This window comes from Falco cherrug, chromosome 13 (assembly GCF_023634085.1).
Source record: "Falco cherrug isolate bFalChe1 chromosome 13, bFalChe1.pri, whole genome shotgun sequence".
NCBI lineage: Eukaryota > Metazoa > Chordata > Aves > Falconiformes > Falconidae > Falco > Falco cherrug.
The window spans coordinates 16,219,022-16,291,110 of record NC_073709.1 but is presented as its reverse complement, the minus strand read 5'-3'; the positions used below and the strand labels follow the sequence as shown (position 1 = coordinate 16,291,110).

The 72,089-nt window shown below is 41.0% G+C and overlaps 1 protein-coding gene across 1 annotated transcript; it reads left to right on the top strand.

Moving 5' to 3' along the window:
• Window positions 1-22,713: 22,713 nt before the first annotated feature.
• Window positions 22,714-59,539, top strand: KCNK5 (potassium two pore domain channel subfamily K member 5). Its single transcript, XM_055725676.1, has 5 exons — window positions 22,714-23,084; window positions 50,437-50,548; window positions 51,975-52,141; window positions 53,264-53,432; window positions 54,284-59,539. The coding sequence occupies exons 1-5, from the start codon at window positions 22,899-22,901 to the stop codon at window positions 55,102-55,104; spliced, it is 1,455 nt and encodes a 484-aa protein (XP_055581651.1). The 5' UTR covers window positions 22,714-22,898; the 3' UTR covers window positions 55,105-59,539.
• Window positions 59,540-72,089: the final 12,550 nt, after the last annotated feature.

The following is a 72,089-nucleotide window of genomic DNA, read 5'->3' as shown; positions in this document are numbered from 1 at the left end:
TCTCTTCCTGTGAGAGGTTTTGATCATTTATCATACTTTCCCATTCTCCATTCTGGATTCACAGCAGCCTTTGCAATGTGGCTTGCCATGGCCCTATGGCAGTCCCTGGGCATCCTGCCTGGTGCCTGGCACAGCAGGGTGCCACTCCACTTTTGATTCCCACTGGTAAGCAGAGGGGTCAGGGAGAGGGATGGAATTTCCCTGCACCTTTCTATCACCATGTGTCGTCTTATTGCTGCAAGCTTTGATCCTGAAAACCATAAGGGATTTTGAGTAAAGTGTGCATTAACGATAGATGTAATTTGAAGGGAACTGGGACCCTGGGAAATAAATGAGGTTTGACTTCTCTGATATAACTATTAAAATTGCAGATAGATCAGCTTAATAAGCACATACAGTTTCAGTTCATTTTGTATTGGTCTCAAAGCAAATGCATGTGAGACCTTGAAAAGCATATGCTGAAACTCTGAGTAGGGTTCCAGGCACCCTGAGCTGATTTAAGTTTGGGTAGCCTTAGTCTTAACTTCACCATTCTTTCCTTTCCAGCCTCATATTCCTTCCTTCTTCCTTGTGCTAGAACTAATATTCGCATGTCTGCAATATGAACTGGTTTGTGAGATGATCTGGTTTAAAGAAAAACTTTTTTATGTTATTTTTTTGGAAATTGCCAAGGCGATTTGCAGGCCTATGGACCATTTACATCTTTTTTCCAATGGTAAATGGGATGTAAAAGCTTTGTAGGCTTTGAATTCACCAGCCACAGAAGGACACGTCATCCATGTCTTCCACTCAGGTGGGAAGATTTAACCTTCTAAAATTCCCTCTTCTACCTAGTGGTATGTCTAATTAATTTTCTGTTAATATTTGGATCTGCACTGCATAGGCGAGCACTGTATCTGCAGAGCAAACTCTTAAAGCCAGATTCAGACCATACTTTTGGCTAGAGGCCACTAAGAGCCAGAGAAGCAACTAACCTATTTATAATAGGCATTTTGTCCATCAGAAGAATGTCAACAGACAAATTACCGTAACCTGCCTGAACCAGCTCAGCTCTCCTGCAAATGAAAGCCCGGATTGTATTGGGAGTGTTTGTTTTGTCATTTTTTAAATAAATGAAGAAATCAGTGGTGTATTCACAGCAGCCAGTAGAGCAAGTAGTCATTTTAGATGGACAGCCCCAGAACCCTTACTGCTGCCACTAAGTGACTGCAGTTCTGGCTGGTATCAGCATTAATCCTACCTGGGTAAACACAGATTTGCCCGAGTCACAAATTTAAGCTGTATCAGCTGCCATGCTTTCATCTACTAGTTTCAGGAATGTGGTTTCTGCACTGGATCCATCTGGAAATTACCCCCCCAAGACAGATTGCTTGTCAGTATCTCCTTAGGGCTTGTCTTCAGTGCTAAATGCTTCTTTTTCTATCTTTTTTTTTCTTTTTCTTTTTTTTTTTAACCTTGAGGGAACAGTTGCAGTGGGACGGGGGAGAGATGCTGGCTATGGAGTAGAGTGTCAATACAGTAGGATTTTGTAATCATAAGGACACCTGGAAACTGTCTACCATGTCATCTCATTCATGCTGGCACACGTGCTGGGCAAATGAGATTGGGGGTAAAGGCTGTACAGTGTTCACAAGAAACAGAATTTTTTTTCATCATCATTTTAGAGGCCTGACTTTTTCATTCTGAACTGAAAAAACCCATCAGTTATGTACTTCTCACACTGATTCACACTCAGATTAGTCTTTGTTTTCAACTACATTAAGGCCCTTCTGTACCTTCATCTCGGTCATTTTATTGTATTATAGCCCTTTCAATTGACAGGGAAGTATCTTGTTGCTATTAATATTTTCAAGGCAGTGCACTGGAGGGGAACATTGACTGGAACAGCATTGCTCAGCTGTCCCAGAGCCTCAAACAGAATCCTGAAACTTCATGGTGCAAATATAAAAGGCTGGCATGGTCAGGCCACCAGGTCTGTCATTTGGCCATGTTCCACCAGCAAGACACAGAAAAAGGATATCCTATGAGTCTCTTATGTAGGTATTTTGATATTTTTCTGTTTAAATCACCTTTCCTCCTGATGGAAAATACTTGCCTTCAGAAAGCTAAGATTAATGTTAAAATTGTTGTTACTCACATTACAAGGTGAGGTCTTTAAGTTTAGTCAAGAATATATGAAGATGACGTACCTTTTTGTCTCAGATTTTGAATTGATACCACCATGTCCAAGGGAGGCAGAAGATGAAAGTTGGTTATATTAAATTAATCAAATTAAAGTATAAGGCAGGGAAGAAAAATTAATTTAATGAAGCTGTCTTGAGCCATGCTAACATTTTGCTTTCTTAGTATATTGACACTGCCAGAAGACATGCCCCATTCCTAACTTTTCCTGAGTCTCCCTATTATAGGATAGCTTAGCAGCTGGCTTTTCAGCCTGCGTGTTTGCAGATCTCTCTTTGACTTCAGTTTCACTTTGCATGCCATGCTTCCCACTTCCACGCCCTGCTCTTTCCCCTCAACACGAGATGCAAATACCAGATAACTGACAGTTTAAGAACTTGTGATCACCACTGGCTTTCATGGTTGGAGATGGTTATTAAATGAGACGTGAGAAATCCCCAGGTATGGAAAATGTGTAGTTAGCTTGGAGTTCAGGAGTCTTTACAGATCTTGTGCCTGGAGATCTGAGATTGCTTAAATGTTGAAGCTCCTGTCGCTTCTGACTGTGAAGGTGACCTCGAAGTGGTCACTGCTCCTAACCTGCAGCCAGGCAAGTTTAAACATTCCTAGTCAGATTCGTGAGTTCTCTCTTTGATCTCTCTGAACTGTTAGTTGTTTATCCTCAATTAAATATTTACTCTGGACTTGTTTTCTAATCTAGGGCTTTATGCTGCACAACACAGTGCAGGCTCTTGCCATTTTAAGACCGCCAATATTATTTTCAAGATAAGCTTAAGTTTTAGTGTCTTGCAAAAAGACTGAGGCTCCTAGACATGCAAGTAATTTCTAAAAGGAGTCTTAGGCTTTTAAATCACTGAAGTGCATTTGAAGACTTAACCTTTTTACAGGAAAGAAAACTATAATGATTAGACAGAATACACCTTGATATATAGGAAGTTATGAGTGGCTTTAAGGATTTAGCTTAAGCCAGTAGGCAATTAACTGAAGCTAAATCAACACAGAGAATGCTGTGTCCACTCAGATTACATCAGTTAATATCAGTTTCTGTACAAATATAAGACTTACTTGCCTAACACCACCTTTATAGCAGTGTGAGTGTAACTTTACATAAGGAACTGCTCTGAGAAACGTGAACACCTCTTTTGGTGACATCAGGCCCTAGATCATCATTGCTGAAATGTCACACTGCACCCTAAATTCAATAACTCCTTAGTATTGCATACATTTAGAATGAGAATACGGTTGTGGCATATGATCACCCACCACCTCGGGGAGTCCTGAAGTTCTTTCCAGCTGAGAGAGACCTCATTTTACATAGACTCCCGCATTCCCAGCACGGGCACTCAGAGACAGCCCTTGAGCAGAGCTGGCTGTCAATACTTACAGTGCTTGACCTGGAAGACAGGAAGCAAGGAAACTTAGACCACTGGTTTTGAAGCAACCTATATGGCCAGGCAGGGCTGATAGCAGGGGAGCTGGGAGCCTTGGAGGCTAAATCTGAGCCACCAAATCAGCATCATGGCACTGACAGAGCTATGGACCTGGAAGCTCAAGTTCTTGGTTACTTTCCAGACCTATTGGCTGGGCTCTGAGCAAGCTGCATGTTGTCAGTGGATGCAGCCTGCATTTCATCAGAAATTCACTGAAAATACTTCTGCAAAATATTTTGGGGTTTGTAAGTACATATTTTCTAATAAAATCCTTTTACACAGCGAATTCCTCACTACTCTCAACAGTTAAATTTTCACAATCACCTTTTGTCATATCTACACAGTCTGTCCCAACATATTCGATTCATTTGGCTCTGCTAGTGCTTGTAGATCACCCAAAAAGTCATTTTCAAGGAAGAAGGACAATAGAAAAATAAAGATAGCCTTCACAAAGATTTTCATCTTTCTCTGCCTTTGAGGTCTGAGTAGATAAAATTATCTTATATATGTTAATGACACTCTTTTCTTCAGCATCACATCACCTCCCAAAGATTTTAAGGTTAATCCATATATACTATTTCCCTCCCCAAAATTCTAATTAAGTTTTCTATCTGTCTTTACACCATTGCCTTCCCAGAAAAAGCGTACTCTTTTTCTGAATTCTGTCCATCTAGCATATTGTGGGGGATACTATATTAACAGCATAAAATATCATTAATATAATAAATGGTTTAAAACAGGTGCTGTTTTATGTGTATGGTATCATTTAACATCTTTCCTGGTAAAAAACAACTATAATAATTATTGCGCTGAATCATCAGTAGTTCCTGAGCCTGTGAATGTGTAATCTAAAACCTAAAAGAACTTAAAAAAAGCATGTAGATATTCATTTACCCACTGGGTTCTGATTCAGCTGAACTCTTAAGCACTTACCTAAATTCCTGTGCAGCAAAGCACTTAATCTTAGATTAAGTCAAGGTTTAAAATACATTTATTTTCAAGAAAACACTTAAAGTAAATACATCTGTAACCAAACCAAATTACAATTCCACATTGACCATGATAGCCAACTGGGTTTAAAAGGAATGAAAGTCATTTGGGCCGTGCTTCCACCCAGAAATTGTACTGCTCCAAGCACCTTCTAAAGTGTGGATGAAGATATATCAACAGTGAAGTGTTTATATCAGAGCAGTTCACTACCATATGAAAAGCAGAAAATTCTATCTGTTTTTTTCAGCTGCATTTTTCCTATAGGTTTCAGCTATTTAGTTGTGCTGGCAGAAGTCATGCCTCAGACTAAAATATTATACTAATACTAAATAGTCCATACTGGAAATGAAAGAGAAACAGATAACCTCATCTGTCAAAGACATCATGAGGTTGTGAAGATAGAGCTGGATGGAAAAACACTTGTTGTGCCTGAAAAAAATGTTCCTACTTCTTAGTTAACCAAAGGCTTCCCAAATGATTGGCCTTTTTCTGGGTAAACACAAATGCGGTCTATCACTGTAACAAAATAAAATAAATATGAGGATAGTAAAGACTGAAGTAGGGGACTAAAAGAAGATACAGAGTAATAGCTTTATCTATATTGTCAATGTCTTTCATCCCTGGTTTCTGTTTCCATTCATATACTGCAAATGACATAAACATTAGACAGTAACTGAAGAAATGAAGCAGGAGCACACCAGTAGGAAGCAGCACTATAACACAGCAACCTCATATGATAAAGCTATATTCCAGCAGTAGGTAAAAACAAGGGCAGCTAGCAGCAGCCAAAAACCAGCAAAGGACAGAGAGTACCCGTAACAGCACGTCTTCTGCAATAATCAGTGGACAGGATTAATATTCTTTTTGACACTTTCTTTTTTAAGGGTTGAAATTTTCAAGTAGACTAACATACCCTGACCTTAAAGTGATTTACAAAGGGAAAATAATAGTTTTTCTAGTTCTTGTGAGTTCTGGAACTGAGATGAATTGTCAGTGCTGGTTTTTTAGGACTGGTTTGGCTACAGGACTTTCTGGGGATCTTGGATGTTTTACAGTGAACCCTTTGGTTTTGTTTATTTGCATTACTGGCATCAGTCTCTGATTAAATAATGTGAGAGAATAGGAAGGAAGGAAACATAAAGTTTTTAGCAAAGACTTTTTTGCCTTCTAACTCTTTTTAGGGCATTAGAATTGGAAATTTGCAAACTAGAAACTAAGTTTTAAGCATGCAGAAAAGAGTCTACATCACCTTATTTAATTAGCATTCGTTTTTCTAGTTGGCTAATGCCTTATATCAGTGTCTGCTCACTGGTATAATACTTTTTCTAAATTTTATCATTCTTAAAATAGCTATTATTATTTTTTCCTAAAAAATAAACCAAGAAGGTAGAGAATATATGAATTCAGAGGTATCATTTTGCTCTTTTTTCTAAAAGGAAAAAGTACTGAAATATTATTTTTTTTATGACTGAAGAAAAGAGGGTTTTTTATGACTGAAGAAGAAAATATGCTGGGAATCTTTGAGATTAAGATTTTAAAGGCCATGTGGTAACAGAATTTGAGGTAAATACATTTCATTTAATCCAAAAACAGCTCAGTATGAGGGAGATGCCCCTGGAGAATTAGTCAAGTGGTTTGATCAATTCCTAACATCTTACATTGATTAATGTTCTTTTATTTGACAGGGTATATTCAAATATATAAAACTATAAGCCCATAATATAAACCTATGCCTATAGGCATATAGGCAAAGCCACATTCATGGCTCCTAATAGTAACTCTGTGGTTCCTAAGAGGAATTTGAAAAGCCTAGTAGTGCCATTACTGATTCCCAAATTTTAATCTGATCACTAAACATGAAACGTAGGATGACTTCTAAAATGGCCTTTATTGGAGTTCTCAACCATATAGAAACTGAAAATCATAAAGGGAAACTGTTTTATAAACATACGAGTGAGAGTTGTTATATTTTTGATTTATGATATCTGGAAGATATTTCTGTTTCCATGAGAAATCGCTGAGAGTTGAATTCTCTAAGGTTAGGTGAAGTATCACTCATTGCAACCATCCAATTTTATCCTGGACTGATCATGCAAAAATACTTTCACTTTTTATTATACTATAGAAACTGTCAGAGAGTTGACAGACTCAAACCTTAAGCCACTCTATTTTCCTACACTCATCTGCGAAGCTTAGAACTGTGTGTTTGTCTGTTCTCTAAAGAAAAAAGTATTTCAAAAGATCAGTTCCAGAAACCCAGCACAGGCAATCCTTTGCTAACAACGCGGTGCCAATAAGTGGCCAGTGGGACTGGTGACACACTTCCTTTCTGAGCACTGACAATACAGAATTTGAATAGTGCATTGCATAACCTGAATATTTGCGTTCAAAAAAACAGATAAGTTGCAGTGATGTGCAATCTGAAATCCAAACACCCAGAGTACCAAACCAGCCATTCTCATAGGCCACTACAGTTTGAAAAAATCACCAGTCTTGCTGTCCCACTCACATTCTGAAAAGGAGACAAGCAAAGACTATCTTGTGCAGAGCTTCACTGTCCCATTCTCAATTGGTTAAGCACTGTTACAGCTTCAGAAGTAAAGGGGACACAGCCAGGTATGTTCTGTGCATCTTTATATCTCTCTCTATATATATATATATACAAATACAGGGTTATAATTCAATGTGATAAAATTCCATTATGGGAAATGAATGCTACAGAACAGTTTTCAGATTCCCCTCTTAACTATCCATAGTACACATATGAATCCATCTGTGAATGCACAATTCATTTACACATGCAAATCGCATAACTGATTGAACAGTTACCAGACTTGTGTGCCCAGGTGGGGGATTGTTTTAAAATCTACCTCAAATTGTGTGGATGCAGTGTAGGCGTTCTGCTGAGTTTATGACTAATAACCCTCAGGGGAGACCTAGGAAAGGGAGAAAATAATCTGTCAAGAACACACTTAACTTGATTAGTTTGAGCCTAAACATTTGAGTAGCCTTTGAACCTGAGCCGAGATGGTTCCAGGAACCTTCTCTAAGACAAGCACCTCTGACTACTGGTTCAGGATTGGCATCTCTTCCTTATTAAAGGAACATGTTGTACAAGTAAAAGGCTATTATGCTGAATCTGGGAAATATTTTACAAGTGTATGTTTAAATACTACATGTACTACTTTCAGACAGTGAGGTGTATTTAGGGCATGACCCTGGCTCAGGAGGCTACATATGGCAGGGTTTGTTTGTCTTTCAGTTCCATTGCTTTGTATGTTTCTAATCACCACTATCATGTCTAATTGTTCCTCTTGCTTTACACATCCACTGACTGCATGCTTCTGAGACAGTGTACAGATCATCTCTATGCAAAGAAGGGACAAATAGCTGTTGGGCTTTTTTTTAATAAAAGAGTTGTTTCTCCTCATATGCTGGACCTTGAGAGGGGAATGTACCTTCAGAAGTGACCAGCGCCCTTCAAATTCTTATCTAAAGGAATCCCACAGGAAACCTTGGAGCTCTTACAAAAATTTGGACTGTCTGTTATTTATCAGCTTTACAAGGACACTAGTCTTTGGCTATCAAGCTGTCTTGAAGCCACCAACTGTTCTCTCACTTTCTCCTTGCTTTTAAACAGTAAACATTGACTTAAGTTTGCTTCATGCTATCGATCTGTGGTACAAACTGGTTAACTGTAAATGCTGGCAAGATCTTAGCTCAGTATTAGCCATGAAGCCCTGACATCAGTGCCTGGTTACGTCAAGTTACAGGCTCTCTAGTAACTGACAACAAACATTTGGACCCAGCCTTTACTGGGTGCGGTAACTGTAAGAGCATCTTTCTCACAGCGACCAGTGGTCTGCTGTCATTTCCCTGATTTGTTAGTCAGAGTCTTTAATGGATGCACATTTCTCCACATCTTCTTAGTTACAAAGTTCCCAGTATTAATTTTTCTCCCATTTGAAAAAGACCCATACATTTCCTATATGGCTGGTTCTTGTGACAAGCCGGAAATGGAAGTAACCTCTCTTGAGTAATAACCCAAAGGCTTATTATAAAACGACTTTTAAAGACTATTTCAATTGTGTCACTGTAATTGTATGCATGTAAAGCACTGCACACACATCCAATGCTTGGGAAGGATAAAACAGATGGCTTGACAAATACAGCTTATTCTATATCTAAGGAGGAACTGAGTTCAGAAACTATTCCTAAAGTATGATAACACAGTTTAGGCTTCTCTGAGGGGAGACATTAGTATCCCTCCCTGAGTGAACCTGGTAAGCATTCAAAAAGAAGATAAATAAAAAAAAAATCTTAAAACTAACATTATATAGAGCTATGTTGGTTGGATAAATTAGTGAGAACGGTGGTGACAGAGAATATTTTCCAGCAGGAATAGGAGGCAAAATTCTCATGTTCCAGTCCCACTTGATTCCCTGGCCCTGTTCTTCCAGTCCTTTTCTTGCTTCCCTTTACCTACCTGCTTTTGTTTTATGGTTCTTTTTTCTTTTTTTTTTTTTTCCCAGTTTTGTGACCTAGGGTAATTCACACAACCTTATCAGAATTGCCTGTGAAAACACATTCCCACAACTCAAAGCTGTAGTTAATGCTAAATAAAGTTTATACATTGATTTGGGAACATTAGATAAAAGGTATAAGACCACCATATCTATTATTACATTAATTCAAAGAATTTCTGATGCTATATTTTTGGGCCAAATCCTGCTCTGTTTACAACTCAGAGCACAGTAAAAGCCCTTTCAGCCCATGATTATTTTGTACTACTTCCAACTTGATGAAATATGTTCTGTCCACAGATGAAGAGTTCCTAATGAATCCAGCCTGTTTCAACCTAAAAGTGCTTGAGTTTATGATGTGGTTGTCTGTAAAAATGTGCAGATCTACATGGTTAAAGTTCACTGTTTTAAACAGTATATCTTAACACGTACTTGTCCCTAGCTTTCATAAGCATATTACTTAAAGCATTTTAAACAATCAAATTGTTACAGTCACTGCACTTACAACTCATTTTTCTACATTTTTACCTTGAGTGATATCTTGCGGATACTATTCTGTAATAATGAATCCATGACAACAGTTAAGTGAGTTGACAACAAAGATGAGTCTGCCCCAAAACTCCAGTTCTAAATGTAACTGAATCTCAGCAAGTTCAAAGGAAAGTGCAGAGCAATGAAACTCAGCCCTTTTTCAGGTCCTTTTTTCCCTGACTTCAGGGGTTCCTTTTTTTTTTATGTGATACAAATTAGTCGTCACCTGGGGCATTTGCAATTGCTTCTCTGAAATACAAATTTAAATTGAAGCTGGGGCTGGGAGGAGCATTTTGCTAACACAGAAAATAAAGTTGGTGGTTCAGAAACAGAGCTGGTGGTTCCTCTTTTTCTTGCTGGTTGAAGGGGCACTGTTCATCTCACTGCCTCCACTTCCTTCAGCTGGCGCCATGAGATTTCCTCTCCTCTTCCACAGTTCTGCAATTGCTGACACTTCTGAGAGCACAGAGAGCTGCAGTTTCTGAGTTGGAATAGAAGTGCTTTTCAGTACTTTGGCTTTGAAACACAGGAACCCAAAGAACGTGTATATTTTCTGACCTCCTTGCTAGAATTTTTTTTTTAATTCTTTAACATATGCTAATCCCTTGACAATTTCAATGTTTTTCTAGGGAAAAGGGAACAATATTTGTTTTGTAAGGAAGCTACAAGGAGCTTAGTAAACTGTGGTAACAGATTCTCATGAAAAGAGCCTCTTTAGCCTAGCATGAACAAACTAATCCTTCAGCAATAAGATACAAGACACAGCACTTTTAGGAGCTTAGAGAAGGCCTTGGGCTGATCTGGTAAAAAGAAACTGAAGGTTGACAGGTTACAGCCATTTGGCAAGTTAAATAACATCCCAGAAATATGTAGTTCACTGTATGAAATTTCTCCATTTTTAAAAGGAAAAGTCAACCTTGGTCATTATTTCTGCAGTTGGGAAGGCAGTGACATGATCTATTGGTAGATGCCAATAGGAGCCCTGCTAAGCCTGCAGCATTTTGAGAGATTCACCCCACTGCCGCTCCTCTGCTGCACCCATCCCTCCCGGCAGCACCTCCTAAGGCAAGAGCTGTTGCCAGCAGTGCAGCTGCAGAGACGAGGCGCTCAGGCCTGGAGCTGGAGCAGGTGGAGGAGACCCCGCAGGGGCCCACATTGAAAGCAACCTTGTTAAACAGCACACGTCTGCTGGCAGTGGCAGGCCCTCTGCATCTCCTCCATGCATGATCTGACGTGCCCAGTGTCAGATCATGTACAGGAGCTGAGACGTGGGCATGAATTCTCAAATGATGATTCCCTCCGACCTCCTCCCCTCTCACATGATGCAATTAACCCAGGAGCCTTGCTGTGCCAGACTTTTGACAGTTCAGAGGTCTGCAAAGGGTTGAGCCAGACTCATTTGGTATTAAGGATAAAATACATTTGGGAAGACAGTTAGAATAAGGCCTGTCTGTCTATAGGACCTAGAGGGTTTTAGAGGTATGGAAGGCTTGTATCCATCCCCTGCATAAACAGAATTTTCTTTTGATAGATGAAACAGGTTCCTGTCTGGACCAACAGGAGAAGAAAAATCTGAAAGAATGGGCTGTTTGTTTTTCAATGAGATGCTTGTTCGTTTTTGTTTGAGCTATTCTGAGCCACTATTTTTGGAGAAACACATTTCCTTCAGCAAGTGCACTTGGGAACCTTGACCCATGTCATCACAGCCACTGTACTCAGCTGAGCCCTTTTGCAGCAGGTTGGAAAGGCAGACCAATGCTCCCTGCCGGGCACTGTATATGACACAACATTCTGTTAACTATCACTGCATGCAGCAGACACTCAAGCGGGAACATTTCTGAATAGAAACTGCACTGTCCAAGGATTAACAATGTATGGAGGTGGACCACTCAAATGGGACAGAGTGTAATGTAAAAGCTTTCCCTGCCATAGTAGTTGCAACCCTTATTCTTTGTCTCCATAGTTCAGCAGACACGAGGGCTTCGGAGTTCCTTTCCAGATTGAGAGGAAGAAGAAAAAATAAAGAACCCCACTCCTCCCAAGTAATCTTTAGCTCTCTTTAATTAAAATTCTCCCATGTTCAGAAGTGTAACACAAGAGTTATATATCCCACTTACAGGCAACTTGAAGATTAAATAGAAATCAGGTGCTATATAAACTGTATCCTGGCCTTGCACACAGGGCTGAAATTCACCCAGTACTGTGCTGCACACAGTGCTTCAGTGAGAAAGTCAATATAAGGAGGAAATAATATACCAGTATTACCATTCTTAGACTATGTATATATCTAGTTCCACTGTCTTCCCTGTTGGGCCAACAAGTGTTGATATTATAGCAGACACAACTTATCCAGCTAGAAGAAGAGCTGGCTGCAGGACTGGCTACAGAGAAGATACTGTGAGAAGAAACAGAATATGAGAAACTGTCAGAGCTCAATGGGAGTAAGTTGTGTGCCTAAAACTCCCCCCTCAGAAGAACAATAAATCTTTGTAGTTTGGAGGACTTTTCAGTATAGAGGATGTTACAGCTCAGCTTTGTGAATGTGACTGTTTCAGCTGAGGGCTTTCCATGTAGCAGGTGGCCTCTGTCGGTTTCAGTGGTTTTTCACAGGTGCCTAAAAAGGATTGTGAGTTCTCATATATATTGCTTGGAAGTGGCCTCCCATATGTGAGATAATATTTAATAAGAGGAAGATATGACTTTTTGTGTCCTGCATTCCAGTTCATGTGCAGCCTTCTACTCGCTTTTTTACCTACTTTACCAACATATCATTTGGAAACTTTTAAGAAATATAAATTCCCAGGGAGCAGGGAATGTTCCATTGACTTTTTCCTTTACAGATGTGTAATATCTACCTTTCTGTGGAGCTGAGTTTAAAAGTTGGATCAGGTGTGCTGAAATCTCTTCTTCTCCCCAGTCTGTTTAAACCCAGGCATAAATGATGGAAAGAGACTGACCAAAAAAGGCAGAGAACTGGATATCTTTATAGTTAGTTCAGGAGAGTATCAGTCATTCTTTCCATTGTTATTTGGATGCCCTCATTAGTGCAAAGTACGGTGTATTCTTTGGAAAAGGAGTGCATATGGGAGAACAGATTGGACATATATCAGATCCCCAGATATATGTCCTGGTATAGTTAGGGGTTGTCTATTCTTATGTTCTCTGCCTTCCCTCAACTCTGATTGCTGCCAGGACTCTCCCACACCTCATTGCCGGCACCATCGTGAGTCTGAACTGAGTTACCAGGACTTCTCCAGGAGCTCCCAAAGGAGAGCGGCAACATGGGCAATTTGAATCTGCTTCCATTCACTCGATGTTTCCTCAGTTTCCCCAGACTTTGCTTCAATGCTGAGACCAACGGGCCATCGGACAGAATGAAGAACAGAGCACCACTGAGGTGCTACACAATACAAAGAAAACCCCCAGCGTCTGACTTGCTTTACCACCTCAGTCATGGCTTATCTTGCAATTGACCATGACGCTCTCCACAGACATCCCTGAAAAGCCATTGAGAGCCACGAGCATGGTGCTCACCGCAAGAACAGGACCAGTGTAAGGTATAACTGGCAGGCAGCTTTAACGCTTACAGCAGTGACAACAGCTTAGCTGTTGACCAAAGCACCAGACCAGGTGGATTTTTTTTCCTGATGTCCTAACTCAGTCATTTTTGTGCCAAGTTGCCTCCCTGGAGTCACATCTGCTAGTGACCTGGATTTGCTTGCTACTTCTACACCAGGTTTTGGCATGTGGGAGGCACCACTGGAAGGCACTAAACACTGATATCCCAGTTCCCTCCAAGCCCTCTTAACCCCTCTCCTCATAATGGTCTAGGAGGGTACAAACCATAAGTTATAAGCCACTGGTGGCTTGCAAGCACTTCACTTGCAGCACAGCTGTGGGTGTTATGGCTCTGCCTTTGCTGTCTTCTTTCCCAATACCACACAAGATGGAGGAGGGACCACAACGGACCACGTGACAGATGAAGGGGCTGTGGAGGTAGACTATGCCAGGAACTCTTGTCTTCTTACAAAACTCCTTTAATTCTAGAAGGAAGAGGTACAGTTCTACTTTACCCTGTACAACTAATGTCTGCCTTTCTGTGGAGCTGAGTTTAAAAGTTGGATCGGGTGTGCTGAAATCTCTTCTTCTCCCCAGTCTGTTTAAACCCAGGCATAAATGGTGGAAAGAGACTGACCAAAAAAGGCAGAGAACTGGATATGCAACTTTGAAGTTAGCTCAGGAGAATATCAGAGTCATTCTTTCCATTGTTATTTGAATGCCCTCATTAGTGCAAAGTACGGTGTATTCTTTGGAAAAGGAGTGCATATGGGGGAACAGATTGGACAGTGTTACAGTCTAAAGTTATTTTCTATTCGCTCTGCAAGGTACAACTGAAAACATAATTCACTGTAGTGAGTAACTGAAAGGTGCGTACTGCTTCTGTATGCATTGGCAAACAGACAAGCTGCTAGTGTGAGCCCTTCCTTACCCCTGCACCCTGGTCCTGATGTGGGGCACTCAACTATTGTGAAAAGTCTGTGTGGAACTGCAAAAATCACACATGGAAAAGACTGAGAGGTTATTTGATCCACCATCCTTAGCAGTGCCAGATTGCACCTTTTATATTATTCAAGGCATTTTTATTCTCCCTTTTTTTCTCTCTGACACTGTTTGAAGGTATTAAATCCTCCTATCCACACAGGACTGAACTCAGGCTTTCTGTCTAAACCATGATCAAAGTAACAATACTACATTTCTGATATGGAAAACTGCCAGACTCCGAGGCATTCTCCACAAAGTGGAGACCAGACAGAAAGAAAAGGTTCAGATTTGAACTGGAAGTTAAAACTTGGGATCTCTGTTCAGAAACAGATAGGAGTTTTCATAAGGGTTAAATGGACAAAAGACATTTTAGCTTAGTTACTCCAGATACAAAAGCCAAACTTTTTCTGGAAAATAAAAATGATAGCTGTAGTATCTGTTCATCGTGTGGCCCTGTTGCCTACAAGGCATTCAGTGAAGGCCTCCAATGGCCACTCCTGAAGGCTCCAGTGCCACCCTTTCTTACAGCACCCAACTTACTGCAGTAGCAGCCTCCCCACAGTGTCTTGTCAGTGAAGGACCACACCAGCTTTTCCTGCTCTTCTGTACTAGTGACATTAGGTATCAAAATCCCTTCTGCGCTTTACCTATGAGCCCCAGTAATGTCCTTCCCACACTGCTCTGTTAACGGGTGCCAGATTTCCACACATTGTCATGATAATGGATATTCCAATTGTAATCTTTCCACATCGCTCTCCAAGCAGATTTAGATGCCAGCATTGCAGCATGCCCGACAAGCAGTCCAACTACAAAGAAAGGCAAAGGAATTTAATCTGTCTAGATTTCATACAAGGTATCCAAACACACCAATAGAGATGCAAAATAATTCACTTCCCACTGCTGAGAATAATTATTTGTTAGTTAATGTATAATTGTGTAACTAGGGCCTTTCCCGGCATTAGAAGGAAATTTGAGAGGTAGGCCTTCAGCTGATACATGCAGGTTTAATGATCTTGTCCTAAGTGCTTGTAAAAGACTGGTGTTGAGACAAGCCCAGAACTAAATGAGGCCTTGTTTATTAAGCAAGGCTGCTGTATTTGCACTAGACAGCACAGCAGAAGAAAGACATTTCTGACAGTTCTTTTATTCAGCTGGCTTAGACATTGCTTGTTCGTCATATTGTAATAGCTGTGTGTCAATTACCAGTTCCTTTAGTCAAAATGAAAGTTGCATTGTAATTTGTTTATAATAGACACACATTGAAATAACATACAACACAGTTAACGTCAGCTGGCAGGTTCTGGACACTTCTCTTTAGCGAAAGCAGTAGTTTCTTCAACCCAGATAAGGAAAATGATGTTTTTGGTAGGGCAGAGGCAGGTGTCGTGTGGTCTGTTGTAGATGCAGTACAATAACTTCAGGAAGGCAGCCCCAGCCTGTCCATGTGCTTGTGACACAGTGGCAGTAATGCAAGACTGTAAATGCTAGACTACTTTTAGACTTATCTTGGAAGTGAGGGATGGAAGGGTCATGGGGTACAGTTTCTGCAGGACACATCTCTGCACTCAAATATGGGCTGCGGTAATCAGATCTCTTATGAAAATTAAGGGCTTCAGGCTTCTTGGTTTATTGCCAGGGCAACCTTAACTTGGGCAAAATGCTTCTGCTCCTCCTTCCCCTGTGAAAATTTCATCACAAAAGATGATGATGCAAATTGCTTTATAGGATCACAGACACACCTTTTATTAACTCTGATTGTCACTGAATTGCAAAAGATCAGGGGTGAGAGTAGGGAGTGAAGCAAGGGCAGAAGATGAGGCAGACCTAAAAGCCAGGCTCCCCGGCCTGGGGAATCTTTATTGTTACAAGTATCCCCAGTCAGTGAGAGCTCTTGAGCAAAGGCTGCCGACCAGAGCAGGAGTGTGCAGATTGGTCCCATTATTTGCATATGGCTTCCTTGTTCCAAAGAAACCTTAAACACATGCAAGTACTAAATTTGCTGTCCTGACTGAAGCAATGCCATCTGCAGAGTTCATCCATCTCCTTACTGACTCAATCTTTTAAAATAAATTAACTACCCCATGTAGTTTTTATTTCCTCCTCCTCCCTTGTTCTCCTTTTCTCTTTGGCAAAAGAAATTACTAATATCCAAAGGAAATGAGTTGTGAAACCTCTAACAGCCTGCTAACCATTAGTTCCTATAACCCATGTTGACAATTCAGTATTCACTGGGGATCTCTGGCTGGCTCAGGATGGTCCTCTTGAGTGAAAGGAGCAGCCAGGAATGGTTACCTCTGTTTGGATGCCCTTAGAGAGTACCACTTCATCTTCATGGGGTCAGTGTTCCCTTCCGTGCCCCTTTTCTCTCCCTCTCCCCACCAACTGCTCCACAGACTTTTGCAGGTATACCAGATACACAGGTATAGTTAGGCGTTGTCTATTCTTATGTTCTCTGCCTTCCCTCAACTCTGATCACTGCCAGGACTCTCCCACACCTCATTGCTGGCACCATCGTGAGTCTGAACTGAGTTACCAGGACTTCTCCAGGAGCTCCCAAAGGAGAGTGGCAACATGGGCAATTTGAATCTGCTTCCATTCACTCGATGTTTCCTCAGTTTCCCCAGACTTTGCTTCAATGCTGAGACCAACGGGCCATCGGACAGAATGAAGAACAGAGCACCACTGAGGTGCTACACAATACAAAGAAAACCCCCAGCGTCTGACTTGCTTTACCACCTCAGTCATGGCTTATCTTGCAATTGACCGTGACGCTCTCCACAGACATCCCTGAAAAGCCATTGAGAGCCACGAGCATGGTGCTCACCGCAAGAACAGGACCAGTGTAAGGTATAACTGGCAGGCAGCTTTAACGCTTACAGCAGTGACAACAGCTTAGCTGTTGACCAAAGCACCAGACCAGGTGGATTTTTTTTCCTGATGTCCTAACTCAGTCATTTTTGTGCCAAGTTGCCTCCCTGGAGTCACATCTGCTAGTGACCTGGATTTGCTTGCTACTTCTACACCAGGTTTTGGCATGTGGGAGGCACCACTGGAAGGCACTAAACACTGATATCCCAGTTCCCTCCAAGCCCTCTTAACCCCTCTCCTCATAATGGTCTAGGAGGGTACAAACCATAAGTTATAAGCCACTGGTGGCTTGCAAGCACTTCACTTGCAGCACAGCTGTGGGTGTTATGGCTCTGCCTTTGCTGTCTTCTTTCCCAATACCACACAAGATGGAGGAGGGACCACAACGGACCACGTGACAGATGAAGGGGCTGTGGAGGTAGACTATGCCAGGAACTCTTGTCTTCTTACAAAACTCCTTTAATTCTAGAAGGAAGAGGCACATGCATGGGGGTAGCATGGGCCATGACCCTTATTTCATTCCAGGACACCAGGCACAAAAGCAACTAGTGTCCATAGAAAACAATTCCTAAATATTCATACTCCGTGAACTGTATGTAGCCCAATTCTCTTGATTGCTTACTCTTTTTCCTCCAGATAAAATCCAACGTAACCTTACAGGCTATTGCTACAGCATTTGGAGCAAGAGAATAGATGGTAACACTATGATCCTTTTCAATGTGTTTAGGGTGTACAGCTGTCCTCATTTGTTATCCGCAAGACTCTATTCACCCAAGTGGGGAAAAAAAAAAGCCATCAACCTTCCCTCTGCTTTTCCTCTGCCAAAATTAATGTTGTGACTTTGTTTCTATAAAGGGAAGAGGTAGGTGGGAACACCTCTTCAGGCATGTTGACTAACAAAATGTGAGCATTACATGCCAGGCACAGAAGGGAGACTGATGTCTATGTAGGAACTGTGCAGTCATACACAAGCCCCTCTGCTGCACAGCCTGGCACACAGACATGCAGCTGTGCAACCCAACTGGGAGACAGGGGATTCCAACAGTTCCTTGAATTCCCCCCTGTAATATGCCCCTGTCACATTCAGGCCGTTGTCGTAACACTGGACAAGACTTTTGCACTGTGTGACATGAGATTGATGAAAGCTAAACTGGTTTGGGAAACAAGTCTCAGAGCAGTGTGCAGACATTCATCCATATTACTGTTCACCAATAGAATTTAACTCCTTCTTAATGACACAAAAATAGGACTCGACAGTTATGTTTTACATAACAAAATAACAGATTGTTGCATTATTCACTGGCTCTGTTACCATGGTGCTCATCTAGCCTTGAGCATACTATCTAGAATAGTAATGTGCTCCAGGTATCATGATGGTAAACCCAGTACAGGACTGAAATTGTCTGAGTTGGGGTTTTTTTGTACAGCTGTATGCTGAACTGTCTAGATTACTGACATGAATGTTAGGGTGAAGGACTATCATAAGCGTTGGGTACTGTCAGTGCTTCTCTGCAGGACTGAGGCCATGGTGAAACAGGAAGAGGCGGCCAGAGCCTTTCTTTGTAAAATATTTTGAAGGAAACCAGGTTTCACCATCCAGTTCTGAAGATCCAGTGACTGCTGTGGATGGCTGAGGAACAAGGCAGTCAAGGAAATACACACAGAAAAAATGTTGAAATATCCGGACTTCCTGATGAAGACACTTCTCTTGTACACTGTAGGTATCTCAGTGAAAAACAGGTGATCCAAATGCATATTTTTCCTTGAACAAATTACAGCCATTCCATACATGTACTCATCACCAGTTATTCATTAAGCAGCATGACTAACATCTGTCATGTGGTGTTTGTTCACTCATTATCTGTCCATGGGTGAAGAACTCTGTTGCAGTGGTATGCAGGTTGTTTTGGTAAAGGTTTTTATTCTTCATTACTCTTTAGTATGTGCTACTGTACATTCAGGGCACAAAACATGCTATGTGTAAATACTTAGGCCAAGAGGTGTGAACAATACCATGGAGAATTTCTGAACTTTCTACAAATGTCTTATATAAAATTCCGCGCCATCTGCAGACCAACCTTAACCTTTCTGCATGTACCAGACTGTACCAAAAAAGCCAAACTGCTTGTCATGATAGTACACCCCTCAACTTACTTAAAACCATACACACCTAGGTGTATAACACCTGGAAGCAATGTTGGAGGTCTCTAAATTTCAATGGATAAAGGAAAGTGAAAGATGTAGAGTGGACAGGCATCATCGAGAACAGAGCAATCAACCAGACGAAAATAGACTTCCGAGTGAAAAATGGCAGAGGCTTGAAAAGAGATTCATTGTTCATACTCAGTACAACATGCAGTCTTTGCCACTACATGACAGGTTTCCTTTGCCCAAATAATGTCTTTTATTTGCTCTGTCTAAAACATTTTCTGACATTTATTCATTCATTTCAGGCTGTTCTAGGAAACATCTGTACAGCAAATGTGTCTTAGACGTACAGCTTGGATGAAAGAGATTTCCTTTTGGACTGGACAGCCAGAAATAATGACCTACGCAAATAATACAAATGATTGATACTTGTGGTATTGCTCACCACAGTGCTATCTGCTTTTTCTCCTCTGATTTTTTAATGAGATTTAAAAGCCTTTGAGTGAATAACCCCAGACTTTTCATTAACTCAGCTAGCATGAAAAGCTGTGGGGCCTATGTGGCAGGTGCTATGGGTTAACAATAGGGGTACTGTTTAATCCAAGGGAAACAGAGAGTAGAAAAGGGCCATGAATAAAAGGATATGGGATCTTTTATGAGGTCAGGAGAGGCATTTTAGATCAAGAGGTGCAAAGAGAGGCCAGTTACACAAAACATTCCTCCTTGCCACACTCACTTGGACACCAGCATGAAATTATGCCTTGTAATTTGTTCTGCAAAAGACAAAGGAGTCAAAGTGAAATATCTAAATGCAAGTTTGTTGATTCTCAGAGGATCACCTCTACTTGTAGGAGTAGTTGGCTATGGTTCCCTGGGGAATCAACTATTCTTCTGGATGGTGTCCCTTATCAGGCTCGCCTCTTTGAAACACAAGGAGACAGTCTAACAAGTGCAATAGCATTACAACACAGGGAAAAATGGTATGTGACTTACAGGTTTGTTTGTTTTTAAACACTGACTCAGTTACTGAAAGCAGTTAATTATGCAATCACTGATTGGGAGTTTAGAGTGGAAAGGAGAAATTTTGAATCAAAATTGCAAACAAACATTCTATGAAATGCCTGAAATTATTTTGGTCGCATCTGCACTTTATAATTGCAGTAGGTTCAGGGTCATTCCTTGTGCCTTTAAGATAGTGTTTCAGTGGTATAAATGGGCCTTTAGAGACTTAAAGACAGATGGAGAAGAGTACAGTTTCAAAATTTAATCAAATACCTTCCCGTTACGAAGCACAGATGTTCAGGGTCAGGAACATACAAGTGTAATATTGCTATAACGTGTCAGGCTACTGATGCTGCTGTTGGAATAACCTAACCATTTGCAGGTGACTCAGAAGAAGGTGTGAGAGCACCAAAAGGAAAATTATATCACAGTTTGCCTATGGGAAGAGTTCTTCCTCAATATTTTCAGTCACTTGCCATAAATATTTACATACCTTGCAGTTTTTAACTTTAAGTTTAAATAATTAAGTGAAGCAATGCTGGATACTCACGTTATTATGTGGCCAATGGCTTTTCAAGTTTTGCAAAGGTCTTGGGCGAAGCGATAACAACTGGGAACAATTTTCAAGGGCTAATTATGCACCATGAAATTCTTCTTTTCCTTTTCATTGAAAGTTTGTTCTTACAACTTCATGAAACACACCCCATTTTTGCCTTAATAAAAAGGTTTTGTAGTTTCTCTGTAAGCCATTATTTTTAAAATATTTATTATGCCTTCTACTTGATTTCTCCTCTAAATGCCCTTTTTTCCTTTTTTTTGTGTGTGTTTTTTTTGTTTGTTTGTTTTACTACTGCTTTGGCAATCCTTTTCTATTCTTAACGTTTCCTTTACATAACTGGGGAATCCCATGCAAAGACAGCGATGCTGATCACGTAACATGCTTGTGGATTTTGTGGTTTCTCCAGTCCTGCTTTTAGGCTGCCAGGAACCTCTTGCAGATGTATTTTCACCGAGCCCTACGCACGTTAGTAGGAGGGACTGCTTAAGGGCCATGCAATTTTCTGTGGGCAATCTCAAAAGAGCATCCATCGGGCATGATTTGAAGTTTTATAGATAGGTGTCTCTGGATACCTAACCAAGGCACATTCCTTTGCCTTGCACACGCTCTCCTTTTAGTTTTCTCATACTCTGTTGCGTACTTTCTTCTTGTTCCCTTCCTTTCTGCCATTCTCCTCCATTCTCACTCCTCCTGTTTCAACTATGTCAGCATGAGACATTTCAGCCGGCTTATCTCAGCCTTTTTGCGTGTGGACTCCAGCTGATTTACCTTTACATCCCAAAATCCTTAGTGTTGATGATGCAGTTGTTATGGACAACTCTTGTGGTTTGGAGTGTTTTCTTCCTGGGGGGTGGGGCTAAAGGCAGCAGAAAATAAGTTAGCTCCACAAAAAGAGTGTTTATACAACGAACCATGTCCACACCAGAAGCACTTTCCCGGGTGCGTAACACATCAGGATCTCCTCTCACTGACTTACTCTTTCCCTGACCCATTTAACCCCCTTTCCAGCTTCAAAAGTTGGGTTGCCTTCCTTCGACCTTCAAGTGTGAATGCAGAGGAGCATGCTCTTGTGCGTGGCTGTGAGCAGCTCCTGGGAAAGGCTTCACGAGCAGGGTGAGCTTCAAGACAGATTCAGCCCAGATGGAGTTTTGAGCATCTCATGGAAAATCACTAGCCAGGGTCTGTCCCTCACTCCTGAACTCACAGATACGCGGGCACCCATAGGAACATTTACTGAACGTAGAAAACGCACAAAGAAAGTGAGATGCAATTCGTGCCCTGAGGGATGGGCACCATTTCGGGAAAGGGGGGAAACCTGCCGACAGCCCCCCTTCTTTTCTCCTCAGAGCTCCTGCTAGCCTGCACCCCGCACTTCGCTGGAGCCAGGCAAGCCACAGTTCTCGTTCCACAGCCTTCCAGTGTCGGCAACGAGGAGCTCTGCTGAACCCGGCAACGCGAGGGGAAAAGTACAATAGAATTGAGGGACGCTACCCCTTCTTCCCTTGACTCAAGAAAAATAGAGCGAGGAAAACGCGGCGCCGGGGCCGCCCTGCGCAGGGGGAAGGCGCCCGGGGCCGGGCTCACCTCAGCGGCCCCCACACCCGCTCCCAACGGCCGCGCGGGCAGGGCGGGAAGGGGGGAGCTCGCGGCCCCGCTCCCCCCGCCCCAGGCGGCCCCGCGCGGTGGCGGTGGCCAGACCCAACCGCGGCCCCGCCGCCCCCCGGCGACCGCCCGCCCCTCACCGGGGCGGTGAGACCCGGAGCACCCGGGGGCGCCCCCGCCGGCTTTTCCCCCGGCGGCAGCCCCGCATGCGCGGGCGGCTGGGGGGAGGAAGCGGGAGGGCACCAAATTCAAATCGCTGCTGAGGAGGGAGGGGAGAAAACTGGGGGAAGGAGGCAGCCGCGGGGAGTGGAGCAGAGGAGGGAGGAAAGGAGGGAGGAGGAGGGAGTGGGAGGGGAGCGTGGAAGACTCTAAGGGAACGCGGCAGAGGCCGGGAGAGGAGGCACGGCGCGGAAGGCAGAGCTGTCAGGGGAAGGACAGGGCGGCTTCGGGCACCCACGGCCGCAGCGCGGGGCAGCCGCCCCGGCCCGCCCGCCGCGCTCCACCCGCCTTCCCGCCGGCACCATGGTGGACAGGGGCCCCTTGCTGACCTCGGCCATCATCTTCTACCTGTCCATCGGGGCGGCGATCTTCGAGGTGCTGGAGGAGCCGCACTGGCGCTCGGCTACCGAGGACTACAAGCGGCAGAAGACGGAGCTGCTCAAGCAGTTCCCTTGCCTGGGCCAAGAGGGGCTGGACAAGATCCTGCAGGTACGACGGGCGCCGCCGAGCCGGGGGTGCCGGGCGGTGGCAGCGGCAGGTGCTGCGGGGCCCGCGGAGCGGGAAGCACCGCGGCTCTGGGCGGGCGGGCGGGCCGGCGGGGACGTGCTGCCGCCGGGCCGGAGGGCCAGCCGGCTCCCCGGGAATACTGACCCCAGGTGCGTCCTCACAATGCCCGATGCCTAAAAACTGCCCCTCGAGCGGGAGCGTGGGTATGCCTCTCAACCCGGGCAGGCTGTACCTAATGATAGAGCGGTTAAATGGGGCCGCGCTCCCTCCTCCCCGGCCGCCCCGGTGATGAAGGGGCAGGGGGCTGGCGCGGGTTTTGGCCGGCCGGTCCGGGGGGCTGGCGGGGCTGGCGCCCGCGGTGCGCTCCGCACGGCCGGCGGTTCCCGAACCCCGCAGCCCTGAATGCAGCTCTTGTAGCTCCCGCGGTGGCTTCTTCTGCCTCGATGGATGTTGTGTTATGAGGAAGGCAAGGTGAAATCAAGCGCCTTGGTCATCTTCTGTTTCGTCCGATTTCCCTCCTCTTATTTTTCTTTCTATTTTTTTCATACTAAATACTGAAAATGCCCCTGGGGGTCCGGGTGCGGGTCCCGGAGGTCAGGCGGGGTGACAGGGGGAAAGGCTGAGTGGCTCGACAGAGGGATGTTTGCAACTCTTGTGCTGTTATTTTTACTCTAGGAGAATGACTTTTTTCCAAGCCATAAGGAGTTGATAATCGTCCTATCTTGTTCATCTGCCAGGATGCCTCTTCAAAAGTAATTATTAATCAATAGTATGTATTAAATCGTAGAGCAGTGTAAGCTTGGTTAGTGCCATTTTATGGACGTGGTATCCATTAAAACGTGGTGGCAAGCAATGGCGAACCATGAAAAACCAGGCTGCCCAGATATGTGGGGCTCCAGTGGTAAGAATTAATCATTTGGGAGTTTATTTCAGAGATGTTTATATTGACTGGATCTTCTGGTCATAGTGTTTTGGATTTCTTGTTATTATTTTATTTTTAAATCCACTAAAAGTACTAATATTTCAAAAGACAGAAGACGGGGAAAATGGCTCATTAGTTGTGTAATTGGTGTAATTGATACTGTGCAAGCTTAGAAGACGATATAGTTCTCCATCCTAAGTTTGTGGTTTAAATCGCCTTTCTTCTGTTGGTGGCTGCTTTCTGTCTGCTTCAGATAGCAGAGCTTTCTGGTGGCAGTGTCCTTATAGTTAGCATCTTAGTTTCCTGTTAAATGTGTTTTTGTGGTACACAGTGGAATGGGTGGATGGAGGCTTGAAACTATAAAGGGATGTTGGAAAAAGAAAGACATGCCATCTTTTTTGAGTATGCGTTTACTGTTCCGTAATCTTGCTGAAATCTTACTCTAGGTTATATCCCAAACCTGTTCTAACATCCTTAAGAAAAAAAACTTATTTGGATTGGGATGTGTGTTAAGCCTGGCATACTTAACTTTTTGCAGACATAATGCAGAATCTAGGTTCTGCTCAATTTAGGACAAAATTCATGTTGGTATGAAGGAATTGTTGAGTTTTTGCCCCATGATCCTTATCACAATTAATCCTGAAGTGGCAGAAATATTTTTCTTAAAGTACAAAAGGATAATGAAAAAATATTGGGCAGTTCATTAGAATGGATTGTACAATAGAGTACACAGTAGAATGTGCAATAGGTGCAGAGCCAGTGAGAAGGAAAAAAAAGTAGTAGAAGGCAAACTATGGCCAGATCAAAACGTTTGATTTGAGTATCTCTCTACAGCACAATGTGGAGAGCCTTCCCTCTTCAGTGCATGTTAGCTTCTGGTAATATTCTCATATTCATGTGATTTTTCACCTGATATTTCAGTTTTGCCTCTGCTGCTTCCAATCATACCTTACTTTCCATGTCCAGTCTTGCTGGTCTGATTATCCCTCATATATATTCTGTTGTCATCTTAGGCTCATGTTAGCTAAAATGTAAGTCTTACCTTCCTCTTATTTTGCTCTTGCTGGTAAGTGGAAACTTCACAGCCAGCTTTCTTCCAGACTTGCACTTTTGTTTCTGTTCTTAGTCAACTTCTACGTGAGAAGTGACGGGAAGAAGGCTTACAGAGGAGGATGGCAGGGTGAAATCTAGCCTAGCTGAAGCTAAATGGAGTGGGGGGAATCGTGTAAGGACATAAAGACTTACACTTTACAGCTTACTATGGAATTATCAGAAACAGGCTTTGTAGCTGTCCTTTTGCAGCCACTATCCATGCTGCTTCTGTTGGGTTCTGCTGAATCTTTAAAACATTACTAACATCTGTTGTCTTTCGGCAATTCCTGATCATCCTGTTCTCATATTAAACCTCCAAATTTATTCTCTTACAATCCAGAATATTGTTGACTTGAAAAACGTGCATTCCCCACCCACCCCCAACCCCTGTTTTGTTCCTCTGACCTTCCGTGTCTGGCCTCTTCCATGGACTCTCTGAACTTGTTCTTGAGATTTTGCATGATTTGACTAATTTCTCTGCTCTTCTCCTTTTTTTTTTTTTTTTTTTTTCCAAAATGGCCTTCAGTCTTCATCTTGGAGCCTTTTCTCTCACTCTGCCTGCAGTCTCCACTGATGCTCATGTGACTCTACTGAGCCACACTGAGCTTTGCTATTAGTTCACTGGTACTTTTTAATATTCCCATTTAAAACACACTGGATAAAGTTCTTCAAGAAATATCACCAACTGTAGAATTTTAAATGGTTGTTAGTAATATGCAAGAATGCCAAGAAATGTTCAAGTTGTACTAACAATACCAATTTTGTTTCCAGAAGCAGCCTGGAAGGTGACAAGGACTGAGTTATTCAGAGACCGATCTCTCTGCTGCCCTTGTTCCCCACCCAGGTTAGCTCGTGTGTTCATCTGAGCCTAAAGTTAGCTGTAAGCATGATGGAAACTCTGTGTGGAATGGCTACACAGTTAGATCTGTAGCGTGATCTTAAGCACTTAAAAAGACAAGTAGGTTATCAGCACAGATTCTCAATTCACATACAGACTAGTATCTCTGTACCAACAGTTTAAGTGATTATTAAGTGGGCTGTATTAGGTCAAATACTGTCTAAAGTTTATATTCTGTAATAAAGATTTCACAATGTGTTACTAGAAATACACTGCAATAAATGTTTATCTAAATGTGTTTAACATACTTTCAGAAAACTCACAAGCTGAGTATTGTAGGATATGCTAAAGAGTGAAAGCCTTTTTCCCCAGTTCTGAGAAATACCTAAAATAAAGTTGTTTAAAAACAGCTTTTAGAAATCTCTTATGTGAAGAATCTATTTGTTTTTTATTATTGTAAGTACCCTATTACTGATCATAACTATAAGAGGTAAAGAAAGTGCTTAAACTCTTTGTGGAGTAATACTACGTAGACCCTGATTTTAAAAGTGACTCACTCTGGACAGTGTATGGGCTGGTTGCTGCCTGCCCATGCTCTTCTGGGTAAAGCTGATTGCTCAAATAAAAATGTTGCAGAGATGCTTCACGTGACAATTTATGTAGGCCTCCAAAGACTCTCAACCACAACCATGTATTGACACAAGGAACCGTGTAATCTCTCATCACTGCATACAATTACCTTGGAATAGAAATGTCTTGTAACACTGTAGACTATCTGCAAACATAAACACTTAATCGTTATGTAATTGTGCCATATTTATCAGCATTGTAGAATCTTAAAAGTAGTGTAACACATCTGTCTGTTGATAAAATTCTATGGCTTGTCCTTGCTACTTGCTGCTGTGGCTCAAAGTCCTGGGCTCCTTTAGGAAGGGGCAGCAGGCATAGATCTACAGTGATGACACCTTTGCCTACCCTGCTGTAGGAATGAGTTTTGGAGACTGAAGCCAAATATAAAGCAATTCAGTAATTTCTCTCTTCTGCAGTTCCTTACTTTTACTCTTTATTGCTCCATCCTGATTGTGAAACATCAGCTTAATGATAAAGGAGCTATTCATGCAAGGAGGAGTCCTTTTGACCCTCGTGTCACTATTCACATGAGCAAAGGTTTGCCAACACTATGCCACATCTTAGTTCCTGGGAAATCTCTTTTACTGGCCCACTGCAGTCATAAAAAAATTAAATGCTTCCCATTGATAAACATCAAGGCTGGTCAAAAGAAAGGGGAGGATGTGAAAATTAGTTAAAATGGTTACTTTGAAAACAGCAATAAAATGAGAAGAGAAACTACTGGCTCTGTTCAGGAGAAGCAGACAAACATACTGGGTATGAGAAAAAATAATTGAGGTCTTTATTTGAAAAGGGTGCAAGACTCTTAACAGGCCTGAGAGACAACTTAAGAAACCTAAACGTTTAGACCTAAAGCCCAGTGCTGTGAACAAACATTTAGAAGACTTCTAAGGAGAGCTTCTGCCGGGATATACATGGCATGCAGGAGGTTTATGCTAAAGGAAGTAAGTCAAGTGGCTTAATAGCAGTTTCTCCCCTCAGTTTTTCGAAGTCAGGGTGTCTACTCACAAACACTGGCAGGTGCATTTACAGGATTTTGGGTTGTGTTTGAGGATGCTGAAGTTTGCTTCTACATTTGTTGATTCTTGGAATTTTTAAAGTTACATTATAAAACTGACAAATATTCTCTGAGCGCTGTTCCCTATAATGCTTTACTTCCAAGCTACTACCTCAAGGTTTAATTCTGCAGTACTCTTGAGTATGCAGATTATAGTTTTCTGAAACACTTGAGCTAGGTTTTAAATGCTTTTAATTAGTTCAACATTTAATAAAGAGATTATGGCTTTTACTTATGTTTTGTAGAGTGATTTGTTTTCCAACCTAAAGTTAATAGGGGCATATTTTTCGTAATCTTTCCTTTCCCTTGTGTTCTACTTTAGGAGTTGTGTAAATGAGGTTCTAGACTACTAGGGGTTGGTTGGTTGGCCTTTAACTTCCTGATTTAATGTGGGGGAGACAAAGAGGAGACCAAATTCCTTAGCTGGAATGCCAGATGAGCTGTCTCTTTCAAGACTAAGACTTTTGCATGGGCTGAACCAAGTAAAGCTGAGCAGCTATTGGACAAGGACAAGTGGCTGCCAATAGAAAATCTTTAACTGTAAAGTTGTCAAGTACATGCAATACCACTCATATAAAAACTTGACAGCACAAATTAAAGCTTATGCCTGAGAAATAGGCATTGCTAGATTTGTCAGATGTGTATCTCCAATTATGCACTCTCTAAATTCAGCAGGGATGAACTGAGATGAAAAGGTAGGACTGCTGGCCACAGTTCTCTGTGACATCTCAGACTATGAATTATGGATATTGCTACTGTAAGCATTAGGAGAAAAAAAAATTGAGCTCAGGCAGTAATACGTTACTCCACAGCTTTTTTTCTGTGTGTTTCTACATGCAAAATCAAATGTAAGCAGGCTGTTGTGTTGTGGTTTCCTCCCCCCTTTTCCCCTGTTTAACCATTACATTGTTTAAACTTTCTTGGAACATAGTTAAACAAAGCTGTTAGTGCATACACTGCAACTCTCTGCTGATGGAGCAATAGCAATCGATCAGAAGTTTTACTTTTCCTGCTATGGCTTTTCCTTTTTCCTGCTATGGGCTTAATCCTTGAGTGCTTGTGGTATGTTTTGCTTCTGTTACTTTAGGACAGAATGTTTGTATTGCCTGACATGTTACCTTTTGCTGCTAGGTGTGTTTTCTGGCAAGCTCTGCTCTAGATATCATGGTATTCAAGAAAATCTGCAGGTTATCAGCAGCTTGTCCTAAAAGATATTGGAACCCCTGTTTTGGTTCATACTATATATATGGCAAGATGTTTTCTGTAGCGTAATGATGACTTTGTACAGATTTCCTTTTTTTAAAAAATTTTTTTGCTATTAATACTGATTAAACAAAATGAGTTGTTTAGCTTTTTCTCTGAATGCTGTTGACCTTCAGAGCAATCACATTTCATACTGGTACTGCAAGTAGACGTCAACATAGTAACATACAATCAGAAACAAGCTGGATTGCAAGTGGCAGTCAATAGTCTGATTAGAAGGGGAGCAAGTGAGAATGGTTTTGCTCTTTGGTGCTATAGACTTGCTGATGACAGTGCCTGTACTTGTAGGGATTTTATTTTTTGCTGACTATTGTATGATCCCATGGATTGATTGCCTATAAGCAAGTAGTTAAATTTCTTCATGGAGTATGTCTCTAGGTTTTTTTCAGTCTTAAATGAGTACAGCTCATAAACCCTGAGTCTGCTCTGTAGTATGAAACAAAACACGGTAACAGGACAACTGGAAGAGTTGTACTCTTCATCTAAATTAAAATCCCACTGTGATCACACCTGAAGCTCTCTACAGTGCTACAGATGTCCTCTGGAGACCCACACTTAGAGGCATATTGAATCCTTAAAATATAGCATGCAGTATGCACTTTGCATTTTTACTAGCTCTCTTTATTGAAGGGTTGGCTTAGGCTTGAAGGTGTAGCTTACCTTCCTTTATTTCCTGTCTTCGTTCTGATTCAGCAGCACTGGTAGTTCTTGTGTTACTAGATTTTTTCTTTAAAACACCAAGTTATCTAGCAGGCAACTTCAGACTGGCAGTTTGTTTTCTGTGTCAACACATCTTATTTTATTATGTCTTTATATTAGAGTTCTTAGATATTACTGTGTTAGTTATATACTTATCAACATTTTAATTGTAGGCAAGAGAGACCCCTCCTAGGCATGCCTTGCCCTAGCATCTCTATTTATATCAAATCAGTAAAGGAGTTATAATTTCTTTCCTTCCTTCCTCTCTCCTTCTTTCTTTCCTCCTTTTGCATTGTTTTGGGTGAACTCTTGTGGATCACAGGCACTGTTAGGTGCAAAGTAGCTTCTGGAATGTTTTAAACTCAAACAGTGTTTAAAGCTGTTTTCTTAAGAGGACTAAGTGATGAAAAGGGAGTAGGAAACTAGTAATAGGCCGTATATCGTAGCCTCTGTTGAATCTGAAATAGAGTTCCTTTTCTAACAATATGCATCTCTGTAGTGTTTCTTGTGATTTAACCCCTGTTGTGGGATGAATTGCTACAGATCAGCCCATCTGTAGGACTATAGTTCTGCCTTAATGAAAAAGTAGATGCAGATCATGAATGAGTCAACTGGCAAATACTAAATTGACTGTTTTGTGCCGGCATCTTACAGATATTGTGTATGCAGGTTCCAACTGCTGAGAAACAAAAACCATACCTGTGTGTCTCTTTTGAGGTTGCAACAGGTGCAAAAAAGTCTAGTTGGACCTATCGCAGGTCTCTGAACTCTGATTCTTCTTAACAACAAAGCTGTCAGTTATTTAACATTAGTTTGGACTTGAAAGTAAGTCATAAGATTGTCAGATAATGGCAGCTAATGAGTGGTAGCTAATGGAACTTGAAGATAATTCTGCAAAGGGTTGTGATAGTCCTAAGGTGGAAAGCATACTCAGATATGATACAATATTTTTGGTGGCTTGGCTAAAATATAAAATTAATTAGTGATGACTTGTGTGTGTGATCTCCAAACGCTCATACTTCTGTTCCTTTTTTCTACTCCCAACTTACTCCAAGGGAGTAAAAAAGCTTTGAAGGAAAGTTGCTCAAGAAGCACGTGTGGTCCCATGCTAGAGAAACAGCAGCTGTATGTTTGTTCTGGCCTATGAGTGAAGTGAGGCAGCTGAGTCTCCTCCAGGCACCAAAGAAACAGGGGAGGTGTTTGGAGCCAAGCAGCTGTATAAAGAGAGGGGGTCTAATCAAGCTCACTGGAGGTAACCAACTTCTCCCTTGGCTTGTGTTGAATAAGTCTGGCTGGAGCCCTCAACTTACTGCATGCTCAGCTGTTACAGTTGCTGCTAACCAGCTTCACAGACTGTAATGCAAATATGTTAAAATCAAGTTAGATAGCTGAACTATGATAACTTGCCAGTGAAGTTAGAATTTCAACCTTCAGGTATGTGTAAGTGGTATGTATGTGACCAGAATATCAGAGGGCAGTTCTGTAGTCAACGCTTGCCTTGTTGGCACAAGCGTTTTTGAAGGGCACTGGGGTTTATGCTTAGAAAGTCATTCACTCTTACTCGTATTAGTGCACTCTGAAGGCTTTCCACCTGTGCCCTATCAATTTGCCTTTTAAAAATAATAGTTGTATGTTTCCGACAATTTTATTTTCAACTTTTGGGGTGGAGGGCAATAGAAAGGAGAGAAAGAATAAAAAACTTCGAAGTTGCTTCTGTTGTAGCAGCAAAGCTCGTAGCTAACTTTATTGTGTCTCTATGTGATTCGTTACAGTAATACTAGATTTTCAAGGTAGTATCTTAGCTGGATGTGACTATAAGATAACTGTGCTTTTTCATGAAATTGCTATGTAGTCTTTGCAAGATCCTAAAGCTGTCAACTTGATTAATGAAATGAACATAGATGTCTTTATCTTACATTTAAAAGAAGTAAAATATAGTTCACACTCTGACAGTGCCTTGCTTTTATTTGCATGTGTTTTAAGAATGCTTGCTTAGTTCTGCTACAATGAGGCAGTTGGTTATTTGGACAGATGTCCCCACAGCTGGCTGCTTGTTGTTTTGTAGTGGAGGAACTCTGCAATAAAATAGTTTCACACCAGGCATTGACCTAGGTGCTTTCAGCTGAATTCTGTGCACCTTTCTTAGGAAAACAGTCTCGCTTATTTGAGGTAACTGCTGCTTTTCTGTGGTTTTGATGACTATCTTGTATGCCGAGCAGCTTTAAAGCATGAGGGTTCTCTACTTAGCAATGTGCAAGTGCTTCCTCTGTCTCAGCTTGTAAGATAATAGATGCCTGCTGAGTGGTTAGAGGTGGCAGTTGCAGGAAATCCAGGCTAGGAAGGAAAAGATGTAACAAATGTGAGGCAGTAGCTACAGTGCTTCTGTCAGCTGATCCTTCTTCCCTTCAATGTAGTAGCAAGAAGATAGCAAAGTGGTTTGGCTTTCTACATCGTCAGGGATGGGACAGTTGAGAAGTGGCAAACAGGGCACAGGGTGTGTTAATTACCTGCCGCGTGTCAATGTTGTACATTACTCTTTGCCTTCAACTTGTCTGGTGTTACATGCTTAGGAGTGACCTGCAAATACACGGGAAACTATGAATCTGTAAGTGTGCATGGTTTGATAGTCTTAAATTTGAAATATTTTTCAGTTGACTACACTTGCTTTTTCACTTATTCAAAACACTTTCTACAGGATACATGCAATGACTTGTTTAGCATTGGTTCTTGCCCAGGAACTAAATGTGATATGGGACTGAAGAGATTACTGAAGAATTACTGAAGCAGTATGTGCTTTGGTTTTTATCAGTGTTACTGATTGGAAGCTGTCTTGGGAAGAAAGCCCCTTCTGTGTACTTCGTGGTATAGTGTTGAACATAGTAGAATAGCGGAAGATTGTGTTCCCGTGTACATGTTGTGTGTGTGTGTGTGGTTTTTAATGTTATACTTATTCCGGCAAAAATGGGGTCTGTGCCTATACTGACACAACTGTGTTTTAAGAAATATTCTTATGCATAGGCAGCTCTTACCAGCAAACTGATGCTATTGCCAGTCTAGCTCACTCACCTAGCAGAAGAAACAAGATAGACTAGGCAAGTTATGCTGTTACAGGTCTGAGAGTGTCTAGATCAGACTTTTTCCCAGTGTGCTTATCTCTGTTACTGATTGCGCTTCTTTCTATCCTGCCATAACTGTGCTCACAGATCTCTGCATCTATATTTGAAAAGATTTTTCCAGAGCAGCCTCTTCTCCTTCCCCAGTCCTCCTTAAAGATCAGTCTTGAGCTAATATAGTGTTGAAGGGATTTGTAGTAACATTAAAAAAAAAAAAAAGTTTCAGGTTAAGCCCTTGATAAAGCAAAATACATAGTAGCCAAAATTTCAAAGCAAATATAGTGTCTGTGGCAGGTTTTCCCCCCTTATTATTCCTCTTAACATAAACCCATCACCTCAAACCCATCACCATTCATACCAAGCATCCTGTCCATGTTGACATTGGAAGCATGCCTTGCTTTGCCTCCTCCTCCTGCTATGTGATGGACTGATACAGGGAGAGAGACTAGTGTGGTTGAGGTTATGTAAAGTTTTTGGTTGACCCTGGAAACTTTTGTTGTTTTTAGCTTAACAAGGTGAGTGTAGTTAACAGAGAGTTAATAGCCAGCAGCATGACTCTTACTCGCTCCTGTTCTGTGGTTCAAAAGTCTACTTGATTAACAATGTTGTTATGCTTAGTACTTTGCTCCACCCAAGTCTGATCACTCTCAGTTTTGTTTCATTGATTTGATGCTGTTGGGACAGATCAGAATTTTATTCTAGCATGTCTAAGTTCAGTGAACTGTCAGACAAGTAGAAATTGTTTTACCAGGACCTGCTTGCCTTCTCTGTTTTTCTGTTTGCTTCTTGGGGTTCTTTTAATTCTTTCTCCTTAAAATAGGTTGTTAAATAGGAAATGAGATGTGTGATGGCTTCAGAGGAGCAATACTTTTAATATTTATTGAAATTTGGGGGTGAAATAAAAAAATGCTTGTGAAACCAAAAGCCTATATAATAACATTTTGGTCCTAGCTACTAAGAAACAAACTCCAAGCAGTTTTTAGGGTGTTCTAACCAAGTGACTTTCTGGAAATGTTATAATCTGAAGCATGTTTTTCGGCATGGCTATAAATGGGAGAAAGCATAATGTGCTGCTTCATGCAACGTTACTTTATGCTGCAATTCATTCACCGAGTTGAAAAGCTTATTTAGGCCTCTGTAAGCAGAGTTGTCAGGCTTGGGTCACTGGTGTTTTGACTTGTCCTAATGAACTATTCTTACACGCTGAAAACATGGGGGGCAGGGGGGAAGCTTCTTTTTAAACTCGGCTTCCTCTTTTACTTTTCTTGTGTAGTATCAAGGCTTCTCTGTCCATATATTCCAGTTTATACCATTTTATGGATGGGTGAGAATCTGCAAAGATAAAATAGATTGCTGGGTTGCTGCTCAGATCTTGAGGCCTTGTTTGAATAAGTGGGGGGAAAAAAATTGCAACACTTCAAAGATACAGTCCAACCCCTCCCCATCTAGGAAATCAATCTCAGTAAACTATTTTTATTGACACTAGGATTGTTTTGGTTCAATTTAAATCTACTTAAATCAATTGCAGCTAAACTGAAATGTATTATTTTGGAAACTGCTACATGGGTTAGCATATGCTTATGCAATAGGTACCAACTCTGTTGCAATAGTCTCATGTAAACACTGGTTCTAACCCTGCCTAACATAGGTCACCAACTGGTGTGAGGGCTTGATTAAATTCTTGACTCTTCTGCTTCCACTTTCTTATCTCTAAAATGGGGACAACAGCATTTTCCAAAGCCCTTTTAAAGGGGAGTTGGCTACATTAGTCACCATGTATGTATTCAGATAGGAAGGAAGCCTAATCTGCTATTATAGATTATTTCAACTACTTAATTTCAGCTGATGCAATGTAAAAGTTGAAATACTTTTTTTTAATTTTTTTTTAACAATCAAGGAAAAGTGTGTTATTAGCATATTGGCACAGAAGCCCTCAAATTTAAGCTGTATTAATGAAAGCTATGAAGTCTGATAGGTTTTATTTCTGAATGAGAGTAATCTGAGGCCAAAAAGAAGTTGGGACACTCAGCATCTGCAGAACAGCTGCAGTTCTCATGCAGCAGTAACCTTTAGTTAATTTGTCTTCAAAACATGTCTATGTGGAACTTGGGAAAGTGAAAAGGAAACGGTTCTATAATTGCATTAATCACAAGAGCAAGGGAATGCTGGTAAAGCACTGAATATGCTTTTCATCAAAATAGTTTATTAGCTAGTTCATTAAACTGGAATCTAGTCCTAAAATTAATAGGGGAAAAAATCCATATCAGCTGTTAAATTCTGTGGCAATGATCTGTCAAAGAAGCCAACTGCCTCTTCAAAACTGTTGCTGTTTACATCCATTGCGCATAAATGGAAAGGAGAAATAAAGTTAAGCAGCATTAGTTCATTCAAACACAGGATCTTTATGTATCACAGATAGGTAAGCTTCAGTGTTCAATTTTGCAATGACAAAATAGTTCCAGTTAACTAATTTGCTGAATTATGAGTTTCGCATTATTTTACTCTGCAGAAAGCCACAAAAAGGAAATAACCTTGTTGATCTCTTTCCATTAATACCCCTCACATTGTTTGTCCTATGAGTTATGACTTATAGGAAAATTAACTGTCCATGCTATACATCATACACAAGCAAGTCTTAAACAGTGCATGCTGTAAAAATATTGACATGCCTCCAAGAGGTTAATATCCCTACAAGTTAGAACTTTTTTTCCAGAGGAAACAGTAACATCTATTTGTACTGCAGAATGGAAGTAGACCTCCATGTGTTCAAATGATTTTTTACAAAAAAAAAATTATTGGGCTCATACCACCAGTGTCTCTCTTGACTGCACATTTCATCCTAAAATAGAAACTATCCCAAAACTTGGGGATTTATTGCAGAATTAATTCATTCTTGCATTACACTAGTTTAGCCTTGGTCATCTTTTTCACACGTTTGGGCTGGGAGGTCACTAATAAAGCATGCTGTTAGCTAGTTATTATGACGAAGAGAAGGTTAGCAGCAGGACAGCAAGGGTAGTTAGGTATCAAGGGGAAACTTAATCATTCAACTGTAATGGTTACTTTGCCAAAACCCCTCAAAATTCACCATGTAGCAGCTTACAACTTGATTTCTGATCACACGGTGGCTTTTAAGTTCTGTGCTTTCTCTTAGGGGCTTGATTTAATTTCTAAGAATGAAGACTACTGATGTAGACACATCATTATTACACACTAAAGTACAGAAACAGCAATAAATATTTCCAAAGACCTGACTACTCAACAGTTTTTCTGTCAAGTCACGTGAGCAATGCTGGCTTGGTCTCAATTTGCCTTGGTAAGGAAGAAGGGACATGTGCTTAGGTCCAACTTTGTTCAGGCTGAACATCCTTCTGTGGCCTTATTCTTGAATTTACTGCTTGAAAACTGAAGCCTCAGACTTGGGGCATTCCTTTCAGTAGAGGCAGTTTGGGAAAGCAATGCGGAGTTTCCATGAGAATGGAGGAAAAGGCAAGACACAGAACTTGTTGCAGACTGTGAAATCAATAAGCATTATCCAAAGCCCAGGTGGGCAGAGTACAACAGGTTTCCATAAACACACAGGTACACAATGTGAGGACTTTTTAGAAAACGCTTAATGTGTGTTTTGACTGAAAATTTCTCAAACTGCCTATTTTTAACACTGTTTTGTAAAATAGAAGTTCATGATGGAAAGGTGCGAGGGTAAATGTAACTTCTGCTTAGCTTTTTACAAAATGAAAGAACAAAGGCCCTACCCTTCTTTGTGGCTTCCCGCCCCACCCCAAGCTGTGTAGTGTTTCTGCTGCAACCCTTGATTAGTTTCTATTATCAGCTGTAATATTTTCATGCAAAATTTGCTTAATTTGAAGAAAATTACTTTTGTATTATGTCTGTATCTGTAGACTTAACAGCCATCTGTAAACCTTTAGTAGAACAGCACTTTGTACAAGTAACGACTGCAGATTATCATTACAAAATCACTAATGTTGACTTGTACTTCTCTTAAATGTGGCCTTAAGATAAGGCTTCATAAAATCAGTAGGGCAATGTGTAGGCTTTGTAGAACCACTAGTGTACTCAGTAAAGGAAATGACGTATATTTTTTGATGCTGGAGCCATATTTTAGGATCTTTTGACACTCTCGTTAGAAGTCTAACAGGAAAACATATAAATCGAGCTGGTGCTGCAAAAGTTTTCAGTGTTCTATTTATCAGTACAGTTGTTTCTGTTTTACTCTTCAGCATTTATCTCTCACCTACTCTGCATCATGTCAGTCCTTGAGGAAGAACTTCATGCCTTTGGATGGTGCCACAGAAAATGCTGAAATTGTTTCTGGTTTCTCACTTCTGTCTGAAAAACTCCTCTCTAGTAAGGGGATTTTCCTGTAGAACAATAATATGCTCCCCAATGCATTATAATTGTAATATATATTTTGGATCCAAAATACTACCTGTAACGCCACACTGTAGAAATATTTACATTAAGCTAAATCAATCACTTAAGTTGGGTCTTGGTTTAGACAGTGAGGTTCATCTACGCTACCATGCTGAATGCTTTGATTAAAAACTATTGCATAGGTTAAGAACCTTTTTTAATTTACAGTTTAATTTTACTCATGCTCAGGTTTTTTTTGTTTTGTTCTTATACCAACACTGTGTTTTGATTTAAATGGCTTTTGTTTGTGGTCTTGCATTGTAGTTTCTGATGCAATACAAAAGAAAGCAATGCTGTTCCATGTCAGCCTTTATTTTTGCAGAAACTGTAGAAAACGTGCCAGCTGAGTTTCACCAGTGCTTTGCAGAATGACAGCAAGATGTCAGGAAAGGGGTTCCAAGCATATAGCTGTTCCTTTAAGTTCTCCTTTCCTTTTCATTAATGTGCTTCTGTTGTTGAGATGCCTAAACTGTATGACTGGACTGATCAGACGTAATGGAAAAAATGTATTCCCCTTCCATTACTGCTGTAGGGTATAATACCACTTCTATGTCAAGAGGATAGGAAAGGAGAGGCAGAATAAGTTGCAGTGGGTGTCTAGGACATCTTAAAGCTGACTTTAAAACCACCCAGTTTTTGAAACATGGTTCTTCATTAAGATATGTTATCCTTGCAACTACAGCAGTAATGATTTAGTGTACAATTGGCCAGGACTGTTTGCAGGCCTCTCAAATCAGCTAAGCAATACATGTTTGAAAAAGGTGTTTATATGTTGAAGGCATGTCAAGGTCTGTAATATCACAAGATTTACAGGGTGCCCAAGTACATAGGTAATATGAATGAAAAGCCTGGTGCCGTCCTTGCTAATTGAAGTGATGCCAGTAAATTGCTCTACAAGATACAGCCAGTGTGCCCACTGATTGCTGTTCTAAGCTCACAGCACTGCTAGGGCTTATCACTAACCATGTGCTACCTGTACAAGACCTTATCTTTTCTAAATAATATTGATGACAAAACCTATATTGCTTTCAAGGGCAAGAAGGTCCGCTTCCAAGATACAGAAGTTCTGGAACTCTCCTCTTAACTTCAGGCTAATTGAAGGAGAGATTCAGTTCATAGCATAGGCTGAAGGAGGAAATTATGAAAACTAGATAAATATTAAGCTGTATTTTGCTAGCCTGTTATTTCTTGTGGAAGTATATAATTCAGGTAAATCACATGGGTTTACAGTGGTTCATTTTTACAGACAGGCATTGTCTGTTGTTAAATCAAGACCCTTCCCTGGAACTACTGTTTTTCTATTAATTTTCAGATAATACAGAAGTTGGGAAGCTAGGAGGGTTAAGTGGTACATTTGTTCCCTTCCCACTTGTTTGTCTCTCAGGAGGTAATTCTCTTGTCCTGTCAATGTTGATTACTTCCCAGGATATTTTCCCTTAACTTTTAAACCCTCAGCCATTGTTCTCCATGCCAAGGGACAAAAAAAAAACCCACCCAAAACCACCCACCCAACCAAAAAAAAAACCCAAACCCCCTCCTGCCACCAAACAAAACAACAAAAAAAAAACAATAAAAAGCAAATTTAAAAAAAAACCCAAACACCAAAAAACCAAAACCCAAAACCAAACCAAACAAACAAAAAAACCAAAAAAGAGTGTACTTGCATCTTGGGAAGCATCATGTCCTCAGGCAAGCTCTCTCGATTAGGTTTATTACTCAGCTGTAACTTTCCATGTAAACCTCAAAAATACCAATACATTTTGTGAAGTTTGTGTTCACCCTGGTGGGAATGAAGAGGTGATGGTGCTAGTTACCGGTGCCAATTGAGCAGGTAACCTGCTCAATTATAGCAATACTAAGGCTCTGTTTCTGCAAGTAGAAGCAGCCCTGAAGATTTGCTGTAGCTAGAGTAGAATTCATTACAGTGGTCAGCATTTACATCTATATGAACTACTAAAATAGTCAGAACATGAACGTCTGGCTTTAACTGGGGAGAGGGGGAAGCAGGGGAAAGGAGGAGAGAAGAATATTCAATATATCTAATGTTAGCACTGCAGAAGTGCCCAAGATACTTATTCTCACTTCTGAATCCTGTTTCATCCTGCTCATGCTTTGACTAATTCTGATCATCTTTCCAAGCAGGGAATAGCTGGCACAATTATTTACCTTTTCTATTTCCAAAGAATAATGTGGAAGTAATTTGACTGTAGACTCACAAATTGTTTCCACTGGACTGTGTCCTGAGGGCTCCAGACTCATAAATATTAGCCACAATTAAATTTTTATGAGTCTTTCAGGTTCAAGTAAGTACAAAGTTGGTTCTTAACATCTCCTCTAAATTCAATATTTATTGCATGGGCTTCAGATAACAAGCTAAAACCAGGGCATAGCATGTATCTTCTAATTCTACACGTAAAAACCCTCATTCCCCTTTTTGTCTCTGACTGATTAGAGCTATTCCTGGTTAATAAACTAAGACTGTGCTTGAAGAGCATGATTTGTTCTGCCCAATATGGGTTAATTAACAGATTGCCTTTCTAAAGGATCACTTAGTCTGGTTAAACTGTAATTGAAAAACAAGAAAACAAATGGACAAAAAAGACTGAAATAACAAGTGTTCCTATTTGTGACAATTGTGCATTCTCTACCCTCGTTCTTTAAAAGAACACAGTGGCAAGAAGAGATGCTTGTGCCTGTAGTACTGTCTTCAGGGAGAATGCTGTTTGCAGGTTAAACAAGCTATTTCCTCTCTTCACTGGATTGTCAGTGTCAGCAGTTATGGATTAAGAAAGCTTTATGCTTGGTCCCTGTTACAAATTTATCATTTTAATATTGCTCCCACACTCACATTGCACTTGCAAAATGATAAAGCAAAACCCAGGAGAGAAAAACCGAAATGCCCAGACTTCTTTAGATTTTCACTTTGTTCTTTTTGAGACTCAGTCCACTGATGAGCTCCCTGCATTAACATGCATAATTGGTGATGTGTTAAAATAATGATGGCAGAGCAGGGAAAAACGTGCTGTCATCAGTGCTTGGGAGAAGAGGCGGAGAAACTCCTTTCCACTTAGCAGAATAGATAGAATGTCCCTTCTGCGGGGTTAGGATGGATTTTTAGGCCAGTAACTTAATAAAGGTAGGGACTTGTGATGGTATTATCTCTTCAGTTTTATTTATAATGGCACTGCATCCAAATGGAAGTGCTTTTGAATCACAACATTTTCTGAAGTCCTGGAATCTGTATGCAGTAGTACATTAACATATAGCAAGGATGCTCTTATTTAAATCCTCTTTGTATATACAGGTTATTCTGCGATTTGGTAGTGTGAATTTTAAAAAGAACACCTAATGTGATATACGTTAAGGTGTGAATTCATTGGTTTATCCAACAAATTGTCTCTTGCACAGAGGTATCTTAGAGCTCACTGTTGATGAGCTGTTGCAGCTTGCTTTGGGATATTTCTGTGTTCTTCCTCAGTTCTGAGCACCTAAATAAGCCTCAGATGAAGCTTCCTCAGAGCTACACTAAATAGGGAATATTTTCCAGCATAAAAGTATGTGTGTAGGGTTAAGATATGAATGCTTTCTAGTCTCTCTTCAAGCTCAGTCATGTTCTTTGAAGGACACACACAGGTTTTCTTTACAGCAGAGTTACACAGTTATTTAGTCGACGGCGTTTTCCTTCTGCTGAAGACCACTTCCGTGTTTGGTAGTATCTTGTATGCCTGACAGTGTTTAGTGCTGTGATCTTCAGGTATTTTAACTAAACAGCCTGTTCTACTTCCCTGGCTAATCAGTAAATGCAAACGAATCTGCAGCTCTAATCCGTGGCTTTCTTCATAGCATGTATTTAATTACTTTCATTAGAATCTGGCTTCAAAGTCCAGTACAAGACAATGTATCCCACTCTGTGCTTTTACCAGCTAACAAAACTAGCAAGGCTGCTTTAAAAGCAAAAGTGCTAGGAAAATGAATTCTAGGAACAGAAGTTTTGCCAATACTAAAAAAAATAATAATTAAAAAAATCAATAAAAAATTGTGACAATATGGCCTAATGAAGAAATCAAGACCACAATGTGTGTAAAAAGCCCTCTGGGTGTGCTAAATTAACAGACACAAACGATGTCTGGTTTGCTGTCCTGTTACATAACAAAACTATGCAAAGTGAAAACCAGGCATGTATTTACGTGCATTCTTTATATATCAGGCTTAGATGTAGGGACAGCTCTGTATAAGTGGCATGTGCTGGAGGCTCTATTAGGTAAGAAAAGGTATGCTTAGATGGAGGTCCAAGTTGCTGACAGACCAAAGTTAAGTGTAATGAAGGGAAAGCAATAGAGTGTCTTGGCTCTTTAGTTCATTTATGCATTGAGAAGCACTGTTGCATGAATAGAATGAAACACTGAGAAGTTGCTTGGGTAAATGAAGAATCAACAAGTTTAGCTAACCTTTCTCTGCAGAGCAAGTTCAGACTTGTTCTATAACCTTTTGGATAAAATGTGGTATCTACAGTGCATGTGACCTATACATATACTTTTCTATTTTGTATGCTAAGGTACTGGTGGATCATTTAAAGTCACTTTTAGCAAATTTAAATAAGTTTTTTGTAATTGCCTTATTAAGAAAAAAAACAACCACTGCACAACAAAAAAAAACCAAAAAAGCCCACTGACATGTTGAAGCAGTTAAAAGGAATTGTTTAGGAGAACTTAAAGCTTGTCCTTTCTCTGAAGACTGTGGAAAACTGACAAGATAACATTCTGTCAGCTGTATCGGTAGGAGTGTGAAAATACCATCTCATTCTGGATTAAATCTTGCTGTTGTTGGAAAGAAAACCCTCCCCTAAAGTATGTAAACCCATATTTTGCCAAGATTTTTTTTCCCAAGTGGGAATTTTCAAAAGTTTGTGCTTTGATAGGAACTATATTTTAAGACTAAAACGTTGATTGAAAATGCAAAATATGTTTTTACTTGCAATAACCCTTACAATGCACTTTATAAAATGGTTGATCATGACAGCAAGGTGGAAAAATTCCCATGTGATATGTATTTGATCTATGTAGGAATGTAAACACTGGGATTAACGCTTGCTTTCCAGGGTTTGATTTTTGTCCCAGTTCAATTCATAGGTAAGGGGGAAGGAAACCTGCATACACATATTGATATCTCTAGCTTTTCAGGTAATGTTCATGTATGCTTTTGGTTAGGTTTATTATTTACAACAGTCAACACCAAGCATGAGGCTTGTGGGGTTTTTATTCTTTTAGAAGTGAAAATTAACATTATTGCCTCAATGACCACTTCCTATTTTTTGCCTCAGTTTCAACTTTGGCCTTGTGGTAGGTGGCCACTGGATATAACCCCATTGTGGTCTTGGAAACAAGCTATTTCTGCCTCGGATTTTATGTTAGTTAAAATAGACTATACAAGTTCTAGGATTAGTGAAAGTCTTGGAGAACCTAGCTACTCTTAGTATAAGGCTGGCTGGGAAGAAATGCTGTGCACAGCAGTTGAATTAACTGCAGATTCACTCCTATATGCTCAGTTGATCCAGAATCGGACTCATGTAGTCAACTGACATCCTCTTTAATAAATGCGGACTTTACTAAATCCCACCATCCTTCTCTAATGCAGGTGCTGCTGACTCATATCCTGCACCTCTTGCCCCAACCACCTTCCAACTCAACCCTCTGCATAGGTCAGTAAAGGACAGTAAAACTTTCACAGGTTAGCAAGACACAAGGGTGTTGCCTGTTAGACCGAGACAATGTGGTTCACTTGTCTTATTTTTCTTTCTACAAAAAAGGTCGCAAACCATTCCCCACAGAAGTGAAGTAGGAAATCCAGGACTCAGCTGAAAGACTTCTTTTTACATCTGGCATGGTTCTTGTCCTGACAAACATGAAATTCGTATTGCAAACACAGATAATGCTGGGAGGGAAATGAAAGGTCAGCTATCCTAAGTCCCGCTGGTTAGCGTAGGCCTGCAGAGACTGTCAAGTGGCTAAGGCAGCCTGAAAGGCTTGTTCGTTTGGCCCTGTGCACTGGCCCTGGTCATATGCCAGCATGTTTCAGTCAGCTGGGAACTCTTGAGTCAAGTGAGCAATCAGGATAAGCCTGTCATTACGCTGGAGATGGAGGTGAAAAAAAGGATGGCAGGAACCACAAGCATATGCTTTTCTGGTGACTTCGAGCTGCTCTGGAGAGGTAGTTACTACCATCCTTCCTGAGAATTCTTGCCTTGAGCCAATTGCATACTAAATGTGCCAGGTGCCAAGTGGCTGCCAGAAATATGCATGTCCAAATGGGGTGCCACTGTTTTGTATTCTAGGCTGGTTTTTTTGTATTCTAATAAAAGGATTTCTTTTGGGGCTTTTTTCTCTCCGAGAAGCCATGAGCTTAGATTTCTCTGTGCACAGACATGTGTATAGCAGCCCTCCTAAAGATGACATTAGAATAGCTGCTCTTTCTGCTGCCTGAATGAAATCATTTAACCTTCTGTGTATTCTGTCATCTTTCTGCAGCTCTGCCACATTGTGTCTCTGGTTACCAAAGTGAGCATCGTGGCATAGCAAGATTTTCTTAGCAGTGGTGCAGCTGTCTTTGGAAGCAGAAGAAGGCTGGGAAGAGAGGTGAAACATCTTAGTCTCAGCAATGTATAGGTTAATATGAAGGTTTTGGAGAACTCAAACAGAAAATTTTAATAAATCATTACATGTATACACCTCGTATATCTAGACATGAAAAGTAATTTGGGGGAAAAAAGTTTCTTACTCATTGGTAAAACCATCAGTTGCACAGTTGGCTTCTCTTTCGCTTTCCTTACCCAAACCACAAGCTGCCAAGATACGCTAGTGACGAAAATATTTTCTTTGAAGGGCAGTATCCTCCATTCAGTCAGGACACATCAGGGCTGTGGGTGGAAGGCAGTTGGCTTTGAATCTCTCTCTCTTTTTCTTTCTTTCTTTTCTCTTTCTCCAACTACAATAACGTAAAGCAATAGATTATGGCATTTATTAGTATATTCAATATATATTTATTGCTTAACAACGAAACACACAAACATATTCAATAGATGAGCTGTGACAGCTGTCATCCAAGATTAATGTATTCCTAGTTTGACTGAATCTACTACTTTTGATATAGCTATAAAGTACTTACATATTCAGACTGTGCCTGTGAAATAGCTTCTGCTGCTTTTAATGTGCAAGCAGATGTAAAAGTGCAATATGCCAACCAACAGGGCAGGAGATTTCTGGCCGTGGCCACTGTGTTGCGGGTCTGCATGATGAGTCTGAGGAAGTTGTTCTGTCAGTCTAGCTGTGACCACCCACAGACCTTTTTTCTTTCAAAAGAGATACTGAGCGGGTTTCTTTTCTCTTTATTTACATGTAATCCTGAGACAATAGTACCTAGGTTAGCAGAACTTTGGAATGTATAACTGATCTGGGAGTCTTAAAACCCGATTCAGTTTCTTTTTATTGGAAAGATAAGCACTAACAATTAATTATGTTTTGATTACATTTGAAAATCTGATCATTATGAACAACTGACTGCTCCTGTAACTTCATAGCTGAAGCCAGAAAAACCTAGGTAACTGCAGAAACCAGGAGGGACAGGTAGAGGGGTGTGCAATTTGCATGGCATGGATTTTATTTAATTATTTTTAAAGTAACTTAGGAGTTACTTTAAGCCTTTTCTTGAAATTAAAAGCCATGGAAAGAGTCCATACAGCTTCTTTTACCACTTCACCTATTTATTTTGCTCTGCTGCTGGAATTTGATTAAAATTAAAATCTGCTTAAAGATGAACAGCAGTATAGAGTTCCATCTGATATTATAAATTTAAACCTTATTACTCTGGCCAATTTTATTATGATGGCTAAATTGTCAGTATTGTATGTACCCGTGATTAGATAACTACTGCACAGTTTTCTGGTTTCTCCAAATTGTATAAAAGATTTGGATGTGTAAAGAGATTGCTGTTGAAGTTTTATTCTTTGTAGGAAGGTCCCTACAGTACTTGGTACGTTTGTAATTCTCAGTAGTTTTCTGTGCATTAAACCTTTACATCCTTCGTAAAAGACCTTGAGAAAGAAGCAAAAAATACCTCATGTTCCTTCAGTGTCAGAAGTGGGGACAAAGCCTAGGAGTCCTGAATGGACTGCTTATGGATGCAACAGCCAGCTGTGATTGTCCTGTATGTACACGGTAATACTCTCGAGAGTAGAATGAAAGCCACTGGTTCTGATTTCAGGCTTAGTAGTTCAATTACATCTCCTTTCTTATGGAGAAACACTTAACATTTGCAAAAGTGAATTGTTCATACCACTGGAAGAAGCTTAAAACTACCATTAGACTTGTCAGATCTCCAGGGAATGGTTTGAATAACAAGGGAGGCTTCAGCCTCTTCAAAGGAGACCTGGCACTGATCAATATCTGGCTGTTCTTGTATGCAATTGGGTGCCTGCAGGGCAGGATTTGTTGCTGTAGTTTATATAGCCTGTTTATTGTCTTGTGTCTTTCTTCTAGCCTGTCTCTCTATCTGGCCATTTGTACCCCAGAAATCCTTTTTTTTCCCTATTGCTCATTGTTATCAGACCCAATTAATCCTTGTTAAAGTGTCTAGGATTTCATGCCAAATAGGAAATTATTCCTACTTGATATGCAAAACCTGTATCACAACTTTCCTGCAGTCCTTAACTCTTGGAATAAAATCACTAACCACATGTGGATCCATGTACCTGTATGTGCTAGGGGCCACGCAGCTGGAAAGCAGCTTTGTAGAAAAGGACCTGGAGTCCTGGTGGACATCAACTTGAACATGAGCCAACAATTGTGCCCTTGCAGCAAAGGTGGCTAAACGTATCCTGGGCTGCTTTAGGCAAAGCATTGCCAGCAGGTCAAGGGAGGTGGTCTTTCCCCTCTACTTTGTACTGGTGGGGCCACACCTGGAGTGCTGTGTCGGATTCTGGGCTCCCCGATATAAGAGAGATATGGGATGTGCTGGAGAGAGTCCAGCAGAGTCATCAAGGTGATCAAGGGACTGAAGAGTGCTCCAGAGGAAAGGCTGAGGGAGCAGAGACTGTTCAGCCTGGAGAATAAAAGGCTCGGGGGGATCTCATCAGTGTATATAAATACCTAAAAGGAGTGTGTAAAATAATATTTTTTCTTAGGAAGAAAACAAAGCCTTGTGCACTTGTTCATGCCAGAGGCAGAAGGTGATAATTCTGTCCCATTTTTCCTTCTTCTGAAAGCCAAGAAGCTAAAATAAAATGGCATATTCCACATACCTAGTTATGACAAAGCTCACTTGGAGGCAATCTCTATTGTGCTTGTTCTCCTAGTTTTGTATCCTTGTATTACTTCTACTGGTACTAAATGTCATTTTGTTGTGAACCATTTTACCTTGCAGTGGTGTTGGTCAAACTTCACCTTCCCTCCTGCTAATACAAAGAAAGACAAGGACAGCCAAGATGGGTCTGCTGACTATTGCAAGCTTTTAAATCACCATAGAGACGTGCCCTAGCAAAGCTTGACAGGCCAGTAGGGAAAAAAAATAATGTTAATAAATACACGTAGCTTCCCAGTTTGGGAAAACCTTGCTGCTGTTCTTGGCTTGCCCCCAGCAGGAAATGGAGAAGTAGAATAGAGGTGGGAATGTGTCCATAATACCTATATGGGTCAAGGTTCTCCTTGCTGTTTTCAGCTGTGTTTTGAGAACTTTTCAGCCCTAGTGTTACTCATGCAGAGGGGATGCAAGTGGGATATGCCCAAAGCATCAGAGAGAAACTCATCTCCTTTGCACAAGATAGAGGAGGTTTAACAAAAATCTGGTAAATCTTGAGAGAACCTGGTCATCAGAGGGTTAATAAAAATGTCACCAAGCCCAGGAAACACAAGGGTGTATTGGAGTAGTGGGGGGTGGGTCTGTTGGTGGGGAAGCACCTGCAAATGGAACAAATTGTCTGCTTGATAATGTCATCAGAAGATGTAACTAGTTTTATGTGTGTCTTAAATCTCCCTCTGCAATTGCAAGTTTCTTTACGTTAAGCAATAGCTTCAGGGACTCCAGATCTTCTTTCCCTTTTCTCTTTGCCAAAGTGCAGAGTTGGAGTGATGGGGAGTGAGGGAGAACAAGGGGTTGGATTCCTCTGAGGCAAAAGTCGTTTAACTGCCTTCATCGGTAGAAACTCATGAGATGGGGTCTAAGGTGATGTGTAAATCCAGATGAGTTAACTATTGTCAGCTTTTGAATTTGGGCATACTTGAAAAAGTGTTTTCTAAATGACGTCTTTCAAGATATTAAGAACTCTTGCACCATCTACCTTCGTCCTCTCCTTCCTTGACCCCTATTTTCCCATCCAAAGACTTTTTAGAGCAAATTTTCTGTGATTTAAGAAATACAGCACAGGCAACTTGGGACATTCTGTATGCTAGCATATGAAAATAAAAGCATCTCTGACATCACCTAACAGATTTACCAAGAAAAAATAAAGAAAAAGAAGGAAAAAACCAAAACCATATTTGCTGTTCAGTTGTATAGTGTCCACTCACATTGTTTGTTGAAGCCAAAATATTTAATTATTTCAGTATGGGCAAAAGTTATGCTGCTTGGAAAGCAGCTACATATTTCCCACTGCACCAAAGCTATCTAAGCATGTTTTGTGATCATCTTCGTTCCTGCAGCTGGGATGCATATAGCGCATTCAGGCTTATTGCAGGCATAAAGTAACTTAAAAGACTAGACTGTAAATTGTAGATAGTTGTGTGTTAATAGCAGATAGCTGTGTGCAAATAGGGACAGGACAAGGGTGGCAGCTTTGGCTGGAGAGTGTGATTCCCTGTGTAAGGTGTTCGTGTACAATGCAGAGCTGGCCATGTCCCCCAAACTGTTAGTTGCCTGGGTGTGAAGGGCAGCTGTGTACTACTCAGCTCAGCAGCTTCTTCCCCTTGGGTCTGGGCCCCCTTCACACCTCCAGACCTCAAATGCAGGCAGATCTTAGCAGAACTGTGAACCTGAGCTTGTTAGCTCAGGCTGAAGGTGGAGTAACGAGATGAGATAATGGCCCAGTGACAATGGAAACAGATACTTCAGCGCCTCTCACGAGATCAGTTGCTCTGTGAGGAAATAACAATAAAAAAAGAATATCCAAGTGCGCTTATAGCATAGAAAATGGCTGTAGAACTGGTGTTTGATATGACATTTTGTGCAGTGTTGCTGAGCAGTGGAGGAAGTCCAGCATCTTCTTGGGGACAATAGATCACAGAACGTACCTATCGGGTACTTTGGATGTGCTTTGGAACTTTTAGTAAGTTCATCTGCAGACCATAGCAGAAATGAACCAAGTTACTTTGATTGGTCCCTACTCAGATGAGCTCTTGTGATCCATTGTAGCTGCCTCAAAGGTATTTTTTTGTTTGGTTGGTCAGGTTTTGCGGGTTTTTTTTGGAAGAGGATGGCATTACATGTTTACTTGCCCGCTCTCGACCTGCCTGTTTTAGGGCTACTCCTCATTTCAATGCTACTTTCTTATGACAAATGACTGCCTTAGTGAGAACTCTCTGCTTTTCTACCCAGAGCCTGTAGGCTATGGAAAGACACTGCATGCAGTTTTGCACACATATTGCATCTACCAGGGGAAAAATCTAGTTCTGTACCTTCATTCACTTTCAATGCTTTTCCTTTTATCTACTATAATAGCTTGTGTGTTGAAAGTGCTTTTTTAATTAAATTGTTTGCATCTCGTATATGCACAATACATTCACTTTGAGGGCATTTTTATTACAGTAGGAGGGTGGTGATATGTAATAAGTTTCAAGAATAATTAAAACCTGTGTTAACTTGTGTATGTTTTCAGTAGCGATTGAACTTTGTGTTGAGTCTCTGCTGGGTCCAAGATCAGACCTTAATCGAGTAGGAAGGAAGGAAGGGGTGATGAGGGAAGGAAGAGCTGGTTGTTGGTACTTCTATAAGTTCTTACCAGTTTGAGATAAACCTCACCTGTCATGTTTATGTAAAAAAAATATTTTATATATATATATATACACACACACTGCCTCCAAGTTTAGGTATTTAGCTCAAGATAGTTTTGTGCTCAACACTTACTGAGAGAGAAACACAGCAAGTGCTATAATGTTATGCATCAACTTCACCTCTCCTGTATATGGATGTAGCCTCAGAGTTTTGTTCAGACAACCTTCGTTTACACTGAAGGAAAAAAAAGCAGAGTAACCTGACAAGGCTTTAACTGCATCATGATGTGACAGAGCAAAGATTTAAATAACTAGGGATTTCTAGGAGATAATATGATAAATCTTTTTTCTTTTTTACTTTGGATAGGTAGAAATACATGTCAGAATTGGCAATATGCACGATTTTGATTTGAAACTTTGACTTTCTGCACTGAATAGTTATTAGGATTTTTTTTATTGATGCATTTTCTGCAGTCTAGTTTTGGAAGGGCAGGGGAGGCTGGGTCTTTCAAGTCGCTTTCTGCAGAAGGTGAAGATGGTTAAGAATTCTTGAGTACCTGAGCAGATGTTAAGAAATTGACTTGTGATTCTGTGGAAATGCCAGTAACTACATGCGCTTCCCTGAAATACTGTAAACAAGTGCTTTGCATTCATCATGGCATACTAGATTCAAAGATGGAATAAGAAAGGGGCCTGATCCAAGGACAATTATTGGAGTCCTGTGGCATGAAATACTTCAGAAAAGTGTTAATTTGTCTGTCTTTGCTGAAAAGTACAGTTTTACATTGGCTTGTAGATGGTTTGGCTTTGCCAGGGGCAGCAATTAACATTAATCACAGTAGCTTTGCCAAGGATTCTGTGACATCCTCATACCCAAGTCAATGGGACATGTAACTGTTTTGAAATGGATAGTAGTGCTGAAGATGTCCCTTCTAAACCAAATTCAAGAACTGCACTGGACGTTAAATGCTAGTTCAGTCTGGAGGAGTGTGTTTAGTCTCTGGAAGAGATCCATTTTGGTTAAACTGGTAAATAAGTAAAAGCTTATCTAATTAACCCCCTTCCCTATTTAAATGTCAGAGCACCTGCACTACTTTTTCTTAGGTGAAGCAAGTATTTAATATTTCATAAAATAGTTAGTAACTATAGTTAGTAACTATAGTTAGTAACTATACTAGGCTAGCCTTCACAAAAAACTTGAGTTGTCATTTTGAAAGTGTGAACAAAGGGGCAGAACCTGACAGGGACAGACCCATTTCTTTTTCAGGCTGCCAGGTTTTCCAAGAATGACTGAAAACTGTTTTCTTACAGGTTGTGTCAAATGCTGCTGGACAGGGGGTTGCCATCACTGGGAACAATACTTTCAACAACTGGAATTGGCCTAATGCTGTGATCTTTGCTGCTACTGTGATCACTACAATTGGTAAGTGTATATTATGTCAACTTCCTTAACTGTAGTTCTGTGTATGCTCCAGTATGTTTGTACTCTTCCATTTATGTGTCAAGCTGGCCACTGAATGAAGGCCCCATGGCTGGAGTTGCCTAGTGTATGTGTTCAGCTGCAGGTTCATTGAGGAAAAAACTCAGCTTTTTGGGACTCTCTCCATGGGTATACAGAAGAGAAATGTGTGTCTTTCCAATATGTAATGGATTCAAAGTGCTTGCGGGGATGACTGTTGCCGTTCCAGTTCCATTAATTCGTGCACTTAAATTTCCAAATCATAAAAATCCTGAAACAAAAGTGTTACAAAGCATTCTATTAAACTAGTATTTAAAGCATGTGCGTATGAGGGTTTTGTATAGCTGTCCTGTTACTCATGTGCATCCTCTTAAGCTATTGAATTATCAGTGTTTCTGGCTTGCAGAGCAATCTTATCTCTTAAAGAAGGCAAAGTAGAACAACTGCTGTCTTCTAAATCTCACTCCTGATTTGTGCTTGTGAAACCCTTTGCACTGAAAGACTACTTCTTCCTTTGATATATAAATTTCCAGAGCTCAACAACATCTGCCTTCTGCTTTTACAGAAAAATCTTTGCTACATGGTATTGCTACACCCTTGCTACAACTACAGTGCAAAAAAACAGGAATGCAAAATAACCAGAGAAGGCTGGACATGTACAGAAATGAAAGTCTTGCTGTGAAACCAAATGCAGTACTGTGTTTTTCTTTATTGTTTGAAACTCGCAATACCCAGCTTATAATATAACTCACAACACAAAATGTTGAAGTTGGGAATACACCGAAATAAGAAAGCTGTGGCAGAATATAGGATGCTGATTTTGGAGCCTGAGTTTGTAATGCCCTGTTGGGTTCTGTGACCAGCAAAGAACTAAATTCAGTTTAAATACCTTGCTATGTCACAAGTCACCTTGCACTTAACTCACAAACCTCTTACTCTGGAAAGGTACCAGGTCCCAAGTTAAATGTGTGTAGTGAATCTTTCATGTGGAAGCTAGCTTCAGGATGAATTTTGAGCTTTTTTTCTATAAAGTGGAATCAGTCACATTGTTAACAGTTGCTGCTTAAGCCTGGGGAATCATCAGAAGTTTTGAGATGGGCTTTATTTCATATTTATCTCATCACGTCAAGAAAAAGATGCACAAAATCTAGGCAGCCCTTAAAATGTAGTAATCCTCTCACTTGCATTAATGGAATACGTGTTTGCTATAGTAGAACTGGAATCATCCAGATTCAGAAGATCAGCAGCTGGGGTAGGCTAAAGTCCTTAGAGATGGTGAAGCAAGAAGCATGTGATACAGGAGAAGCTCACACAACGTTCTGTGCATAGGTAGAATTGCCTTGAATTCTCTGCAGCAAGAGCCAACTGTGCGCATACTTATCTCTTTTAGGTTACGGAAATGTTTCTCCAAAGACACCCTCTGGGCGTCTCTTCTGCATATTTTATGGGCTCTTTGGAGTTCCTCTCTGCTTGACATGGATCAGTGCTCTGGGGAAGTTCTTTGGAGGACGTGCCAAGAGGCTGGGCCAGTTTCTGACGAAAAGAGGAGTAAGCCTGGTAAGGCCCTTGCTTGTTTACCCTTGTGCTGTGTATTTTTGATGCATGAATTAAGCGTCCCTGCTAATCTTGTAGTAAATGAAAATTTGTGCAAATATGATTTCACAAATGGCATTGCATAGAAATAACTGTAAAGGGGGATTCAGCCTGATAAGTTTGTTTTGCAAGAAGTTTTAGCAAAATGACATCTTGTAGAAACTTTTGATTGTAAATATAGATCTTGCAGCTTCTAAGGAGACATGTATCTCCTTACATTAGAAACCTGTAGGACAAATGTAGGTGAGGCTGCATTTCACAGACATTCTGTGCAAGCTCCCCTGGCACAGGAATAAGCTGTCCTGCTTTGTTCCAACCTGCTTCTACGCTAGCATGAGTACTTCCTGCTGTGCAGTGAACCAACTGGAAAGTAATGTTTTGTTCTGAGTTACTGACTTGTGGTGGTTTTGTTTGTGGCTTTTTGTTGGGTTTTTGGTGGTGGTCAGTTGTCCCCCCCTTGAATGAGTTCTGTCTCAGTTCTAACTCTGCACAGAGATGGGAGGCAATGCAGGGCCATAGTGCCTGGAGCTGGAGGACAGTGGGACTGGTTTAGGTCCTGGGGTCAGAAACAGAGCAAGAACTTTCTTGGTTCAACACCTGAGAAGAAAGTACAGAAAATGATGGTGAAATGCATGTGTGTGTGCAACTTCGGGCAGAGCTTGCGTGAGTAGCAAAAGGTTGGAAACATAAATAGGAAAGAAGCATCTTAAACACTTCTGATCCTCTCCACTCCAATAAAAGGAAAATCAGAGGTGCTGACTGCTTTTTAGACTAGAGTGCTATGTCTGCATCCTATTTATATCATTATTTATAAAGTATCAGGAACTCCTTAAACTTTTTAAGAATGTGAAAGAAAACTATGAGGAAATAATCTTGTTTGAGCAAGTAGATGTAAAAATAGTGAGTTTTGCATAAAGAAAAAGGTGTGTGTTTATTTAAGTCAGTGACTTTTAGTTATGGTTGGTAAACTGTTAGCACAAAACGATGAAATGTCTGATACTGTCAGATGGTGCTTCGTGTCATGGGTGGGAAAAGAAAATTTGGAGATCTTTTCCTGACTTTTTTTTTTCCTTTTTTCCTTTACAGAGGAAAGCACAAATAACATGCACAGCTATTTTCATTGTTTGGGGTGTCTTGGTCCATCTGGTTATTCCTCCCTTTGTTTTTATGGTGACTGAAGGATGGGATTACATTGAAGGCCTCTATTTCTCGTTCATCACTATCACTACCATAGGATTTGGAGATTTTGTTGCTGGTCAGTAATTGTGTTTTATATATTATTTCACTACACGCATAGTGTGGCAATTCTGTTTCCAAACTGTAATTTGAAAAGGTGCTCTCTTAGTTTTTCCAAGACATTTTGCTGAATAGAAGATTCAGTTAAAGCTTGGTACTGATCCAATGGACCAGATCTGGCTCTTCACTCTTGGTTTGGATATTTAGACCTTCATTGCGCTAACTCTGGAGCCAAGTTCTGGAGTTCATAACCCTTTCAGATGTCCCAGGTCCTTATTTCAGGCAAGGAGCTATCCTATCCGCCATGATAGTCTGCACCTTTGAATGGGATCCAGTATACTAAGCAGGATGCACAAGTTCTGGGCAGTGCTCTCTGTGCAGCTGTCTAGAGCTGGTCAACAGGAAATGCTGAGTGTACAGGTGTCTCCCTCCTAAATCTCGTGTTTATATAAAATCCTCTTCCTTGTTCAGGGCTTTGGAGATGGTCCTTGAAAGGGGAATTCTGAATCCTTTTCTCAAGGAAGGTACCATACCTTCCTTGAGGTACTATATCCATATCTCAGTGTCAGGGAGAAGCTTTATAATTTTCTAACAGGAAAAAAGTTCACTTCTACAGCTAACAAGGAGAGTATAAATATGCTGCCATTTTATGTTGTAGTCCAGTGGTCGCAATACATGCAGCCAAGAAGTAGAAGACCTGGGATGAACTTTGTCTTTCAGATGGGTTTCAGATCTCCCCTTCCCACCTCTCAGTGTTCAAACAGCTAGGCTGTTAGTGTGGAAGGGGAGTAGTTCTCAGGTTCATAACTTCAAAAGTTTATCAGCTGTGAGTCCTCTTTCAGTAACATTCTTGGTTTTATTTCTTTCTAGGTGTAAATCCAGATGCAAACTATCATGCCCTTTACAGATACTTTGTGGAGTTATGGATCTATCTGGGACTAGCTTGGCTTTCACTCTTTGTTAACTGGAAGGTCAGTATGTTTGTGGAAGTCCACAAAGCAATCAAGAAACGGAGGAAAAAAAGAAAAGAGTCATTTGACAACCATCCTCGGTCTAAAAAACCCCTTCAAATGGGTACCTCAAAGGATGTCAACATTTTCAGTTTCCTTTCAAAGAAGGAAGAGACCTACAATGATCTTATTAAGCAAATTGGGAAGAAGGCCCTGAAGACAAACAATGACAAAATGATTAAAGTAGAAAATGCCAAACAAAATATGCAGAATCCTAGTATAGATGCCCAGGTGACTTACACAAAGACAGAGTCATTTGACTATGATGAGGCTTCCCTGGACATTCAAAATGGTCATGTACTGAGACCTCTGCATGATAAACACATTGGAGACAGCCCTCTAGAAGGAACCATGTTCGTAAACCAGCTGGACAGGATTAGTGAAGAAGAAGGCGAAGTATGGGATTCCAGAGACTATCGACCCTTAATATTTGAGAATGCCAATATAACATTTGTAAATGAAGATGATGATGAAGAGGAAGATATCTCAGATGATGAGGAAACATCAAAATCCTCCATGGATGATAATCTTGCAGAGGAATCTGAAACTGCAAAAAAACTGGTAAAGTTCCCATCCTCTGATGAATCTACCTTTACCAATAACGAGCTAGAACTTTCTGTGCCTTACGAACAACTGATGAATGAGTATAATACAGTAAGCAATGTGAAAGCAGCAACGTGAACATGTTTGACAATGGTTTTCTGAAATTGTCAGTGCATATTGAACAAGTTAATAGAGCAAGGAGAAAAGCATGTTTTTGCAGGTTCTCCTGTCTCTTTGAAAATGAAAGCAAGTCCCAAACTAATAAATTCCAGTGTCTTTTCCCCATCCTAAGTTGGTTTCTGAGCCCATCAGCTTTGCTTATCTGAAAAACTTGTAAAATAACAATTGAATCTGGAGTTCTGCTCCTTCTTTGGATTTCATGGTTCTTGAACGAAGTAGAAAAGAAAAGACTAGTTAATACACTGGACCTGCTCTGCGTTTATGCATTTCATTGAGGAATTAGTTTGGGAGTGTAACTATACTGTTGCAAAGAGACTGTTTTGGGCATCAAATGTGTTCGGTTACTCCATTAGCCTTTCACCTCTGAAAACCTGGATTTGAATCCTGCTTTGATCAGAAATGAAAGCAAGGGGTTTGCTTTTTTTTTTTTTTTTAAGTTGCCCATTGTTAAGTTGTTACCACAAAAAAAAACAAACAATGGTGCAACCACTAGTTGTGCTTAATGAGAAGCTTTAGATGGAATACCAGGACCCACAGGTCTGAGCTGAGGTGCGCTGGCAGACTGAGGAGGAAGCTTCTGAAACATCTGTCTAGAATATGTCAGTGCTTGTCGAATTATAGTGAATTGTAATTTCATAAATAAAATATTAAAATTAAGAATTCCAAAGGAATGGCTTGAGAAGGAGCCCTCTAACAAGGACGAATCATCTGGGATGAAGCTCACCAGTTGGACTGCTTAACTGCACGTCAGCCCCAGAACTGTTAAAAGAGTAAAATGACTGGAAGACCTATTGATCAAAGGATGTATGAGCACAAGCAGGATGCAATGAACTTTTTAATGTTGAAAGTGTCCTTCCACTGTCCATTTCCTAGAGGAAATACTTGAATGAACCTTATACAGTATCTATGTACAGGTGAAGTTTTATTGACACTGTTCTTCTGAGGAAAAAATCACCTTGGGAGGCACAGATATTCTCCAAATGCCCTAATGCCTGTCAGAAGGGACCTGTAGCACTGCTGCTGATCTGCGCAGTGTGTTAGTCAGTATTGTTGTTTGATGTTCCCCTCTGCCTTGGTACTTCAGACTAGACTTGAACGAGAGATGATTTTTGAAACAGTTGATTACACTTTGCTTATTCGTTTTGTTTTGAAGTTTGACCTATGTGCATACAATGGTTATTCTATCCCACTTTAAAGAAGGTTGAGCAATGTCAAATCTTGGGCAAACTGAGATGTGATCAAGTGACTTAAAGCCATAAGGCACATTTTAAAGAGGGAACTTTGGCTCTAAGCTCCTGAAAGTACTATCTTTTGGCTTGGAGATGGGCTTCTCATTGAGAAGGAAGTATGTCTTTTCACAACATTTATGCCCAAATTATTTTGGCTACAAAGAAAATCATACCATGGTTTTATTTTTCTTGCTTTTTCAATGTCTGTGCATTAACCCTGACAACTCTTTCAAATGAGGCTCTTGATTACGTGTTGGCAAAAGGTACTGACTTCAGTTGTATCCAATTTGCTTGGAACAGAAAATAGCCAAGACCTTTGAACCTTAACATGTCAAGTTCTGTTGTTCTGTTTAGTTTTACAGTATTTAAGTCATTCCAGTATGTCCAAATGTTCCAAAGTTCAGTGAACATTTAAAAGTTGTCTTGTTTTCATTTTTGGTGTAATGCTGGCAGACTTACTAGCTCTTTAAGAGGAGCTTATGGAATCTTGCAATGCTAATCTTGAATTACTAGCTATTTCTAATAACTGCAGATATTGGCTGCAGCTTCAGCTGCTGGCCTCTTCCACAGAAGAAGGAGGACATATGGGAAACTGGCACTCTGGTTGGATAGCGTCTTGATGGGAAGTTTTGAAGTCATCTACTGTGAAACAAGTGACTGACTTTACTGGTCTTTTTTTTTTTTTTTTTTTGTCTTTTCAGAATTTTCCACTTATATGACATTTTTTCAAATAGAAAGGGAACACAAGGTTAGGGCCAATTGTTTACTAGCAAAAATGCGGAATTGGCATCATGGGATTTGGTGGTTAATCTATATTTTATGATACTATCACTGAAGAGATTCTAATTTGAAATCAAATTTTATTATATTACAGCTATTTGGGGAAGGGGTGGCTGGATGAATTCGACTTATATCTGACAAGAAAGAGGGAGAGGCCATATCGAGATGTTGTAATAGACACCTCCACCCGAATCGTTTTAAAATTACTCCAAGCCCTTTCAGTATTTCTATGTATCTGAAGGGTTGTGGTTGACAGATATACTTTGTAACTGTAAGAAATGATAGGTAAGACTACATGCATGATACACAAGATGCCTGTGTAGCAAGTCTAGCCTTCTGTTTTTCTTTGTTTTGTCTAAAAAAGTGCACATTAACTTAAAATGAGAAAGCACTCCATATAACTTTTGTTGTCCTCCAACTTGTCTTCCATTATTGATGCAAACATCAAAGTTTCAGTGACGGTTAGGTGCAGGACAGTGAGGAGAGAAAAGGCTTGCTGAAAGTGCATGAAATGGGAAAGCATAGTCCAGTCTTCATTTTAAAGAAAAAAAAATTTCTCTAATACAGAAATAATACAACCCAGACACTTGGCTGGGCTGCTTTGATTGGGAGGGGATGTTGCACACTGGAACCCAGACTCTCCGTTCTCCATAGTGAAGTACACTTGTATGCCAGAGCTGAGAATGGATGGGATCTGTTTCATATTATCAAGTTAGATGTGGCTCTCTGGCCTTTCCCAGTGTAGAGTCAGTGTAGACTATAAGTCTGCATAATAAGTATCATGGGATTTAAAGTAATAGTTTAAATTTATTAAAACAAAGTACAATATTCCCGCTTTTTTGGGAAACATGATCGCACCTCACAAAACTGTTCTCAAGACATCCCACCATGTGCCTTAACATAATTCTAACACTGGGAAAAAATTCCTTTTTACACAGGGGCCAACACAATTGGTCTCCTTAAGCCCTACTTGTTTTCAGTGTTTTGGAGGGGGGTTAGTTAGCGCATAGCTTTCATACTGGCTCTCTCCAAAAAGCTGAACCATTTCCCAGGGTTTTTGAAATTATGGTGCCATCTTGGAACTGCTGAAGTGCTAAGCAAGACAGCTTTTTGCCTGTCTGTCTTCCATGTCTTGAGAAAAGCATCTGCCTGAGGGATCTAAATTAATGTCTTTCTGCCTTCAGATTTACATATAGTAAGTTAGAGGGGTGTTCAGGCTGAATTTTGGCCTGTTCAGCCCCAAAAGTGCCTCTGAGTGAATCCCCAGTGCTACCTGGTAAAGTCTTGTAGTTATTTCAATTATCTGGTCAACCTGGAAACATTTTCTTTGGATGCCATGTAAGATTTCATTTAGCTAATCAATTGTGTTAATAGCTTCCTTAATTATATGGAATTGGTTTTATAGGTGAGACAGATCTCTTCCTGGAAACAGAGGAAAGGGTATTTTTAAAAAAGGAGAAGAAGGAAAAAAATTTGAAAGCACGTATAAGGAAGGGATGGAATAGAAGTGGAAACTTCTTTTTAGCTATTGCATACAAGTAGATTGTATTTCCAGTCACATCATGTGAAGCATGGGTCCACTTTCACAATATGAACTTAATAATTTTGCCAAGATGAGCCAGTACTTTTGGAAAAAAAAAAAAATTAAGAATCCTGAAATGTGACAACAGAAGTCTGTTCCTACAAAAGCCCTTTTAAGTGCTATAGACTATGTGACCCCATCCTTGACATCGTTGTGACACTTCTTGGTTTTGTCTTGTGCTATTAAATCCTGGTTTTACCAGAAGGGCATCATTTTCAGATACATATCTCACAGCAGGCAAACACATGTGATACACTGGTACGAAATCACTGAGGAAATACAGAAAGTCGTGTGTTACTTTTTTCTGAACTAATGATTTGTGAATCTGTTGCTGGCAATGGACATCACAAAACGTGTAGAAATAAAACCAGGCTGATAACAGATCCATGGTGACACAGTTGTATATGTTGAGAATTTTTTTTTTTCTCCAGTTGATCTGGGAGAGTATGTGTAGAGACAGACAAGCGTCACTGATGAAGAGAGCAAAAAGCAATATACAAGTCTGTTGACCTAAACAAAACGAAACAAAAAACCAAACCAAGGACTCTTGTTGTAGACTTGTAATTTTTGTGCCTCGTGGGATTCATTCCATTTGTGATGGATTTTCCTTTTAAAAAATTAGCTTGTCTTTCATATGACTTTTGATGTTTGTACAGTTTTGACTCTTATCACTCCATAATATGCCTGTCTGTCTGTTCTTTGTTGCTGATCGTCACTGGAATCACACTGTATGTAAATATTTGCTAAGTCTTTGTAAAATGTAATTTATTTTAATATTTTGCAATAAAAAATTTACAATTTATCCTCTCTGTCATGATGTGAATAGCAATCAAGGAATTAGATATCTTTTTACAACTACCTACACTTGTAATGCACCTCACAGATGACAGATGAGACTGGTCCTGGTCCATGGAGCTCAAACCTAAGGAGCTGATAAAGCAAGTTTTATGCAAGCAGATGCCTGAATTTGTATGGGTTTGATGACTTCAGTTCAAGGGCACCTAGTCTTCAATTAGATAACAGCATAGCAAAGTGTTATTCGGTGAGGGTTTTGGACAGCTGTTGAAAGAGAAACTGAAGTTTATTCTAGGGTTTGTGTTTTTTCAGGGAGCTGTTTTTCAAGACGATGCACTGAGACAGGAGGTGTTAGAATTGATCAGTACTCCAGGAAAATAAAATGGGCATCTGACTGCTATCTGAATCTTATGCCAGAGCTATTAAAATATCTGAGTAGCTGTTTATGAATTTTCACAAGATTTCTAGCAGTAGTGCTCACCATTTTGCAACCTAGAAGCATTTGCAGTCCTTCAACTCCAGTAATTTCCTTAAAACACCTTGGAAAATGGATAATACCTACCTTAATGGGTAGCAAAACGTGACTTGGTGATACCGGTGACAGAGATGGAGCCATCTGCACAAGCGGAGACAGCCTCAGCCTGAGGGCAAGTAGACTGAACCTTGGCTTTTAGGCAACTGAGTGGAATTGCTGAGGCATGAGCTAGGAAAGTAGGGAGATGCGTAGGCACAGGAGGGCAGGGTGGATTCTATCATGATTTCAGTAATGTAGAGATTGGCTACCCTTATCTTTTAGCCCCACAACAGATGAGTAGTAGAGGAGGAAGAGGTGCCTGACAGGTGACTGATGCCAAAAACAGCCAAAGAGGGAGGTGGGGTCCCCTCATGGAGCTGAGGGCAGGACATAACATCGAGTCTGGTATGTACCTGATAACATTTCTATCAGCTCCCAGCAGGTTGGAGCCCACAGACTATTGTTCACCTTCTGCCCTCAGTATTTTAGTAGAGTGTTTGTAATTTATAGGGGGTAGGGTAGCAAGAAGTAGGAAAACAGGATAAACCTGTATCTGTTAAGTGGCTGTTCTTAAGGTCCATGCCTGGCTGCGGGTTCCTCTGAACACAATAGCTTAATAGATAAAATCGCAGACCAGGTGACACAAGTGAAAAGATTTCAGGTTGGGGTTTTTTTTTTTTTAATCATAGGTCTTTACAATGCATGGTGCAACATGATACCCACAGTTCATGGAAATGAAGAAAAACTGTTAATTCTGGGAGATGAAGACAGTGACATAGCAGGTAGAGTTGCGGTTCAGGACTGTTTTACACAGGAAAATGCTATTTCACTCAGGGCAATTTTCTATAGCTGGTCTTAAGTCCTGAAGCACCCAAAAAATACCTCTTTCAACTCTTCTGCAAGGACCTGCGGGGAGGTGGGGGAGGTCTGCTGCCCTGTAGTTCAAGCGGGAAGAGTTTTTAAATTCATGACATCTACCTTGTGCCTTTCAGCAAAGGTTGGGTGGGTTTTGTTGGGTTTTTTAAAAACTTTTTTTCTTTTTTTTTTTGAAGGCTCAACCTCCCTGTGGTAAGATAACGAATACTGTAATATCTAGGAATAAAAGGTTGGGCTGAGCACAGCACCCGTTCAATTTTGGCTGCTTCTTGTTCCAGAAAGCTCTCAGAGAGCCCCCCTGACCTGCACACAGACTGGGCTTCCTCCAGGGACTGCCTGGCTTCCCAGTACATGACTGCAGGCTGTGGCTTTATGTCGGCTCCGCACCTTAGCCCTGCCAGGGGCCCAGGGCCGTGCATCTCACAGAGAGCAAACCCGTGACAGTGCCTTTCCCTGGCAGACCCGTAGCTCTCCATGAAAAACGAGTTCATCACCTACAGGACTCGCACAGCCTGGGTACTTGAAGAGCTTGCTAAAGGATTGCTTTTCACTTGCATGTTGGCAGATACCTTCTGGATTGCAGCTAATGTGACTCCTGCTGATGTGGCATGTGGGCAAGTTCTGGGGGAAAAGCGGTGCACTCCCGACCTTCACTTACTGCCTTGATTTCCATTCCAGCTCCCAAGAAAACCAGACTCATAAGAGGTAGTGGTTTGGGTTTTTTTGGGGGGGTGATGTTTTGTGGAAAAACAGATAGGTGTCCAAGCAGGTGTTTTGTGTCTTGGGATGAAAACAAATTCAAGCAGTGGTTATCTTGGACTACACAGACACCCTAGCACGGGGAGTAGCACTACAACTGATAGCACAGAGACTCAAAACAAAACACCCACAAAGATTCAGCTTGCTGATCAAGGAAATTTGCTATTTCACATCGTAAAGGCTTATCTGGAAAGGGACATTGAGGTGGACTGGGATGCTGGAGGCTTTATCCTGCACAGAGGCTCCCTGAAAGCCAGGTAGCACACTTTATTTAGGAGGGCTTCCTCTGATGGCCAAGTTTCCAAGTACAGCCTGTAGGAGAACTTCTTCTGGTTAATACAGATAGATTTTATATTTTTGTATATATAAGCCCAATGTATTTTATATGTATAACAAATATTATATATATATTGACATGAGAAATATTCTGATGGAAATATTTTAATAAGTGCTTTGAATTTCACAAGTTGAACTGAAACAACTGTGAATTAAGAGTTCGTTTTCTATTTTTAGAATATTTTTTTCTTGGGGTACCAGAAGTTTTCTCCCTTTTGTTGCTCCTTGCTGCCCATAGGAAAGAGTAGAATGGAGATGGTGACAATCTCTGCTCATATTTTATATGGTTGTGTTGTTTTCTGCATGGAGGAAGTTATGGAAAATGCCCCCTGCCTGACTTTTCTCCTTGCTAGGGTGGGGCTGTGACTGACAGAGAAAGCAGAACAAAAAACCTGAAAGTATGAGTTCTGAGATTGGGGTGAGGAGGTTAAAACACAAAATACCTAAAGTAAAAGTTAACATTTTTCCCCATCGACATTCTTTGAGATTTCCCATGCTAACCTTTAATAAAATTCTTTTGGATCCTTTCCTAAATATGCCAAACAAAAGTACTTGTGTTTTCAAATTAGATCTATGTATTATTTATTCAGGAAAAAAGCAAGCACTTTGACATGCTTCTAATCTTATTTGAATATAAAAGCAGAGTGTGGCACCATGATATGCTTTTTAATTGTACGGAGAATGAATACACTCTGTATGAATGACCGTAGTCCCACACTGAGTGCAAAAATCCTGTTCAAGGGCTGTCAACAGCTTTGCCCTGTTCTGTGGACTTACAGTTTTGGGCACTCGATCACATTTTTGTTTATCTAGTTAAGTTTCTGGGTGTATAAGGAAGTATCTTAATCCCTAATGCCGGTAAGATCAGAGACAAAAAACTGTGCTCACTTGTGGGTTGGGCCCTACCCCTACTAATCAAAATAAACTGAGTGCAGAGGAGCACTCGTTCCTACATACTCCTAGTTGCTGGGCAGAACTGAAAAATATGTGCATGCGAATGCAAAATAAATCCATGTTCATGTTGAAATAGATGTCACAAGCTTCTGAAGCTAGAGGATAAGCGTTTATTCATAAAGCTGTGTTGTCTTTCTCTGGCAACCTTCATATCTGCTGTTTGTCGGTTGTACATTGGCAGTTAGCACAAAGTAAAGGAACAAATCAAGACCTGAGACACAGAAAATATCAAAAGACATTGTCTATTCCTCTTAGCCTGGGAGTTTTGCCAACTCCATCTCTGGCACGGCTGGAAAGGAAGGAAAAATAGTAAGCTAATTGGTCTGCTTTTTAATTGCTGATTAGAATGGGAAATGAATACAAGAGCAGGGGTAAGCAACATGCCTTGGACATCTGAGGGGGACACTGCCTTCTTTGGCTGCTTTTGTGTCTGTCAGTTTTTAATAAATGATACGAAACCGGTGGCTTAAAGTGAAAAAGGCTTGCCAGAGAAAGGCTTTCTTTCATTTAAGGAAGAAGGTCCAGGTTTAAAGATTTTTCTTCTGTGCTGCATTTCTTCAGACAGTGAAGCTCTTAAAATTAATCTAAATTATCATACTAATCTCTGAGACATACAATAGGCATGAGATGAAGGCAAGAAGGTAAAGCAAATACCTATTTTTAAACTTCAGCCTCCAAGTTCTCTATCCTTTAGAGCTGCTTAAACTGAGGAGAGCACCTGACATTTAGTCCCCACTCTGGTAACACCAACATGTCAAAGAAAAAAGTTAAAGGGATGTGGTGTTGAATTGAGAACAATTTTTTTAGGGTAAGAGACACAATTTGTATCAAGTACAGGAAGAAATCAGAGGCCTAGAGCTATAGTAGCTGAGGAATCTGTTATTTGTGGGGAGATTTGCTCTAAAACACTAGGAAATAAGTTTTCTGGCAAATAATTTCAAGTGGTTTTCTGAAGATGTTGTCTGGTCAAGTGATATTGACTTCTCCAAGGCAGTTTAATTCTGTGATGTTTATCAGGAGCTGAAGAGTATAATCTTATGGGGGCATAATAGCTGAAAGCTGCAAAATCTGCAGGAAAGAACTGCCAGCCTGTTAAAATGTGTAGGCTTGAGACAGGCTTTTTCTTTCAGAGAGTGCAATAAAAGTAGAAAATAAGGTGGAAATGGATTGAAGCTCTAACTGGCTTTTATTTAAAAGTTTCTGACCCTATATGTTATTGTGCCTTCAAATGGTATGTGGTTTTGGAAATGCTTGGGATAAACTTAGCTTCCTCTGGCACAGAGAGGGAGGAAAAGGCTTTGGGGTTATCACAGTTTATTTACTGTAAAATGACCACTCTTTAAAACAACAACAGCAAGATTCAGGATGGGGAGAGCAGAGACTGGTTTCAAACAATATTCTACTCAGGTCTACGCAGTAACGACCCAACTCATTTTTCACAGAAGGGTAACACTTCCACCCCTTTTGTCTGTCTCTTCTGGCTCCCACCGCTTTCCTGGCTTATATGTCTTAATTTTCCCTTTCCTCTACTGTGTGACATCTGTCCCATTACAGTTCCTGTGGCCCTTAGGAACCTCGTGGTTGCCTTCAGGCAGGACACAACAGCCACTTGGCATTTCAGGCTGACAGCCAGAAGATAGATTTGGCTTCTCCCACTCAAAGAGTGACAGCCTGAACTGCTTCAGCTAAGGGAGACTTAAAGGAGGCTGCTTCAGCTAAAGGAGGTTCAACAACCAAGGCACCCAGCTGAGTGGGCATGGCTTCCTTCAGTGAAAAGTTCAAGGTTTTGCACATTCTCAGCCATGCTATCTATATCTGCTGTCGATTTAGATTTGCAGGGGTGTGGTTTGGTAAAGGCAAGGGTAGAGCTTCACTATGTGGCCATGAAGTGGACTAGGCAAGTCCATCTAAATACTCGCAGAGACATGTTAGTGAGGCTGGGGTTCAAAACAGTTTTTGAAAGAGGCTGTGGCTATTTGTGAGCTGTAGTTACACCCCTTTCATTTCCATATTCCTCCTTCCCTTCTTCCCACTCCATTAACCTTACCACCACTCCTACACTCCCCAATCCCACTTTATGACCACAGTTCTCCCTACTGCTTGACCCCCTCCCTGAACTGGGAGGATAAAGCTTAGCTCTTTTTAGTCTGGAGCTCTCCAGAAGGCTTCCAAAGCCTTAGAAACACTTCAGCTTGCTGCTGTGTGTTCAGACTGCTTGACATGACTCCATTTATCATGTGGATGTGACCTAAAACTATGTTCCACTTGCACCAAGTAAGCAGCAAAGTTATCACCTGTTTAAATAAGGCTTTGGCTCCTAATCAACAATTCAACAGAAGAAAAGGAATTGAATAGAACAAAATATGTTTGATTATTTACTAAAGGCATAATGGCCTGGAGACTAAAAACAAAGAGTGGGACTGAGAGCCAGATGGCAACCAATGTAACCTAGACAGCCTACATGACGAGTCTTTAGGGTACAGAAAACTCCCACGGCACAATTTTTTTAAGCACTAGAGAAATCCATATGTGCTACTTTTCCAGTTACAGTTATTCCAAATAAATGCCAAAACTGTGACTTTAAAAATATCATAGATTGATGTCGGGAACCATTTGAGTATTGCATAACACTTGAATGTAAGCGGCCCCGGAGCACCAGTGAGAGGGCAGGAGCAGGAATGGGGTCTCACACCACAGCCACGCAGAAGCCCTCTTTGAGAGATTTGCCATCTGTGTTATCAAAAAGTCTACAGAAAGCTAGTCATGCATGACAGCACAAGTTCATAGCATGGATATAGCTGTTACCATGTGACATAGTTGAATTCTAGTGTATTACGGTGCCAGGGACCATAAAGGGAACATCTTAGACAGGGACAATCAGCTGATTACAGACACAGAAGAACAGATGATGAACAGGAGGTGCCAGTGGTCCCGGCAGAATTGCTGGTGGCATTCATATAGATTGCATACCTCCTGGCTGGCTAGTCAAGAACTGAGGTAGAGGAGTTGTCTTCAAGTACCAGGGATAGCTAGCACCATCAAAATAATTGTATTTGTACACAAAAATGTAACCCTGGGAGTGAGAAACATGGCTAATGGGGACAGTCATCACCTAAAGCTCTGGGAAAGGAGGAGGACAATGCAGTGACCCTCACTCCAGAGCATCTGCATACAGTAGGTACCCTACATGAGGGGGAATAAGAAGCCTTGTTCACTATGGATGAAGAAGATTCTTCTACTTAGCCATGTCCTGCTAAACAGATCTTGTCTTTGGCTTATGTTTAGGCCTGGCTGGTATTTGAAGTGGGAAGGGTAAGAACATGAGTTTGGGCAAATGCAACACTTTCAGGACGCTTTCACCTGTTGGAGCTGAAGGCCCCTCTCTTCAAGTACCCCTGTGGCACGTTCCCTTAACAGAAGTCCACCAAAGGGGAAGGTAGAGCATGAGCTGCCATATGCCATCTGCTGGGAAAGGTGTTGGGGGAAGAAAAAATTAGCATCTACTCCCAAGGAGCAACAGTAGAGAGAGGTCTTTCCTCTCTTCCACTGAATCAGCACAGTGATCTTCAAGGGTTAAAAGGAGCTAAGCCTACATCTTCATTCAGAAGGTCTCCATTATATGAAATGTAAACAAAACCTCATGTGCATATGCTTCACAAGAAGCATACAATCTTCTCCTGTGGAGAAGACTCTTCAGGAGGGCAGCTGACAATTGTGGAGGAGATAACCTTGTTGCCTGTTGCTCCAAACTATGAGGCGTGTCAAGTCTTGTTGCTGCTTCTTCATTCACCCATCTTCTCACAGGGGAGGCAGTGGTAATGTTTCCCTCAGGATCAGACCAGAGCCTGGGTAGGTCCTCTTCACAGAAGCCCTACACAAACTTAGTTCTTCCGCAGCTGTTCAATGCTATTTATAGCCTTGGAAGGCCAAAGAGTGTGAGCAGACCTCTTTCCTCCCTAACTTACAACTCTCTGCAGTAAGCAAACCTGTACAACTGTGTGCTGACAATGAGTAGCCAGCTAGTCGTAGCTTTGGCGGGATGTACTGACAGTGTTTGCACCATCTCTCTTGGCAGAATTATTATTTCACATAGGCTGATTTTTCTTATGTGTAATATGCAACCCTGCAGTTTAATTTCATGATTGTTTTCTGCTCTTATTAGCAAGCAGAAATAATTAGTTCCTGTTCTCATCTGAATTTTAATTTTTGGCTGCCCTGGGTGCAGAGGCCTCTGGGCAGCAAATAGGAAGAAACTAAAAACAGAATTCATGAGAAAAAAAGCATCATGTATCACTATTGAGCCCATATCAGGAAATTCTTAAAATCCCATCCTTCCACCTCAAGAAAATAATCCCAAGCACTTTAAAGTTAATTAAATCAAATAAATGATCTGGAATAGCATCAGAATTACTATGGCATAAAAGGATCTGGGAGGTATAAAAGCTCCCCAGCCAAGCAAGTGTGTTGGCTTCCAAAAGGATGAGGGTTGTCCTGGGTTGTATGAGCAAGAGTATTGTGTGAGAGATGGGAGGTACTATTCCACTCTCTAGGACAGTGGGGCTAGTATCAGCTCTAATACGGGTTCAGATCATCAGATTTTAAGGAAGCTGTAGATAAGATGAGAGTATTCTGTATCACAGCAACAAGAAAATGTTTTAAGAAAGCATGATGTCTGAGAAAACCGTTAGGAAAGGCTGAAAAAAATGGGCTTACTCAGACTGGAAAAGAAAATAAAATGGCTAGTACACAGAAGTTTTCTGATAGGTAAAAGACAGCTGAAGAGTGTTAAGCGGGGTCTAAACTGCTTCTTGTAGACCTTGGAGAAAATAAAAAAAGAAATGTGTTCACATTGCAATAAACAAGTGCCTGATGCTGCAAAATGCTTTCCAACTGCAAGAGCAATAATGTCTCCTAGATGGACATAGACTTCAAACTGCTGGAGGATTTGAGAACAATTTAGGCAAAGAGCTGTCAGGGATCATCTTGCTACATTTACAGATCCCCCAGTACAGATCCCCCAGTACAGACGAGTGGATTCAGTAATCTTTTGAGGTCCCTTTCAGCTTTACACTTCTGTGGTTGGTGTCCATTTCTGAGGTCTGGTATATGTTTATCACTCCCTAACATTATTCCTATATTGTATAATTAGGGTTACTCTGTTAGATGTCTGTTAGAAATCAGATGCAGTATTTCATATATATCTTAGAACTAAAATATTGTTGTCCACTTACCAAGATTGATTGGCTGCCCTAACATGGTTCAAATGTACTAACATTAAAAAGAATGAAACCATGTAAATAATAAAAAGACAAGGAGACTTCATATCATTTCTGTTTCCTGAGCTTCCTTAGTTATTGAGGCCACTGGAAAGTGATGTTGAACGGGACCTTCATTGTCTGGCATCCCTTTCCAATGCTAAGTGTTTGGATATATTGGCGTTAAGGCAAAGTTTGCTGTGCCTAGGCAGCCAGTGTATTCCATCTGTTTTTCTTCTTGAAAGGAAACAAGGACTTTTTTCTTTTCAAGCAGCTTCTCCTTGAACAGTGTGTCCTCCTTGCCTAGCTTTTCCTCCCACTCTTTATTCACCTTCCATTGCTTTTCAACCACATGTATGGATTGTTGTGACTTGGATGAAGTGGTTGTACAGTACATTAGTTATCATGCATGTAAAGTTACAAAAGTCATCTCTTGATTATAGTCCTGTAGATTCTGGATTTGGTGGCCTTTCACTGCTGTGTAGCAAGTCCCTGCTCATCTACCCCACTGTTAATGGAAGGGATGGAAAAAGAGGCAAGGCATTTGGTGAAAGGCTTTGCCTTCCCAGAGTAGCAGATGCTTTGCACAGCCACAGCTAAAAAGCAACTGGTATCTCAGAGGAATGTCATTCCCTTCGTGGGTGAGAGAACTGGCAAAACCTCTAACTGTTAGGAAGTTTTATGAAAACGGCTCTCTCAGGAAAAGAACAAGAAGCTTATTTACAATTCACTTCCAATTTTATCCCTGACTTTTTTTTTTTTTTTGTGTGTGAAAGGTTTAACATCAGCTCCTGAGACAGACTCCTACAATTTTACAAAATGTTAAGCTATTTCTGTTTCTGAAGCAAAGGAATAAACAATCTTCTAGGATTTGCTTGTATAGAAGAGAAGCATATTATAACGAAATCATATATCAGCTGTACTTATATTTGAAATTGCAGTGAAAATTGAAAAAATTGCTTTACTTAGGTATGTTAGAGACCATATGAAATACTTACTGATGTAGATCATGTTTTATTCAGATCAGGGAAAGGATTTAAATAAGATCTGCATTTCTGAGTCCTAATTTCTGGGGTTATTTGGACTACAAGGCCTTTAAAGATTGTTTATATTACAGCTAATTACATTTCCCCAGACTAGAGCCAAAAAACTTATTTACTTTTGTATTTAAGCTTTCCTGGTAAAGAAATAGGAAATATTCCACTGCCACGGGGTTCCACGTGATTCCGATGGAAGACCCTTCCCCGTATCTCCGTGGCGTTATGCCAGGCATGGAGGAAAGACAGGGAAAGCTGATGAAGTGAGGGCTGGACCAGTGCAGCAGAGCGGCCGGTGTTCCCAGCCTGTCCAGCAGCCAGGCCTGCCCCTTCCCCGGGCATGGCGGGGACACGTGTGTCCCAAGGACAGCCGGGCTCCTGTGGGTCTGGGGTCCATGGCCCCTCGTCCTGCCCGGCTCCCACGCAGCCTGGGGCTCGCCACCATGAGTCACGGCGCCGCTGCGCCGCACGGAAACTTGCGCTCGCAAGGCAGGAGGAAGAGCTGAGGAAGCAGTCCTGGGGCACCTCTTCTTCCCAGGCTCCCACTCATTTTTCCATTGCCCCCTAACTCATGCAGTCGTTCTGCTCTGCAGGGCAACTGCGTGTTTTCTCGCGTCAAGCCTAAAGTCATCTTTGCCCTCTACCGGCATCCTGTAGAAATACAGGAGCACACCGGGCAGTAGCTCCATCGCTTCAGCTGTCCGAACCCACCAGGCACAGAGCCGACATGCAGCCGGGGCTGCCCCTGTGCCCTGGCGGTGGGCAGCAGCCCTGCCTGGGAGCTCAGCGGGCAGCTTCCTCCAGCCCCTCCAGCCAGAAGGTCCTGGTGAGATAGGGCACAGCAACCCCTTCTCCTCACTCCATCCAGACGTTTGCCTGGGGGAAATCTGTCACTTTTTTAAAGTGCTCTTTGGTTTCAGGTTATTTATGAACGAGCCAATCTAGAAAAGGAGAAGCGGCTCTGCCAGCTGCTGTTCATGGTGTTTCTTTCCTTCATTTCTAGGTATAATACACCCCGGCTGGTTTGCAAGCTCAGGGAATGGGAGCAAGAATGGCCACAGAAAATTACTCAAAAGGCTCCATGGATGTGAGAGCAGGCTGGTAATCCTGGATCACACTTTTAATCCTGAAGGCTCATGCAGTATTTAAACAGAGTATAGGCTTGAAACGCTGCACTTAAAGTGCTGGAAAAAAAAAAGAAAACTGCTGGAAAGCCAGCTTTGGGGTGGGATGCAGTGGCTTCCCACAGTATGCAGACATTTGGGACAAAGTAGAAAAAGCATTTTACTCACTGGAAGTTATGTGGACATTTTGTCTTGGCAACAGATTACTGGATAGTTGGAGTCAGCACACCAACACTTCTGAAAAATTAGACCACAGTTTCAGTATTCAGGCTGATCCATTCCTGTCTTGCAAGGTTTGGAGGGATCTTTCATATCAACCCCAGCCACAAAAGCCAATAGATTCCAGTACCTGATAAAATACACTATGAAAAGACTCACAGAAAAGATTGTTAATATAAAATAACTTACAATAGGTAGCTAATGCTAAATAAACTACTGTTAGTCACTATAATTCTTTTCTATTTTTAAAATTCTACATATCAGAAATAAATATGAAATTCCATATGAGTAACAATTTTCAGAAAATAATTTCTTCTCTTCCTTCAATTTGTATGTCAGTAATGACAACTAGCGAGGGACAACTCCAGCAATGGCACAAATAGCTCCAACAGTGAACAGCAATAGTTTTCTTGGAGACAAAATATTCTGTAATTCAAAACTTGTGATGCCATTTGTGCTCTTTAGTTGTATATGTTTAAAACAAAGTTATCAAAATAACTTATTTAATCATGGCTTAAAACAGCAATTAGAAAACCTGGATTATTCTTTGAGACATTGTCAATGTGCACATTACTGTGGATATATGTGGATACCATGTGCCAGGATCAGGTGTTTTGCCTTGCCAAAACCTGGATGGCAGTGCCATTGCTGCTATACCCCTGCCCTGACAATGGGAAGGGCGCTGCAAACTCTCCATTCCTCACTTTCTCTCAGGCAGCTCCAGAGAAGGAGACTCCGCAGCCTCTCTGGGAAGCCTGTTCCAGCGCTCTGTCACCCTCAAGGTAAAGAAGATTTTTGTTATATTGAGATGGAACTTCATGTCTTGCAGTTTGTGCCTGTTGCCCCTTGTCCTGTCACTGGGCACCACTGAAAAGAGCCTGGTCTCGTCCTCTTGACACTCGCCCTTAAGGCATTGGTATGTATTGACAAGATCCTCTCTCAGCCTTCTCTCCTCCAGACTAAACAGGCCCAGCTCTCCCAACTTTCCCTCACCAGGGAGATGCTCCAGTCCCCTCATCATCTTCACAGCCCTCCTCTGGACCCTCTCCAGTAGTTCCCTGTCTCTCTTTAACTGGGGAGCCCAGAACTGGACAACTTTAGCACTCCTGATGGGGCCTCACCAGGGCAGAGCAGAGGGGGAGGGTCACCTCCCTCGACCTGCTGGCCACACTCTTCCAAAGGTACCCCTAGGGTCCCATTGGCCACCTTGACCACCAGGGCATGCTGCCATTTGGAACATTTTGACAGAGCCAGCGTGTTTAACTTTGCATCCCAGACATCATCCCCATGTAGCTTTGCCCTTGGAAGTGCTAATGCTCTGGTGGCTCACAAGACCATACACCTCAAAAAGTTTCTGAGACCTTGGCATAAGCTTCAAAAGCTGTTTCTTTTCTGCCATTGGTTTTCCACTTCCAGATCATAAGGAATTTGTGGAACTAATTTACTACCAAAATCAAACCATTACACAGCCCTTGTGCCCTGT

Coding starts and splice junctions, on each gene's coding strand:
- KCNK5 (XM_055725676.1), top strand. CDS start 22,899: ATGGTGGACAGGGGCCCCTTGCTGACCTCGGCCATCATCTTCTACCTG. Junction 23,085..50,436: donor GGCTGGACAAGATCCTGCAG/GTACGACGGGCG, acceptor GTTTTCTTACAG/GTTGTGTCAAATGCTGCTGG. Junction 52,142..53,263: donor CGAAAAGAGGAGTAAGCCTG/GTAAGGCCCTTG, acceptor TTTCCTTTACAG/AGGAAAGCACAAATAACATG.